At 44.9% G+C, this 71328-nt stretch overlaps 1 protein-coding gene across 3 annotated transcripts; it reads left to right on the top strand.

Moving 5' to 3' along the window:
* The first annotated feature begins 23316 nt into the window (after positions 1 to 23316).
* Ascc2 (activating signal cointegrator 1 complex subunit 2) lies at positions 23317 to 69893 on the top strand. 3 transcript variants are annotated; one of them, XM_027387337.2, is made up of 20 exons: positions 23317 to 23438; positions 25576 to 25673; positions 32167 to 32325; positions 32654 to 32824; positions 34234 to 34363; positions 42018 to 42085; positions 44285 to 44395; positions 45461 to 45573; positions 50782 to 50856; positions 52528 to 52635; positions 52840 to 52908; positions 53121 to 53195; positions 54362 to 54551; positions 56077 to 56291; positions 57218 to 57337; positions 63318 to 63411; positions 63497 to 63618; positions 64073 to 64169; positions 65314 to 65393; positions 67705 to 69893. In XM_027387337.2, the coding sequence occupies exons 1-20, from the start codon at positions 23411 to 23413 to the stop codon at positions 67874 to 67876; spliced, it is 2295 nt and encodes a 764-aa protein (XP_027243138.1). In that variant the 5' UTR covers positions 23317 to 23410; the 3' UTR covers positions 67877 to 69893. The 3 variants fall into 3 exon arrangements, 2 of the variants coding, with proteins under 2 accessions (XP_027243138.1, XP_027243137.1); XM_027387336.2 differs by lacking the exon at positions 23317 to 23438 and adding an exon at positions 23501 to 23817; XR_003479508.2 differs by lacking the exons at positions 23317 to 23438; positions 64073 to 64169; positions 65314 to 65393; positions 67705 to 69893 and adding an exon at positions 23494 to 23817 and having other exon boundaries at positions 63266 to 63411.
* Positions 69894 to 71328: the final 1435 nt, after the last annotated feature.

The raw sequence follows: 71328 nt of genomic DNA, 5'->3' as shown, positions 1-71328 counted from the left end.
TAAAGACACTGCCTATGTGAAAGGCTTAAGGGTCTCTTGCTGTGATATATTCCTTTCTTTCATTCTTACATTCTTTCTTTTAACTTACAAGTTTCTTTTGGCTTACAGTTACAAAAGAATAAGAGTCCATCCAATATGGTGAGTAGGAGTAGGAGCAAGTGGAAGGCAGCGTGGCAGGAGCAAGCTGAGAGATCATTTCCTCGGAGTGATTTCTTATGACTGCATTTAAACCTATAGTTATCTCAAAAGGGTTTTGTTGTTCTTAACTTCCAAGATCGTTGCTTCATGGCTCAAGATGAGTTTGTCATTTAGTTTGTCACTCAGCTCTCCTCTAATAACTTGTGCCCTCCATACATTATCTCTTTAACAAAGCTGGAGAAGAAAGAAACACTATTATTACATCTCCATTTAACAAAGGAGGAAATGGAAGCTCAGCACGTGACTTCATGCTGCAGTCCACAAAGAGACTAAGAGTCAAGAGCAGAGCACACCCACACCTTTACACTGTACCTCCTCTCTGTCAGAGGGCTTAGATCTTTGGTCAAAGACTAGCCAGGGCTTTCCTTCTCTGTAATTCCTTGAGATTCCCTTAGATCCTTCCAGTTCCCAAGACAAAGTGTAAATCCTAAGAGCATCACTTGCAGTATGCTGCCTTAGAGAGGTCACTTCACTTCCAGCTTCAGTCCCTAAGTCAGAGCTTGAAATTCCAGCATTGTCAGTGGATCAAATGAAGTAATGCATTTCAAAGGGCTCTGAGCACACCAAAGGGGGCAGTTATTATTAATAACAGGGCATGATGAAGTAAAGTCTAAATATAGGCCACTCGGTTCTCTTTATCCTCTGGTTTGATGGGGGAATGCTTTGAGGCTGAGTTTTAGACCTTTATTTTATCTTAACACCTTCTAAATGTTCCCTAGAGTGGAAGATTCCCAGAGGTCTTGTTAACTATAATTCTGATAGAAATGTGACCAGAAAAAGTCTTGTGCCTAACCAAATTTTCCCCGTAAACTGTGAAGAGAGCAGAGAATGGTCTTAGCCTGAAATTTGGCCCCTGGATTTCCTGTCTCATAACCCCAGGAAACTCCTTGTTTTCAGTTTTTCAAGTGTGATCTCTGTCTTTTCAGGAGTACACAAGAATGAGGAATTTTCAAAGTACTCTAAGGCACAACATGCCCTTACTATTTATACCAAGCAGGACCTGTGGCTAGTTCAGGGCAAGGTTTTTCCACATAAAATCAACCTTTTTGTATGCTTTGCTAACTATGACAGGCAACCTTGCAAATTCGCAAACAAATTCCTCAGCTTTATTACTAGGGCCAGTAACATGGGCTTTTAAAAGTGCCTTTCATCTCCACATCTTAAGCAACATTGCAAACAGCAATTAAAGCTCCCTGATGAGGGAGGAGGCACATATTATCCAACACATTTCCAAACAGGTGAACCCAGACTTACAAATTAAAGGCCTGACCATAGGTCACCAGGGGTTGGAGTAGGGAGGAGAGTGGAAATAATTCTAGACTTAGAATCCAGGAGTGGTGGCTCACACCTATAATACCAACACTTGGAAAGTGGAGGCAGAAGGATTAGAGGTTCATGCTACCTATGAGGCTAGCCTGAACTACATGCAACTCCTCCAGTCAACTAAAATAAAATACAAAAATTCTAGACTTCCCAGCTCTTGGATTCATCAGGGTGTTGGGTAGCAAGAGTCAAAGAAGCAAGGTGGAAATGGTCCCCTCAGAGCTGGCAGAGCATATACAGTGATTACGGGGTTGGAAAGAAGAAAGCCTCATCATAGCAGTACAAGAAAAGGAAGGAGGGAAGAGATGGAGGAAGGGGATGGATATATGAGGAAAATGGACAGGTGGATAGATGGATATTTGGATACACAGATAAATGACAAGAATTGAAGAGGGAAGAAAGGCACTTAGAAAATACAGTAAATACATTTTATTCTTCAATGTGGTTGAAATCTCACCCCAAGGCTCAAAGACCTTTGTGGAACAGAAGGTGGGAAAACTGCAAGAGCCAAAGGAGGTGGATAACTTCCAGGAAACTGTTTTCCAGACACAACAGGGCCAATACATGTATGAACTTACAGTGATTGTGACAACACGTGCAAGACCCTCGAAAGCTCCACCCAGACAAACCCCCCACACCACAGTCAGAAAAAGAACATGTGATCCCACCACCAGCTGAAGAGCTATTCATGGTTGATAGCTGCTGGGAGAGAGAAGGTCAATCTTTTAAAAAATGATGTGACCCTTGTAGCCTCACCAAACACTGGAGCAGACCTGAATCCCAAGAATATCAAGGCAACGCAAACTGCATTCAATAGGGAAAGAAAAAATTAATCTCAAAGTTGGGTGGGAAGGGATGATAGGGTTGAGAGGGTAAAGGGAAAGAGCTGAAGGATATAAATATGTCCAAAATGTATTGTATGAAATCCTCAAAAGAATTTATAAAAACATCCTTTACTTTTATTAAAGGTAGAAGGAGCATGACTAAAAGTCCTATGTTTAGACTACCTGATTTTAAAATGTAGACTGGGAGTTTATTTTTAAATTTTGAATTATGGACTCACAAGAAACTGCAAAATCATAGAAAGGATATGTGCACGCATCACTCAATGTGTTGTTCCCCCTTCCCCCATAACAACTATTCGAACAACTATATCACATTATCAAAACCCGGAAGCTGTCAGAATATAATTAATAAGACTATAGACTGTAATCGGGTTGTACCAGTCTGAGAAGAATAAAATCTGTTTAAAACTTTCATTTCTTACATGAAGTGTACAGATTTTGAATATGAAACCTGCTGGAGTTTAGGTGTTAAATGTCCCCAAAAGACCCCCCCCATAAAGGCTTAATCCCCAGAATGGTACTATGTGAGACCATGGTATCTTTTTTTTCTTTTAATTTATAAAAATTATACTTAATAGGTTTGGAGAGATGGCTCAGCAGGTAAGAGCACTTCTTGCTCTAACAGAGGACCTGGGTTCAGTTCCCAGCAGCCACATGGCTGCTCACAGCTCCCAGGGATCCCAAACTCTCTTTTAACCTCCAAGGGCACTGCACACACATGGTGCACAGACATGCGGGCAAAACACCCAGACACATGAAATAAAGATAAATAAATATTTACAACTGCGTTTATTTGCTTATTGTCTGAGGGAAGGGTGCATGGTGAGTGCATGGAGTCCAAGAGCAGCTTGCAGAAGTCAGTTCTTTCCTTCCACCAAGCGAGTCCCAGGAATCTAACCCATGTGGTCAGGCTTGGTGGCAAGCATTTTACCTGGGGACCCATCCCATTGACCCAGAGGTGACATAATCAAGAGGTAGTGCCTACTAGAAGGTGCTTAAGTTGTAATGAATATGCTCTTGAAGGAGATTAGGGGACCCTCCCATTCCCCTTTTCTCTTCTCTGCTTCTGGCAATGAGGCAGACAGTTTGATCTGCCATGAGCTCCTGCCATGATATGCTACCTCACTGGACACCAAAACAATGGAGCCAGTGTGTCATGGACTGACACTTCCAAAATGTGAGCCAAAGCCGGGCAGTGATAGCACACTCCTTTAATCCCAGCACTCGGGAGGCAGAGGCAGGTAGGTCTCTGTGAGTTCAAGGCCAGCCTGGTCTACAGAGCAAGTTCCAGGACAGCCAGAGCTACACAGAGAACCCTGTCTCGAAATACAAAACAAAACAGGGCTGGAGAGATGGCTCAGAGGTTACGAACACTGGCTGCTCTTCTAGAGGTCCTAAATTCAAGTCCCAGCAACCACATGGTGGCTCACAACCATCTGTAATGGGATCTGGTGACCTCTTCTGGCCTGCAGGCATGCATGCAAACAGAACACTGTTTAATAAATAAATAATTTGAAAAAAAAAAATGTGAGCCAAAATCAATCCTTTTTCTTTCCAAGCTAGCCTCATATATATCTCTATATATTACCTATATACAAATAATATGTATACTATTTTTCTTTGTTTCAAATTCATCTTTCTATTTAAAAACATTGTGTGCATTTTTGGTAGTCATCTGTTTTGTGGTGCTAGGAATGGAAGCCTGAGCCTTGCATACTACATAAAAATATTTTACTGCTGAGATATACTCCCAGTCCCCCCACCCCTCCCCCCAAAAAAAAACCCTGTTTTTTTTTTTTTTTTTTTTTTTTTTTTGTCAGGTGTGATGGCACACTCCTTTATTTCCACATCTCTGGAGGCAAAGGAGGCTGATCTCTGTGAGTTTAAGGCCAGCCCGGTCTACATAGTGAACTCCAAGCCAGGGTGGGCCACAGTGAGACTCTGTCTTGAAATAACTGGTTTTAGTTGATATAGATGTTATCACTACCCCCTTTCCACTGTGTTTCCAGGTCCTTCATACCCTCTTTAAGTCAGTATTCCCTCTTATACAACCACCACTCTCTTTTATTTTTGCTGTATAGTGCAGGGTTTGGAACCCAGGGCCTTGTGCAAGTGAGGTGAACTCTGTACCACTGGCCACAAACACTGGTTGACAACCACTCTCTTATTGTTATCGTTTGTTCCATCTTGAGCCTTAAATAAATAAAGCCATGTTCCTTCCCATACCTGGCTTCTTTCAGTCAACTTTGTGTTCATGGATCTGTGACTTGGCTTGTAGCAGTGGTTCATTGCTTTTTCTTGTGGTGCAGTATTTTTTAAATTAATCTTTAAAGGTTTATTTTATTTTATGTGTATGGCCTGCTGCTTACATGTGTGTATGTGTACCACATGTGTGCCTGGCACCCCAGGAGATCAGAAGAGAATGTTGGGTCCCCCACAACTAGAATTACTAATGGTTATGAGGCACCATATGGATGCTGGGAAGCAAACCTGTGTCCTCTGGAAGAGCAGCCAGTGCTCTAAACTGCTCAGCAGCTCTCCAGCCCCAGGTAGTAGTTGTTGTTTTTAATGAATAGATGAAAATTATTTATGCATTTGCTTAGGGTAGACATAGATAGCGGTTGTATCCAACCAATTTCTGTCACTATAAGAAAGTTGTGAGTATCCTTGTATATATGTGATGTTTGCTCAACCTGTGGCCTCAGCTCTTTTTCATTTATTTATGGAGAGTGACAGAGGGAGGTGTGTGCACACATGTGAAGGAAGATGACAATTTGTATGAGTCAATTTTCTCCTTCTACTATAGGCTCCAGGGCCAGAACTATATATTATAGATTCTAGAACAGTTTTATTGTTGTTGTTGTTTGTTTTTTGTTTTTTGAGACACAGCTTCTTGGTGTAACTGCCCTGGCTATCCTGGAACTTGCTTTTAGACCAGGCTGGCCTTGAATTTACAGAGGTCTGCCTACCTCTATCTCCCTAGGGCTGGGATTAAAGTTATAAACCGCCACCACCTGGCTTCTAGAACAATTTTTATTTTCTCTTTTTCTTTTTGGGTTTTTTGAGACAGAGTTTCTCTGTGGCTTTGGCGCCTGTCCTGGAACTAGCTCTTGTAGACCAGGCTGGTCTCAAACTCACAGAGATCCGCCTGCCTCTGCCTCCCAAGTGCTGGGATTAAAGGCATGCGCCACCAACGCCCGGCAGAGGGAGGCAGAGGCAGGCGGATCTCTGTGAGTTGGAGGCCAGCCTGGTCTCCAGAGCGAGTGCCAGAATAGACTCCAAAGCTACATAGAGAAACCCTGTCTCGAAAAAAAAAAAAAATGGCACACCTGAAAAATTTTTATTTATTTACATGTGTATGTGAACAAATTCACACATGGCACAAGTATACAGACACTATAGCACATATGTATTTTTAATTTATATCTATCTATCCATCTATCTATCTATCTATCTATCTATCTATCTATCTATGGGGGGGTACACAGTATGTAGAGGTCAAAGAGCAACTTGCAGAAGTTGGTTCTCTCCTTCCACCACGTGAGTCCCAGGAATCAAACTTAGATTGTCAGGTGGCAGGTGATTTTACTCACTAAGCCATTCTGACAGCTGAAATCCTTTGGGGTGGGTGAAGGGTAGGGTAAATGCAAAGGATTTAATCAAGGTTTCACACATGCTAGGCAATTGCTCTACAACTGAGTTCCATTTACTTAATAAATATCTACCAAGTACCTTCCCTACGTGGCCCTGAGGGCCTAGTGAATGAACTCAAAATGGGGCCTGAATGTCTAGGGATTTATCACCTACTGTAGGAGACAAACACTTGAGCAGATGGGCACAAGCAGTGAGCTAAGGTTTATTTTAGGCAACCTGGGAACTTAGAGAAGGAACATTGCTCAGGTGGAGATGGCAGTACCTAGCAATTAACCTTAACCGGAACTTGAAAGATGATTCAAAGCATGCCAGAGATTAAGGGGAACAGAAGAAGAAAGAGCATCCTACAGAGAGGGACCTGCTGGGCCACAGGCATGGAGGAGGAGTGTAGCACGGGCTGTTTAATAGGGGATGGCTGTGGACAAGACAAGATAAAGAAAGTTAAAGAATTTACACAAGCCCTTAAACTGCCATGGGGAGCCACTGGAAAACATCAGCCTGGGATAATCAGGACCATTCAGTCCTGCCTCCAGCAGAAGTGGAGACTCCACTAGATGCGTATAAAGTGGGCATTTTGATGCCTTGAAGACAGTGCTGTTATGGAGAAAGGTAAAAAGCATCTTTGGCTATCAGCAAGGAACAAGAATGATTGTTATTCAGGCAAGTAGCCATTAACCTTATCCCAAAGGGGGCACAGAGGATGGTGGGGCAAGGGCCAGACAGTTGAGAGACTAGAGCATTCCTCCAAACAGTGTCAAGAATTATCAGTTGGCACCAGGAAATGAACCTGAGGCTAGCAAGAAGCAGAGATGTATTGTAATACATCTGTGGTCCCTTGAGGAGAGAGGATCCTGTAGACAAAGTGACAACACACACTTCAGTCTCACCTCAGGATCCCCACAAAGGCTGTTTTCTGCCTCTGCTGGCAAGCTACCCTAAACAAGCCCATCATGATCAGGGACATGGCAGTGTCCTTAGACATCTGAATCATAGGAACTCAGCTGGAGGCAGGCCAACCTTCCCTGTTTGGCTAATGACATCTTGATAAAGCCTTCAAGGCCAGAAGTTAGTCCTTGACAACTTATCTGGACAGCAGTTCATATTGGGACACTTCTGCCACTTGTCTGGTCTTCCCAGATACAAGAACTGTCAGGGTGCTGCCTCCTTCCTGGAAAGACCTGGGCCTCATTAGGATTCCAAACTTTTGACTTTCAGATCAAAAGGTAGGACAATAATTGAAGGTACAAAACCTGTTTTTCATGTGTGTGCTGGGTATTGAATCAAGGGTCTTATGCATAAAAAGTAATCTATCATTTACCTACATCCTCAGACCTCCAAACATACTTATTTTATATATGTTGTTTATACATTTAAAGACAGGCCAGCCAGATGGTTGAGCAAGTTAAGGTGCTTGTCACCAAGTCTGACCATCTGAATTCTGAATTCCATCCTCAGGACTCACACAAAGGAAGAGAACTGAATCCCCATAAGTTATTCTCTGATCACCACATGTGTGCTGTAGTGCATACATGCATGTACACACACACACACACACACACACACACACACACACACACACACACACAGAGAGAGAGAGAGAGAGAGAGAGAGAGAGAGAGAGAGAGAGAACAAATAAATGTGAGAAAATGAATCTCAGAGAATCTGAACCCTGATTGTTGTGGTTCCCCAAAATACAGGTCTGATCTGAGGCTTCAGAGTGGACACTTGTTATTAGGAAGTGACCCCACAGTGCAGAAGCATAGGACAGCAAAGAATAAAAACAGGAGTAAGGAGCAGTGACACACACACCTTCGATCCAGTACTCAGGAGGCAGAGGCAGGAGAATCTCTGTGGAATTTTGCCATCCTGGTCTATACAGTAAGTTCCAGGACAAGCAAAACTACATAGTGAGACTGTCTCAAAAAAATAAAAAGTATGGGAACAAGGAATGTGGCTCAATTGGTAGAGTGCTTACCTAGTGGGCACAAAACCTAGGTTCAGTCTCTAGCACCACATTAACCAGCATAGTGGCACACACCTATGATCCTAGCACAGTGGAGGGTGGAGGCAGGAGGATCTCTGTGAACATGGTAACTTTCACAAAGAGAGAAAGAAAGAAAGAAAGAAAGAAAGAAAGAAAGAAAGAAAGAAGAGAGAGAGAGAAAGAGAGAGCAGGGAGGGAGGGAGAGAGGGAGGGAGGGAGGGAGGGAGGGAGTGAGTTTAGGATCATCCTCAGACTATATTGTAAATTTAAGGGAAATCTGTGATACATGAGACCCAATGTTAAAATGAAATAATCTAGGAAGGCTAAGGTAATAGTTCAGTCTATAAAGTACTTGCTTTGCAAATGTGAGAATCTAAGTTCTATCTGCAGCACCATGTAAAAAGCCATGGCTGGGACCACACACTTGTAATCCCAGCTGTGGGATGGTATCAACGAGCAAGATCCCTGGGGCTTGATGGCCATCCAATCTAGCCTAATCTGTGAGCTCCAGATCAGTGAGCAATCCTGTCTTACAGGAGATGGATGACATTCCTGAAGATGAAACTCAAGGTTGTCCTCTGGACTGGACATGCACACATAGGCACACAGGCACACAGGCACACACACACACACACACACACACACATTTCTTTTTTAAAGCTAGGATAAACAATGGTCCTAGTATGGTAATTAATGGCTCAATCCTTGGAGAACTTCTGAACTGCCTCAGGAAATACATCTTGGAAACATTCCCTCTGAGTAATAAAGGGCAACACATTTATCTATCAGTTCCTAACCCTATTGGGCAATGGTTGCTTCACAGGGTACTAATTGCCTGTTGTCTAATCCTTCCTAGTTACATATGGATGAGCATTTAGCTTGGCAGGTGCTCCATACATCCCACACCCCATGGCATAGGATGAGAAAGGTAAGGTACTGCGGAGTTGTGCCTGAGAGCACCAATTTCTCATTGGAATAGAGGAAGGGTTCAGAGTGGTGCACCTCAAGTATCCGATTCCCTCTACATATAGCTCAGCACCAGTCCTCACTCCCTTTCTCGTCTCATGCACTGGACATCCACCCTTCATTCCTGCATGCCCGGCATTCATTTCCCCTGTTTTTGACAGCATCTCTTTTTTAGGATAAGGACTCTGGCTCTCCCCAACTTCCAGTCCCTGTGGCTGGGTGAGGCAAACTGACCTCCTAACTTTTGCATGCTCCTAACCCCAAGAAAAAAAGAATCCCAGGTTCAGCCAGTCAATCAACAGTCTGTTCCTCCCAATCCAGCTATGATTGGTTTGGAAGCAGTCAGTGGACCCTGTTGGTGCTTAGACCTTCATTTGAGTATCTACAAAGCCATGTGCATATAAGATATAATTTCATCCTAAATTCCAGGGGTGGAACATGATGGAATTAAACCAATCTTTACATCCATTTCACTGAAGATTCACATGAATTGTGGAGTACGTATGTGACTACATGGCTTACTCAGTGTGACTCTCAGGACTCTGACTTGGAATCTGAGAATAAACATGTTCCTTCTACCACTGAGGCGAGGAAGGAAGCCCACAGTTCATCAGCACTAGAAGGCATTCTAAGATCCAAAGTGAACCAGTCATGTCCCTAACTGCCTGCGCCAAAGCAAAGAGGCAGAACTGGTCTTTGAGGATGAGTAACTTGTTCTATCATTCAAACCTGAAGTTCAACATACTTCTTCTGGACCTCCAGCTATGTGAAGCAATCGCTCCCTTTCACTGTCCAAAGGAATTTAAGGTGGATCTTCTTAACCAAAACCTAAAGTTAAACACCCAAAAGAAACATTATTCATTCATTTAAAAAAAAAATCCCAGGGTTAGCTGAGTAGGATGGTACATGCCTGTAATCCCAACATGTGGGCAGCTGGAACGAGAGGACTGGAAGTTTAAGGCCAGTCTCTGCTTATATGAGAGCTGTTTGCTTGCTCTTGTGGGAGTGGAATTTGAGACAGGGTTTCACTATATAGCTATGGCTGTCCTACAATTTACTCGGTAGGCCAGACTGACCTCAAACTCACAGAGATCTGCCTGCTTCTGCCTCCCGAGTGCTGGCATTAAAGACATGAACCACCACATCGGCTTTGTTTACTTTATTTAAAAAAAAAGAGGTGGGGGTGGGTTGCTGGGGAGATTGACTCAGAGCTCTTCGTGAAGGCCCCAATTCAGTTCCCATCTCACGACTGCCTGTAACTCCAGTTCCAGGGGATCTGATGCATCAGGCCTCAGTGGGCACCTATCCTCATACACACACTCATATGCACACTCAAACATACACACTTTTAAAAATCAGGAAAAACAGGTGGGCATGGTATCTTGTGCCTTTAATCCTAGCACTCAGAAAGCAGAGGCAAGCAGATCTCTGGGTTTGAGACCAGCCTGGTTTACAGAGTGAGTTTCAGGACAGCCCGGGCTTAAAAAAAAAAAAAAAAAAAAAAAAAAAAAAAAAAAAAAAAAAAAAAAAAAAAAAAAACAGAAAAAAATTATTAAAAAGAAACTCAAGGAGCTGAGTGTCAAGTCACACCTTTATAAGCAGCAGGATCTTAAATTTGAGGCCAGCTTGGGCCACATAGTGAAAGAGACCTTATTTCAAAAAGGGTTGAAGAGATGGCTCAGGGGTGGAGCACTTACAGTTCTTATAGAGGATGTGGGTTCAATTCCCAGCACCCAAAGGCAACTCACGGCTGTCTATAACTCCAGTTCCAGGAGATCTGACACCCTCTTTTAGTCCCAAGTGTACTAGGCACATATGTGGTGTACAGATACACATGTAGGGAAAAATACACATATACATAAAAATAAAAATTAAAGAAACAAAAAAAATCAAACAAATGAAGGTGTTTACCCATTCTCAGCTGGAACCAATGTTCCCCACCAGGAGACCAGGAACACTTGATAATATCTAGAGGTATTTTTGATGGTTGTAACTGGAGCAGAGAGTAAAGGGCTGTGTTATCGGCGTGCAGCAGGTATGTTACTAAAAACCAGCAGTGCACAAACCAGTGTCCAAGGACGAGGAATGCTGGACTAGACAGGTGCTCAGCAGGGAAGAGTACTGGCTGCTCTTCCAGAAGACCCGAGTTGGGTTCCCAGAACCCATATGGCGGCTCTCTGTAACTCCAGTTCCAGTGCATCCGATGCCTTCTTCTGGCCTTCACAGACACCAGACACAAGTGGTACACAGACATGCATGGAAACAAAGAACCAATTCGCATAAAATGGTAATAATAATAATAATCACGTCAGGACTCCAACAGCTGTTGCTTGAGCCCGTGATGGATGTGCAATGTCTACCAGGGTGCTCTGGCTAAGACACGGGAGACAATATGCCTGAAAGACTGCAGATAATGGAGTCAATGGAGCCTGGCCACCTCAGGGACACCCTAACCTTATGCCAACTTCATCCTCAGACAAGTGCATTCCAGGGTGAGCCCCTTGTGGATTCCTGCATAATTTTTTGGCACTGGTAAACTGTGCTTCAGGGAACCCTGGGAGGCCTATGGCTCTAAGCCCAGGGTCTCAAATTCCATTTCTACCTGTTTGCCTGGCATTTGCTGTACGAAATTGAAAATTAATAATTTATCTTGCAGGATGAATAATTCAACAGAAGGGACAAAGAGGTGACAGTTGACGTCACAAAACCAGCTCATTCCCCTCCCTCCCCCACATCTGATCCAAGCAGAGAAGGCAAAAAGAAATTCAACAGCCAGGCTAATGAGAGTGAGTCCAGTACTAACTGCCATAAACAGGCTCTTCTTTCAGGTGGCTTAGTCAATGAGGATATCAGGGCTGCTAGATGCAATGCCAGCTCTACCTTTTACCACATCTTCCTAAGCTCTCAGACCCTACCATCCATCACAACTCAACTTAAGTGACAGCATTTTCAGGATGTACCTCTCCTCTAGCCCAACCAGCTGCAGCTGAAAACAGATTTCTATCTCATGCCATGTGTGATAGATCTCTTGCCTTCTCCCAACCTGTCTCAGGCCAAGCTGTCTGACTTTAGAAATTCTTGGGCTTTTGTTTTTGAAACAGAAGTGGAGTTTCAGCAAAGTGCCATGAGCATTTTTTTTAGCACAGGGTGGGAGGAAGGTGGGGGCACTCTTTTCTTTCTTTTAGATTGGTTTTCACATGTAGCCCAGTCTGGTCTCCAACCCTCAAGCTTCCTGCCTCAGCCCCTAAGGACTAGGATTTTAGGGAGTACACCTTTCAGGACAGGATCAGAGTCTTGTAGCCTCTCTACTGAAATGCACTTCCAGCACATTAATGTACAATTCAAGGGCTACATAGATCTCAGTACCTCTTTGTGAACCCAGTTTTAGAACCTCTGCTTCCTGAGGAGTCTTGTTGAGAAGATGGACTACAGGCTGGTGTGGTGGTTCAGAGGTAGGCAGATCTCTGAGTTCTAGACCAGCCTGGTCTACAGAGTGAGATCCAGGGCAGCCAGGGCTGCACAGAGAAACCCTGTATGAAAGAAAAACAAACAAACAAACAAAACTACAGGAGGTTTGAGGCTCCACCCTCATGGATGGGACTTGATGGCCATACAAAGGGGCTTAATGAAGGACTTCAACCCTCTTGCCTTTCTGCCTTTTGCCAGGTAAGCTCTTGGCTTCTCCAAAGGGTGTAGCATCAACGTATCATTTTAGAAATAGGAAGAAGCCCTTACAAGACAAGCAAACCTGTTGGACTTGGACTTGGACTTTACAGATACTTAAGAACAGTGAGCGGGGTTGGGGAGATGACTCAGTCAATAAAGTGCTTGTCATATAAGCACCAGGAGCTGAGTTCAGATCCCAGTGCCTACATAAAAGCCAGATGCAACAACACACATCTGTAATTCCAGTCCTGGGGTGAACAGTAACAAGTGGGTCCCTGGAGCTCACTAACCAACTAGCTAAGCTGAATCAGTGAGCTCAAGGTTTAATGAGACACTGCCTCAAAAAAAAAAAAAAAATAGATGAGAAGCCATTGGAGGATAATTTCTGACATCTACATGCATAAATACACACACATGAACATGTATACACATGAACATATACACAGATTCCTCACACCTTCCATACACAAAAATAACAGTGAAAAATAGATACCTACTCTTTATAAATTACCCAGGCTCAGAAATTTTGCCTATATCTGCACCAACAGACTAAGACAGCTTCATCTCTGGGCCTTTCACAGCCCTCGGCATGGCTTTGTCTCTGCTGGAGTATTTTAAGGAATTAATCATCAGCAAGGAACTGTTAGATGCAGTTGTATGGTCCTGGGCAAGTTGCCCATCTCAGGAACATGGTTTCTTGGTTTGGAATTGGGAAGTTTGGTATAAAAGATTATACTGGGATTGGGGATTTAGCTCAGTGGCAGAGCATTTGTCTAGCAAGCACAAGTCCCTGGGTTTGGTCATCCACTCTGAGAAAACAAACCAACCACAAGGAAATCAGAAGATTATACTGGTAATTGAATCATTTTACTGGCCCTGGCAACACATGGATACTCGAGAGGCTTGAGGGAGGCAGAATACCACAAGTTCAAGGCCAGTCCTGATTACAAAGAAAGACCCTGACTCAAAAGTCCTATTTCAAAAAATAGTTTTACTTCTTTATTAATTGCCATATGGGGAATCAAACCCAAGTCCTTGTGCATCCTGGGCAAATAGTCTAGCACTGAGCCACACTCCCAGTCCTCACTCAGCAATTATTACTTGTGAAGTTTTAGGTGCCAGGTACCAAGACAAGAACTGAAGACGAGGTTGGTGAACAGAATAAGTGAAGTCCTTAAGTGTCTAAACACATACTCTAACAAGGGAGGCGTGGCCTAAACAATCACATAATCAGTACAAAAGGATAAGCTGTCCAGTGCCGCACAAGCGAAGTGCCAAAAGTAGGAATGTGTGTATCAGGGGTCTGGTGTAGTCTGGTTAAACTGAGGTGCTGAAGCTGGGGTTTGGTGGATCTTGCCTGTGGCATTTGAGGTCCTGAGTTTGAATCCCCAGAACCTACATAAATGCCAAGTGTGCTACCAAGTATGCATGTCATGCCAAGCACTCTTCTAGGAAAATGGGAGGAAGGGATGGGGAGTCCCGCAAAGCTTGAGTGGCAGCTGCCTGATAGAAACATGTGAGCACAAAGAGACGTGTCCCAGGCAAGTAGAAGGCAAGGACCAATACCCAAAATTGTCTTCTAAACACCCCCCATACCTCCACATCCCACAGAAAACAAGAACACACACACTATCAAGTTTCCCAACATCCTGTCTGTTGGAGATACCTTGAAGGTCCTCCCTCTCAACTCCTATGTGACAAGTATACAATGAAACCAAATTTAAAAAGAAAAGTTTAAATGTTTATCTTGATGTCTTCACATGACTCTCCCTGCCCAGTACCCTTTGTACTTTAACTGTGTCCAGCCCCCAAAGGAACTGTTTCCACCTCTTGCTTCTGTGGTTCTATCATCCCACACTGGTGATAATGGAGAGAACAGGACACACCAACTGCCCCTCTGATAGGTGGTCTGAATAGAACTTCCAGGCTGCATGGAGCTGACCTGGACCCCTGGGAGAGCTTTAGGCTGGAGCCAGTCGGCAGACGTCACTGCCAATGCCCACTCAGCTACCAGGCAACCCTGAGCAGGTTCCATCCTCTCCCTGGAGTGCAGTTTCCTCATCCATAAATAAGAGGCTTTGATCTAACGTTTATTAAGATTCCTCATTGCCTTGCACTGCTGCCCTCTGATTTCTACAATGTGTTAACTCAGACAGTCTTGTTTTAACCTTTCTGTAGTTCACAGACTCGGGACAGGAGGCAAGACATGGACTATTTGTAGATTATAATGAGAGGATAACCAGCTGCCTTCAGAGCAAACCTTCCACCTTCAAAGCCAGGGAGCCTGGCCTTCATTATCTTTGAACTTGGTTTTCTCACTAAAGCCAGGGGTTGGGAGAGCAGGGGAGAATGTGAGCGCTGCTTTGCTGTTAGAGGCCCAGTGCTCATTCTCTGGATTCTTCCAGAATCAGCAAAAGCTTTGATGGACTCAGCAGAGGGAAGGGGGTTGGGGAGATGCTGAGCAGAGGCCTATTGAAAGAAAGCCTGGCTTAATGGAAAACTGCCGGGACAACAGTTGCTGACTGGGGACAGAGTGGATTATGAAACGTTATATTTATGGAACACTTTGCATAGACATTTTAACTGCTATTAGTTATTTCCCATGAGGGTGCTTCTTTACACATTGTCAGCCCTCACTCCAATCTCATTCAGTAGTCCCCCTGGCTTTGGTAGATTGCAAATGAAAACAGCCGCCAAGTATCTATATATAGAGAAAGAGCATGTATGAGGAAGAAGGCTAATTCCTCTCTCCCTTGAATCACAACTGGCCTTATGCTGCTTGGGAAATAGCTTCATTAATAAAGTGCTTGCTGTGAGGTCCTTGTATGAGGACCCGAGTTTGATCCTTAATACTCATGTAAAAAGCTGGATGTGGGGCCAATGAGATGGGTGGGAGAGTAACTGTACCCGCTACCAAGCCTGAGAACCTGCATTCAATCCTTGGAACCCACACAGTAAAAGGAAAGTTACGCTTTGGCCTGCATGAATGCCAACATACACTCTGTGTGTGTGTGTGTGTGTGTGTGTGTGTGTGTGTGTGTGTGTGTGTGCAATAAATTGAAGGAAAACAAAAAGCCAAGCACAGTGGTGTATACCTCTAAGCCTGGTGCTAGATGACACCTGAGAATGACCTCTACACATGGATATACACACACAAAACTGGCTTTATAATATGTGTGTATATATATACACACACATATTTATATACATATATATATACATATATATATATAATATATATATATATATATATATAATGCTGTCCACAGATAAGTGAACAGGGAGCAAGACAGCTACTGTTTGTGTGACGTGTGTGTGTGGGGGGGTGTATTTTGAGACAAGGTTTTATTATTTATCCCTATCTGGTCTGGAACTCGCTTTCCTCCTGCATCTGCCTCATAAGTGCTGGGACTACAGGCATGTACCACTACACCCTGCTTTAACTTGCTTCGATCTAAAACATAGAATTGACACCATGTGTGTTTCAGAGCTTATAGCTTGAGAAATCTGGAAGTTCCTATTTTTACCCTTTTGGGGTCTCATGGTTTGAATCGATTCCTACAGGCTCAGGTGTTGAATGCTTTGTCCCAACTGATAAATCTATTTGGGGGATGTGATGGAAACTTTTTTTTTAATTTGTTTTATGCAAGATCTTGCTTTAATCAAGCCTTCTGTGCTGGTTAGCCATTATTGTCAACTTAATTCAATCTAGAATCACTTGGCAAATCATTTGAACTAAAGGCTCAATTAGATTGGCCTACAGTCATGTCTGTGAGAGATTGTCTTTATTAATGATTGATGTGGGAGAGCCCAGCCCACTCTAGGTGGCACGATCCCTAGGCCGGTGGGCCTGGGCTATATAAAAAAGCTAGATGAGCATGAGCCAAAGAGCAAGCCAGAAAGTAGCCTTCCTCCATGGTTTCTGCTTCAGTTCCTGCTTGAATTCCTGACCTGACTTCACTCTATGATGACTTGTGACCTGGAAGTGCAAGCCAAATGAACCCTTTCCTCTCCAAATTGTTTTTGGTCAGAGTATTTTATCACAACATAAATCAAATGAGAACACCTTCAGATGACTGAATTCCCAGTTGTCTGATTGCATCTTCCTGAGAGACCCTGAGCCAGAACCATCTAACTGAGTACTCTGGAACCCACTGACACTGTGTAAGATTACAAGTTATTGTTAATGTTTAATCCACTATTTTTTTGTTTGTTTTGGTTTTTTGTTTTTGTTTTTGTTTTTTGAGACAGGGTTTCTCTGTGGCTTTGGAGGCTGTCCTGGAACTAGCTCTTGTAGACCAGGCTGGTCTCGAACTCACAGAGATCTGCCTGCCTCTACCTCCCGAGTGTTGGGATTAAAGCATGCGCCACCACCGGGCAGCAATCCACTATGTTTTATAAGAGACTTGTTTGCAGCACTAGATAATACAATTCAAATTTCAAATACCTAAACTTTAAGTGTGTTAGGTTTCTATCACCACACAAAGTACAAATCTACTTATAAAGAGAAAGGGTTTGTTTTAAACCATAGTTTTGGGTCACAGCCAATTTACCCTTTTGCTTTGGGCCTGTAGTAACATATCTTGGCAGGAGTGTGTGCAGAGCAAAACCTGTAATACATAAGGACTTGGTGGGGATGGGGCGGGGCTTCCAGATCCAAAGGATAGCACTGAATTGGGAGTCATGTGTAGTGAGGTAGAGGGATTACTCCCTAGAGTGATCAAATTGGGACTAGTAGGAAAACCTAAGAAAAGGATTAAACCACTCAACAGTGCTCTGAACAGGTTTGCTGGAAGAATGAAGAAAAAAAGCAAAGCAAAGCTGGGCATTGGTGGCGCATGCCTTTAATCCCAGTACTCGGAAGGCAGAGGCAGGCGGATCTCTGAGTTCGAGGCCAGCCTGGTCTCCAGAGCGAGTGCCACAATAGGCTCCAAAGCTACACAGAGAAACCCTGTCTCGAAAAAAAAAACAAACAAAAAAAAAAAAAGAAAAGAAAAAGAAAAGCAAAACTGATTAATTATGGTGACCCAATCATCCAAGCCAGGAAAGATTCAGGCCTGGATACTGTGTCCTATGCTGATTTTCTCATTCCAACTTGACAGATTTCTTCCCTAATTTCCCTTACGCTTGGTTGGCAATAAGCACTAAAGCACTATGGATGCTCCTCTCCTTTGCCAATTGAAATATTTGCCCTATAAGTTAGCTGCTGTTCTCATCTGGAAGAAAATACAGGCTAAGAAATTCCTCTGTATTTGCACATAACTGGTACCTGGTTTGAGGTTTCATGAGTTTTGTTGTTGTTTTGTTTTGGGGTTTTTGTTTGTTTGTTTGCTTGCCTGCTTTGTTTTTTTTTTTTTTAAGACAGGGTTTCTTTGTGTATCCCTGGCTATCCTGAAACTCACTCTGTAGACCAGGCTGGCCTGGAACTCACAGAGATCCATCTGCTTCACCCTCAAAGTGCTGGAATTAAAGGAGTGGACCACCACTGTCCAGCCAGAGACTTAATCTGTTTAATTGGCTTTTAAATTTAATTTTAGCTGGATATATACTATCTCAGACAAAGATGCCTCCTTTGGAATCTCACATTCCTTGATTTTCTGTTTTGGGAGGGAAGAAAAAGGAAAGGAATGTAAGGATAAGCACTCCAACAATAGTCTCCCTACCCCTTGCGTTTTTCCTTCCCTTCTCCCTCTTCCCTTGTAGCCTTCCTTGTCCTCACTTCTGTCCTCTCTTCTTCCCTCCCCCTTCCTTCCTTTCTTTCTTTCTCTCTCTACTTCTTTCCTCTCCACTAAAATTTCTTGAGCATCTGTGTGCTAGTTTTCAGTCACTATGACAAAATGTCTGAGAATATCAACTTATCAGTGGTCTTACTTACCGTGTTCATTTGGTTCCATTGTTTCTGGGCCTGTGTTGAGGCTACAGTCAAAATGGGGTTCACATGTGAAACACAGATAGTCACCTCATGGCAACCAGGAAGGAGGGAGGGAGAGGAGAGAAGGGAGGAGAAAGGTCAAAGGGGAAAGGAACTGTAGCACTGGAAGCAAGATGCATTCCTCCAGCCCTAAGGTTTCCACCACCTCCTAATATGCCATCAGCTGGCATCCATACCTTTAGCACATGGTCTTTGGGGGGTCGTTTCAGATCCAAACCATTGCAACCTGCTATGTGTTGAAATTTTCTATATTATCTTATTTAAGTCTTATGATGAGGTGAGAATTAGGGGACTTAAGTATCCTTTTTATTTTTATCTAAAATATTTTATACTTTTACTTAATGTGTATATGTGCACAATCCCACAACATGTGGTGTAGACAACTTGCTGGAGTCAGTTCTGTTCCACTACATGGGTTCTGGGGTTATCCCCTTCTACCATGTGCACTTGATGGAAAGAAACTTTACCCACTGAACCACCTCACACGTCCCAAAGTGATCCTTTTTATTTTATTTTGGTTTTTCAAGACAGGGTTTCTCTGTGTAGCTTTGTAGACCAGTCTGGCCTTGAACTCACAGAGATCCTCCTGCCTCTGCCTCCCAAGTGCTGGGAGTAAAGTCGTGCGCTACTACCACTGCCCATCCAAGTGATGCTTTTTAAAGATAGGACATTTGCTACCCAAACAAGAGGGACCCTGCCTCAACAAGGTGAAAGGTGAGAACTGGCTTCTAAAAGTTGTCTTCTGACCTCAGCATGAGCACTATGGCACTACCTCCCCTACACCCCCACCACACACACACACACACACACACACACACACACACACAGCAAAAAACAAAACAAAATACATATCTTAAACAGAAAGAACTGTTGGGTCATATATGGTGATTCAAGCTGGTAATCCTAACATTTACTTGACTGAGGCAGGAGGATTGTGAATTCCAAGTCCAGCCTAAACTGCATAATAAACAAAATAACCTAACAAAAGAAAGTGGGGCAGTGGTGGCACCTTTAATCCCAGCACTCAGGAGGCAGAGGTGGGCGGAGCTCTGAGGTCAGTCTGAGCTACAGATCAAGTTCCAGGACAGCTGGGGATACAGAGAGAAACTCTGAAAAGAAAAAAAAGAAGTGAAAGACCCCCGAAGAGGTACTTTCGTAGAAGGAGACCCGCACCCAGGAATCAGCGAGACCACGAACTTGGATGCAAAACCGCAAGAGGCTTTATTGGAGATACGGGTACCCGGGAGACTTAGCTTCTGTGAGGCCAAGCGCCCCGAGCCAAGGGAAAGGGGTCCTTATATAGGGAAAAAGGTGCAAGCTAGAAGCAGGGATTCTATTGGATAATTCTAATGAGGCATTGTACAGAGCTATTCCCATTGGTCAATGTAAATGAGGCGCTATACAGGGTTATTCAAATGAGGCGAAGTACAGAGTTATTCAAATGAGGTGAAACACAGAGTCTTTCAAATGAGGCGAAATACAGAATCATTTCTATTGGATGGTTCAAATGAGACACAGAGCCATTCCAGATCAGCATATTCTCAAGGTCTGGTGTCTGGTACAACAGACTCAATTCCCCCCCCTCCGCGTCCAGATGGCTGACCTTGGGGGCGGAGACCTTGGGACGGAGTGTTTCTCATCGGGCGGGGGCTCAGGGGCAGGGCTCCAGGCCGGCTCACTTGGTGTTCGTTCTCGTGCCGGCCCACCTGGTGCTCGTTCTCGGGCCGGGCGTGCGGGTGGCGGGGGAAGTGGAGGCCGCCGGGGGTGGGGATCGGGGAAGCCGCCGACAGGAGGAGGAGGAGACAAACTTGAGAAAGAAAGGGCTAAGGGGCAGGGGTCTTTCAGAAGGAAGGAAGGAAGGAAGGAGGGAAGGAAGGAAGGAAGGAAGGAAGGAAGGAAGGAAGGAAGGAAGGAAACTGAGCTATGTTTGGAGAAATTAGGTTATCTCCATCCCCGATTTTTGTTGTTTGCTGGGAACTGAACCTCTGAACATACTATATCTTGAACTCTACCATTGAACCATACCTACAATCCCAAATTGGGTATTTCAATGGGTGTATTTTGTTTGTCTATCGTTAAGGTATGTAGCTCCAAGACCTCAGTGATTTGGGTATCTTTGTGCTCATAGGAAAAGATGAAACCAGTACATTAATTTCTCCCAGAAGTCCTAACTTCAATGTTGCTCATACCAAAGTCAACTACACATGATTTCCTCCCAACCAGTCACCAAAATACAGACCAGGTTTCCTTTGTGCCCATGTTGACCTGTATGTTGACAAAGAAAAAAAGACGGTCCTTTCTAAGACAATAGAAGATTAGGTTGACTAAAGTATGACAATAGTAAGGCAAGTATACATTACCCTGACACATTTTGTGGCATGTGGACTCAGAGCTTTTTACCAGTGTTGAGATTCCTCTAAACTTAGCTTTTGAACCTTTTGAAGGCCCTTGGCAAGAAGGTCATGAAGATAGGTTCCAGAGCCACAGGGATGATTATGTCCCCATTCTACTCTCTTACTAGCTCTAGGACTCTGATTTATTCTCTATACTTCTCTACAAAATGACCTGAAACTTGCTATATAAGCCAGGCTAACCTTGGACTGGTTATCCTCTTGTCTCAGGCACCCAAGAGCCAGGATCATGGGTATGTATCACTACCGCTCCCTTCCACTTCTTTCAAGTTTTGTAGTCAAGGAAGTAATATACATGAAATTCATAATCCATTATCTGGACTAAAGCAAGGGTGTAAACAAATATTTTCATTATATCACAACTACCTCTACAATATATCCTTAGACCCAGGGTAGATGGGTGATTTCTACTTGGCATGCCAACTCTTAAGATGTTTTTTTCTGATCCCCCATATCTTGATGCTCATGCCCTCGGCAGGAGTTGTGACTTGCTTCTCAGCAACAGAACACAGTAAAAGAGAAATCACTTTTGTGATATGGTAAGATTATTTCTGTCTTCCTATAAGCACTCTACTGCCTTCTCAGTTTGCATTCTTTGAAGCAAGCTACTTTTTTTTAATAAAAAAATTTTATTAGTTCAAGTTAGGGAACAAGCACAAGCTACTTTTTAAAAGATTTTTTTAAATGTACATTGGGATTTTGCCTGCACGTATGTCTATGGGAGGATGCTAGATCCCCTGAAACTGTAGTTACATACAGTTGTGAGCTGCCATGTAGGTGCTGGGAATTGAACCTGGGTTCTTTGGAAGAGCAGCCAGTGCTCCTAACCACCAAGTCACCTCTCCATCCCTATGCCTACTTTCTTTTTACTTTTTTCTTTTTCTTTTTCTTTTTTGAGACAGGGTTTCTCTGTAGTTTTGGAGCCTGTGCTGGAGCTCATTCTGTAGACCAGGCTAGCCTCAAATTCACAGAGATCTGCCTGCCTCTGCCTCCTGAGTGCTGGGATTAAAGGCATGTGCCACCACTGCCTGGCTCTATGTTTAGATTCTTAACCCACAGAAAATGTGGGCTGTGTTGTTATAAGTCACAAAGTCTATGATAATTTGTTACATAGTGAAATATAGCCGATTAGCAAAGCTCTCTCATCCCATTTCTGGTTTAAAGCCCATCTCCTCACTTCTTCAGAGAGTTAACATCTAATGCATTACTTCATAGCTATTCCTCTTCTTGTTTCTTCTACAGTGTGAGCTCTTCCATGGCACATCCCTGGCTGACCTGGAATTCTCAGTCATTCCTCAGTCTCTCAAGTGCTAGTGTTACAGGCTTCACCAGCAGCAGCAGCACCAGAGTATTATCAACCAGTTTTCTGTGACGATTTTTTTTCCATTTTTAAATTTATTTTACATACCACCAGATTCTCACCTCGCCTCTCCTCCAGCTCCCTCCCCCAACTGTGATGATTCTCAGCCAGGCTTGAGAGCCATTAGCTCTGCATCAACTGAGACATTTCTGTGGAAAAAAATGGATCCTGCTTTTAAGATAGCTTTACTCAGACTTTCTGATTTAAACAACTCTTGATGCTGGTGGTACACTTGTAATCCCACCACCTGGGTGGCTGAGACAGGAGGACAGCCACCAGTTCCAAGCTACACTGAGTTACATAGTGAATTCTTTGTCAACCTTCCTACAATGCACCGGTCTAAATAATTTTGTATTGTGTAGATACACATATAGAAAAGTGGGAAAATCTTAACTGTACAGTTTGCTAAATCTTCCTAAGTAAATTCATGTGTATATAGCCACCACCAAGATGAAGACCTCCCAGGCGGATCTCTGTGAGTTCAAGGCCAGCCTGGTCTCCAGAGCGAGTGCCAGGATAGGCTCCAAAGCTACACAGAGAAACCCTATCTCGAAAAAAAAAAAAAAAAAAAAAAGACCTCCATCTTCATTTGTGGGTCCTTCTTCTGCAACAACCGGAGAAGTAACCGTCGTCAAAATCCTCTACTTGTTACTTTTTGTTGTTGTTTTAGAACACTCAGTAAGTAGAACCCCACTCTACACTAGTTTACCTTCTTCCGCTCTCTGAATATCACATTTGTGATTTTGACTCATTAAAACTTCTCTGGACTAAATTTGTAAAACGGTAACTGAAGCAGCAGAGACGTGGGATTCTGAGAGTTTCCCAAACTGGAATGAACGCCTTAACCCAAAAGTCGCCACCAAGAGGGAAGGGAGGCAGGGTCAATCCCCAGTGCCTCCAGGGAGCGGGGTCATCTCGTAGGGGCGTGGCCCACCCCTAGCATCCTCCATGACCGTTGGCTCCGGGGGAGGGGCCGGGCAGAGCAGGGCAGGGCTTCCTGTCTGCGCCTGCGGGATCGCCGTTTGACCCCGGAAGTGTTGGCTCTGTGGAAGCTGTCAGCGTGTACGGCGGATGCGCGTCGCGGGTGTGGAACCGGGAGGTGAGTGCATGCCTGGTCCCACCGGTGGAGCTCGGTAGGAGTCAGGGCCGAGCTTCGGGCACCCTCGACACACCAGCTCAAGGACTTCACGGCGGGGCCAGGCTTACACTGTCCCAGGGTCTGTGAGTCTCCAAGAGAACCCGAGCCTGGGGTTCCGGTTTGGTTTAAGGCTTGGTCCTAGAGTGACCTGGGACGAACCCCAGTCCCCACCTCCTCCTCCTAAGCTACAGTCTCCTCGGCATTCATTCGTTCAGAATGTGTTTGTTGACCGACTCCCATGTGTCTGGTACAGACGTAGGCGCCGGCATACAAGCAGCAAGACAGACAAGGCGCTTGTGCTCGTGGGACTTACAGTCTAGAGGAAGGAGACAGTCAACAAGTAAATGCATAAATCAAGTAAAGACATGACAATGAGTAACAAGGACAGATTATTTCAGGGAGCATCTGGGAAGGTTTCTAAATAGAGTGGCATTGAGCCGAGACCAGCAAAGTAGTGAATGACAGAGAAACTGAGGCAGCAGTAAGTAGCCCTGGAGATTCTCACTGGCCATATAACAGTTGTTAATTGTGCCAAGCCCCTTCCCCTGAAAACACTTTCTTAAATTTTGGCCTTTGTTGTCCTGCCCAGGATAGGAGGTATATGGTGCACAGCTGTCCTGTTTTTTGGTTTTTACCACTCAAAATCTAGTCTTTCCTTTATTTTCTACCCATGCTTTAAGTGAAAACTCAAATCCTCTTTGATGCCTTCCTCCTGTAACTCATTTCTCTTTGTTAAATGCTTCATGAACCTTGCATATTCCGCAAACATCATGACACTGATTATTTGTATGGCAATTGACTTTGTATCTGTTGTTTTCATGAAGACTAAGCTTTGTGAATGGCACCACCAGGTCAGTTCCATTGCATGAGTCAAGCAATACACGTGTCCTTCCTGAGAATAAGGCCAAGTGGGGTTATAAAAAGGGAACACAGAAGAAGCTGGTCTGCTAGTCAGGCTTTGTGAGCTGTATTCACATATATGTGGGTGCAAGTGTACATGTGTGGGTCAAAAATCAACTTCAGGAGTGGGAGTTGTTCCTCAGAAGTCATCCACTTTTTTTTTTTTTTTTTTTTTTTTTTTTGAGATAGAGTCTTACTGCCCTGGAGCTTACCTAGTGGACTATGCTGACTGACTTAAGGAAGCTTTCGCCTTCCACTCTCCCAATGCTGAGATTACTAGCATGTATCATCACATCCCACTTTTTGTATGTGGTTCTGGGAATTGAACTCAGATTCTCATGCTTATGCATGAGACAACACTGAGCTATCTCCAAGTCCACTTTGTGACTATTTCATTATTTTATTTTTGTTTGAGATTGAACCCAGGGACTCGTATATGGTAAGCACAAATTTTATCACTGAGCTGTTGCCAGATGACCACTCCTGGCTTTGAATCCGATCCGACGCCTCTGGAAGGGGTCATGTGTTGGCAGATTTCTATGTATTTTCTCTTCTTCTGCTAAGGTTTTCATGCCCTCCTCTGAAGCCTAGAGAAGGTTGTTAAGTCTTGACACACTCTACAAATGAGGAAAAGTCCAGTGTCCCAACCTGTGAAAGATCTAAGGTCTCGTAAGAATTGAGAAGAGTATTCTTGTTCTGAAGAATGTAGCTCAGAGGCAGAGCTAGCCTAGCACTCGTGATGAATTCTCTCCCCATCACAGCAGAGAAAATTTCTCCTCATAGTGATTCATCAAACATTTGGTGAGGCCTGTGCTGGTTATAGGAAAGACAGCAAGAAAAAGAACTGTGGGTAGTGTCTTCACAGTGCCCATAGGCTACTTCAGTACAGCGTGAGGCCCTGGTTCTATCCCAGCACTATAAAAACAAAATCAGAAAAATAATCTAGGCACTTTTAGCTAGAACTTCTTTCTTATAGTGGGTGGGGGTTATCTGGAAAGTATTTTCCTTCAGAGCTGAGAACTATTTTAGGCAAAAATCATCATGTTAGGTCAGCAGATGCATACCAGGTCTTGAAAGCCCACATTAGGAGTTCACTGTGGCCAGGGTTTGATGCTGGTGCTGGGATCAGTCCCATAGTAGGCCCTGCCTCTAGGAGTCAGTGTGTCTGCTCTCTTCTTCCCATCCGTATTCCTTTTAGGAGGGTCACACAGCACAATGTCAGCTCTGCCCCTGGACCAACACCAGATCACCCACAAAGACCCGAAGACAGGAAAGCCGAGGACTTCGCCAGCCCTGGTGAGACAATGTCTTGATGCTGTTCAACCTGATAGGAATCAGCCCTGCAATTTCAGAATCAAAAATAAAGTCCTTCTCTTCTGTTCCAGGAATGACCCTAGGGCCAATAGATACTGTTGAGTAGTTGAGACACTGCTAGGCCCTTGCAAGCCTAGTGTAAACTTGGTTTCTGAGAAGCAGTGCAAATTTGAGTAGTAGTTTCCATATCAAGTCCCCTTCCCAAAGCATTTAATTTCCAGTCAGTCTGAAGGCAGTTCTGACTTAGCCTGAGTTAGGCTAGAAATGGTTCCAATTCCTGGTTTGGTGATTGGCCTTTGAGGGGGATTTAGGTTTCATGTAGGAATATATATATAAGCTGCCGCTTATATTCTGTTGGATCACTAATTTCAGAGGTTGGGCAGGTCTTTCTTATCTGGGACAAAAAGTGAGACATACATAGCCTCTGACAGGGTCAGTGAGACCAAAAACTAAGGAGACTGTGGACCTGCTAGTTCCCAGAATCAGAGAGAGATTAGAGCCATGGAGAGGTGCCAGGCTGCTAAAGGAAGAGAGAGAAGTGGGGATTTGAGTCCTTGTACCCTCTTGTAGATTTCCCAAGAATATGAGCTTAATTGCACAAGGTAGAAAGAAATAATTCTTGGAGGCTTGAGTAAAGTTGTGGGAAATGGGCACTAAGTGTTTTATTTCCTGCATTTTGGTTAACTTTTATTATTTCCTATTCAGTCTCTAATACTAAAATTTAACATGTGCAGGGTACCTCATGCAGGCCAAGCCATTCTGAACAAGTCATTCATATTAACTTTTCTTCTCCCTTTTCCCCCTCATTTTTAACTAGTTCTTTGAGAATTTTGTGCAGATTCGCTGCCCCCCCCCCCATTCCTCACCCAGCTTACTTTGTGTCCTCTTGTTTTGTGAAGGCTATCAAGTCTGGTTGATGCTACCCATATGCTCTTGGATGTGTGGCCTTTCCTGAAAGATGCTCAACCAACCAGCAACTGTGCCCTTAGAGAGAACTGACTTTACTTTCTAGCAGCTATCAGTTATTAACAAACAGTTCCATAGCTAGGGATGGAACTTGGTGCCCTCCTCCCCAGTTTATCTCATTTAAGCTGCATCACAGCCCTATGAATGGATGCTTTGATTGTCACTATTTTACAGAGTTTGAGGTCACAAAACCAGGAAACCAGGAGAGCTAGAACTGTATGTACTGTTCAATTCAGTAGCCATTTATTAGGAAACATGTACTTGTGTAACAGTCATAATATCTCTAGTGCTTGAAATGTGGGCTCTGGAACAGGATTTTTCTTTTTTCTGTTTCCTTTTTCTTTCCTTTTTTCCCCCTTCGAGACAGGGTTTTTCTGTGTAGTCCTGGCTGTCCTGGAACTCATTCTGTAGACCAGGCTGGCCTCAAACTTGGAGATCTGCCTGCCTCTGCCTCCTGAGTACTGGGACTAAAGGCGTGCACCATCATGCCGGACTCAGAACAGGATTTTAATTAATCAAAGCAAATGAAATTCCATACTGTGAGATGCCTGCTGTGTTGTTTAGGCAGATGATGATGTTTTACTGTCACAGAATGTTCTGTTGGACAGTGCTGGTGGAGACTTGAATGGCGACCTCAGTCCTTTCCCATGTGCTGAATGAATACCTGGGTTGTTATTTGTGGGAACTGGGTCCCTTTCTTTCACAACTGGCTTCTTGGTGACAAGCATACAGTGAGTTCTCTGGAAACATTCCTTAAGTCAGAAACCACAATCAGACCTAGTATTTAATGCTAGAGCTACAAAGAGGAAAATATGTAGTCCTGTCCTTGGGTCCACATCATGAGACCAGTAGCTTTAGCAGTATGGTGACATGGTAGGATGGAGGGCAAAAGTTCTGACAGAGTTGATTCAGATCAGAGGTTTGGAGTGCAGGGATGGAAGTAGGGATATGCAGATAGGGATGGCTTCTTGGAGGACAGAGATTCTGAACTGGATGTTGAAAGGTGAATTAGCTCTATCTGGACAAGCAGGAGGAGAAGGAAGGCCCTGGCTGAAGAACTCAGGAATGCTTGAGGAATGCCTGACTTTTTTCTTTTTTCCAATGTTATTTATTTATTTATTTTCTCAATTTTTTATTTAAATTAGAAACAGGATTATTTTACATGTTAATCCCAGTTCCTTCTACCTCTGCTCCTCCCCTATATTCCCCCCTCCCACCAACTAACACCCTACCTATTCCATACCCTTTCTGCTCCCCAGGGAGGGTGAGGCCTACCATAGGGGGTCTTCAGAGTGTCATATCCTTTGGGATAGGGCCTAGGCCCACCCCTGTGTGTCTAGGAGGAGTCTGACTTTTAAATCAAGTACAGATCCCTGGGGGTGGCACTATAACAGAGTTAATGAACACAGGCTTTGTACATATTTGGCAAGTTATTTAACCTCACTAGGTCTCAGGATCCCAAAAAGATAATAATGGGCCAGGCGTGGTGAGGTGGCTGTGAGGACTAAATGAAACATCTGTGAGTTGGTGCTGTTCCTGGAACAGAGCAGGCACTCAATAGATTGCAGTTATGATGATGATGACAAATAGCAGCTGTGACATTGAATGGGCCGAGGTTAGGGACAGGGACCAGCTCAAAGACAATTGCCTAGCTGAAGACAGGTCTTGTTGGTCATACTGAAGAACATTAAGCTTCTGAAACATTGTCCTGAGATTTCCATAGTATTTTGTCTTTTGTGTCTCAGCTTGGGGCAAAAAGATGTCTGCCCTAGGAGCAGTCATTATAGTGCCTCTGCAGAGTGATAGGTGGAGCTAATTGATGTCTGTTGAGTAGCTACTATTCAAGTAGCATACACTTGAGGACCAGAATTTGCCCTATGTCTACATTCCCTCTAAGACGGACTTGGGTGCAGCTACAGGCTCTAAGCGTCCCACCTGTGTGATCATGGTGAAGTCCCATGAGGAATATCAGGAGATCTATGACAAGTGCCTGGAGGAGGTTCAGGCTCTGCCAACACCTCTGTGAGAGACTTGAGCTGCAGCCTGTTCCAGGAGCTGCTGGGCTGGCTGCAGGCAGCTGCCCACCCTAACAACATCTCCCCAATTTCCTGACATGGGACTTCTCCCCAGGCAGTTCTAACAGCTGTTCTTGGAGGTAAAGCCAGCATCTTTTCCATCAGTGCCATCTTCTGTTGAGCTTAGATGAAGACAGTTCCAAGAATGTGGGGTGGAAGTAAATGCTGAGGCAAAAAAAAAAAAAAGTAGCATGCACTTGAAAAACTGTAAGAAATAGTGTTGGACCCTTAGGCCATTCCTTGAAAGACAGTAAGAAAATGAGTTCCCATCAAGATACATAGAGATTTAAAGGGCTGTGAGTATTTTCCAGAGCAGATAGGCCCTAAGCTAGTCTTATTGAAAGGTGGGATTAAACTTGGGTAGGAAAGACACACCGGGAGCCTGTTGCTCTCCTGCTCTGAAACCATCTGTGGCTACTTATTTTGGAGTAGAGTTCCCTCCTACAAAGCTTGCCATTTTAAACCCTTCTGAGGCAGAATCTGGCCATTCATTCCTTTGTCCAGCTAATGAATGTGTGGAGTGTCTTCTCAATGTCAAGCACTGTGGAAGTATCATTGAAAGGCAGTAAAACTGCGCATTTAAAGTCAACAATTTGATTGGTTTTTACATTGGTAATATACCAATGAAATCATCACCAATGGTCAAGACAGTGGACATTTTTACCTTCTCTGAAAGTCCCCTGTGAACTTCTATAATCCATTCCTTTCTTTCTCCCTGTATCCAACAAGTGATGCAGTTTATCAAGTGCCATAGTCGGGTGAGCACAATGCAGGTGCTGGGTAGAACTGTGGAAAACCCCTAGTCCAGCCTAAGGGAGAATTAGGAAGGTTTTTAGGAGGCAGTTAGATCAGATGGACAAGCAGTGAGATCAGGGTAGCACATGTGAGCCAAATAGGTCATAATCATTCTGCATCATAAGCTTTTCCTCAAGTCCTGCCTCAGTTGCCAGCTTAACCTCAAAGCCTTTAGGGAAAAAAAAGTTCCTGGACCTTAATAAGTCTTTGTTTTCTCTTCTGACAGACAAGAAGAATACTGTCTCTTTTTAGCTAATTGCAGATGAAAAAAAGAGAGAAAGAAAGAAATAGGGAGTTTGACATACCTGTTCCACAGCTGGCATAGCGTGGGTCCTCAATAAGTAATAGATTTATTGCCATCATTCGGCCACCCTCTAAAACTATCTCCAGTGTCCAGCTCTGCCTATCCACAGTGGTGGTACACGTCTTTAATCCCAGAGGCAGCCAGATCTCTGGGAGTTCAAGGCCAGCCTGGTCTACAGAGCGAGTTTGAGGACAGGCTTCAAGCTACAGAGAAACCTTGTCTTGAAAAACCAAAATAAATAACTAAGTATAAGTAAGTAAATAAATAAGTTCTTCTACTAATTGTGGCACACACCTTCAATTCCAGAGGCAGGCAAATCTCTATTAAGTCTGAGCCCAGCCTAGTCTACAGTAGCAAATTCCCGGCCTGCCAGGGCTGTATAGTAAGAACATATGAGAGAGAAAGAATGAGGGAGGGAGGGAGGGCAAGGCAACTTTCCTCCACCTAAAAAGTCCTTTTCCTCCTTCTAGGCTCAATTTAGGTACTGTCTCACCAGAGAAGCATCCCTTTTCCAGGGGCTGCTAATTCCTTCTTGTGCTCTTATGACCCTTCAGGCCTAAATTGTCACTTCATCTGTTTAGGGCTCCCTTGGTGACTTAGATGTGCATCTTCTCCTGTGAAACATGAACCTTGTGACTTAAAGAAGATTTGAGACTCTGAGCTGAGACCTTCAGCACATAGATACTTTTATTCTTGCTCCAACACAGTAGGGACCCTGTAAAGAGTGTCAGCAGGTCATGGAGAAAGGAAGCTTGGAATGCAAGGAGATAAGCTCTCTTTTCAACAGATTAGTGGTTGAATGCCACCACTATATAAATGGGATTTAAAGGGAAGAGGGTTCTACAGATCTGTATGCTAAATGACTGCAATGGATCCTTATGGAGCCTGCATACTCCTGCAAAGGCCGACAAAGTTCTTAAGGAAACTGACCCATCAGTCTTGATTGTTCTAGAGTTGGCTCTGGAAGGGGGAGGCTTTGCTTGATAACAGCTGAGGCCTGGCCCTCCTCCTATTACAACTTCCCCAAGAAAGCCGCTCTCAGCTCTCACGTAGACTGGGATGAAAACTGAGCCACTGAGCCCATCCACTCTTCATTATGGTGAACAAAGTGGGTTTTGTTCATGGCATGGTTAGGGCTGGGAGAGAGAACTTGTGACTCTAAGCTGAGATCTGCAGCTACTTGATTAGAATCTTTTTAAAAAAAAAATGGTAGAGGTTTTTTGTTTTGTTTCTAGTTATGTAAAAGGAAATAATGATATATAGAGTATAATGCTGTTTATATCAGAAAGGAAAAACAAACAATTTATATGCATACGCTATATTCAAATGTAAAAACCTAGAAAGGTAACTAGGACGATGAATGGTCAGTGGTTTTCCCTGGGAGCTCATGGAGACTAGGAATGTGCTTCCCCTCTCCCTTCTCTCTCTCCTTTCCCTCCTTCTCACCTTTTCTTTTCTCCCTCCCCACCCCCCACCATGCTGGGGATTGAGCCCAGGACCTCACAAATACATTCTGCCCCTGAGCTATACACTCAGTTCACATAGTAAAAAAAAAAAGATGTTTATCTGTAACTTGGATAATTAAATATTAATTTAAAAAATACATGTTCACTTTTTTTAAATGGAAAAATAAGGTCAAACATAGGAGTTACACCTTTATTCCAGTATTTGGGAGGCAGAAACAGGCAGATCTCTTAAGTTTGAGGCCAGCTAGTCTACATAGTGAGCCCTTGTCTCAAGAAAAAATACTGAAAAATATGCTGAAGCCATAATTCTCTAGCCCCAAGATAGCCAGTGTAAATTTTGGGGACTGTCCCCCCACCTTTTTTTTTAATAATTTATTTTTATTTTATGTGCATTGGTGTTTTGCTTGCATGTATGTCTGTTTGAGGATGCCAGACTGTAACTGTAGTGACAGACAGTTGTGAGCTGCCATGTGGGTGCTGGGAATAGATCCTAGGTTCTCTGGAAAAGCAGCCATTGCTCTTAACCACTGAGCCATCTTTCCAACCCCCACCCCTTTACTTCTTTTTTTAAAAAACTGTATCAATATGCAAATATAGAGACTTTAAAAAACATTCCAAACCTGGTTATATTAGAGTTTTGTGTCTTTTTCTCTTCTAAAAATTCTCCAAAAACATGTTTTTTAACAACCACCTGCGCTCCCTGGGTGCAACCATAGCACCTTTGTTAGACACACTGGGTTCTTTATACTTAAAAGCTCCTTGGAGGGTCTCTGGTTGGAACAGCCAAGTACTGTCATTGCTGTGGGTTGGCAAAGGGGCCCTCGCTGACTAACCTCTGCCACGTTAACACGTGGTTTTTGGATCCGTAGCACCCCGAGCAGAAGGCAGACCGGTATTTTGTGTTATACAAACCGCCCCCTAAAGACAACATTCCCGCCCTAGTGGAGGAGTACCTGGAACGCGCCACCTTCATAGCCAATGACCTCGACTGGCTCCTGGCCTTGCCTCACGATAAATTCTGGTGCCAGGTAACATTCTATCAAAATTAACACTAAGACAAAGCATATGACATGTCCTTGGTTGGTTGCTGTTTTTCTCTCCCCTAGGAGTTGCTTTTTTGTCTACTTTCCTTGGATCTTTAACAGCAAATAGTGGTTTGGATTGCTGTCTCATATTGCAACCTTCCGGGTGTTTACACACTGTCATTTAAAGAAACTTGTGTGTCACCCTGGGCTCATTCATACCTTCTTGGTCCCTTGGGTTGGAGTGTTTGCAATTTATCGAAGCTGATGGGCCTTGTGCACCTGTTCAGTCTACCTAAGGAATCAGTCCTTGCTTTCCTCTCTCCTGGCATAGGTTGTTTTTGATGAGACTCTGCAGAAGTGCCTGGACTCCTACCTACGCTATGTACCCCGAAAGTTTGATGAGTGGGTGGCCCCGACCCCTGAGGTTGCTGACATGCAGAAGCACCTACACCGAAGCATTTTCCTCACCTTCCTTCGAATGTCCACTCATAAGGAATCCAAAGTAAGCTTCTGATCCCCTGACAAGTCTCCCCTTGAAACCCAACACCTCTGCCAGGCTCTAACCAGGGGAAAGAAGGATCTGAGAGTGTCCACTTTCCTCTTTGTCGCCCTCTTTATTCCCTCTTATTCCCCTTCTCTAACCTACCAGCCTATCCACAGTACAGTCAGTGTTTTCATCAGCAGGAACCCCAGGTCCTTGTCACAGTTGACACTGCCCTTATTCATGTGACAGAAGGTAATGACATTGATTCTGACTTTTTGAAGAACTCATTCATACTGTACTTTTAAAAAAAGAATTGTTTATTCATGTATTTTATGTATGTGAGTGCTTTGTTTTCTTGAATACCAGAAGAAGAAATCTGATCCCATTGTAGATGGTTTTGAACCACCATGTGGTTGCTAGGAATTGAACTCAGAACGTCTGAAAGAACAGTTGAGTGCTCTTAACTACTGAGCCATCTCTCTAGCCCTCACATGTTTACTTTTTAAAATATTTATTTTATTTTTAATTAATTTATATATGTGTATAGTTCTCTATGTATGTATATGCATATGTGACTCAGGTCATCAGAATTGTTGGCAAGTACCTTTACATACTGAGCCATCTCACCAGCCTTCAAAGTCACTACTGTTGATGTGCATGGTCCTTCATGGAATCTAAAAAAATCTTTTTAAATATTTGTTTTGTGAGGAATAGTGGCACATACCTTTAATCCCAATAACTCAGGAAGCAGAGGCAGGCAGATTTCTTCATGTTTAAGTCCATTATTTTATTATTATAAACATTATTATTTTGGTTTTTTGAGACAGGATTTCTCTGTGTAGACCTGGCTGTCCTGGAACTTACCCTGTAGACCAGGGTGACCTCGAACTACTGCCTCTGCCTCCTGAATGCTGGGATTAAAGGCGTGCAGTACCCGGCTCTGAATACTGATTTTTACAAGCATTCACCAACAAATGCAATGGATGTTAATTTTTAAGCTACATTTTCATTATAATTAAATTTCAAATATATGCATATACTGTTCATGCGTACAGAACAATGAATCAATCCATGTCCTCTTCACACCACTTGTGTACTTACCAATGTTTGTTTATCTTGTTTAATCTCTCTTGAGTTTGCTTATTTTGTTGAACTGTTTTTATGTAACCACAGACACTGGCTGATTTGCCCATAAATACTTAAAAACAGGCCCCTGCTGACTCTTTCATGGTATTTCTGGTTTCTTTTACATGAAAATGCAGAACCACTACAATTCTCAGTCTTTTCATAAAGCTCAGACATATGTACAGTATAGGCATGCGAACATTGATTAGCCTGTCCCCAGCTGATGAGCATCAAGGTGGTTTCTTAATCGTTTGCTATTGTAGTATCTGCACACTCAGCCTTCATCTGTACTTTCCCCTTAGGATCACTTCATTTCTCCATCTGTATTTGGAGAAATCCTCTACAATAACTTCCTCTTTGACATCCCAAAGATCCTGGACCTCTGTGTGCTCTTTGGAAAAGGCAATTCACCACTGCTCCAGAAAATGATAGGTACGTAGATTGTAGGACCTGGGGGTGTACAGGGATGGCCCACATGCCAAACCAGAGGTCACAAATGCTTGTGCTTAGATAGGACAGGAGTATTAGAGGCAGGTGGTACTGGGATACAGATGTAATATATATATAAAATATAATATGTATAATAGGTGTGTGTGTGTGTGTGTGTGTGTGTGTGTGTGTAATACGCACATAGATATGTCAACTCTGAAATAAGTGACTGGGGAGTTGAAAGAAAATTAAAACAGTATACCAAGCATTGCCTCAAGAACCTTCAAGTCTTGCTGGGTGGTGCATAACCACAATCCCAGCACTCAGGAGGTGGAGGCAAGAGGGTTGTGAGTTTGAGGTCAGCTTGGGCTACATGCCATGCTGGCTATTAAACAGGGACTATGTCAAAGCAACAGCCAAAACAGTTTGTCGGGATTTCTTAGTGTTAGGACAGGTGTCAGTCAGTGGTAGGAATGAGAAATTTGCCTTGGCAATGAAAGTCAGATTGCAACGACATTAGCCTTCATTGGAATGTGGCCTGGGCTCTGTCATGACATGTGTGTCCTATTTGTTATCTCCACTGGATGTACACAGGAGCTGTCTGAGATCAGTGTTGTCATTGTCCCCATTTATAGATGAAAAGACTGAGGCTGAACTGTAAGGGACTTGCCTGAAAATCTGTAGTAAACAAGTAGCTAGGCAGGAACTTATGAGCTTTAAAGAAGTGACCCTGGAACTCTTGCTCTTTTTGCTTCCTGCTTTAGGGATAATGAGGCTGCCTCCAAAATAGCAGGTGTATGCAGGATTGCTGAGAGTAGATGGGGACATGGTTTGGAGACTCTATGATTGTGAAAAGAGTAACACTAAGTTGGATTTCCTAACACAGAAGTGGGCTATAGGTTCACTCAGAAATGCAAGTGGTAGGGGTTGCTGCAGAGGGTATGTCTTAGTTCGTTTGAGCACTCCTGCCAGCCTTCCTCATCCTCAGACTGTAAAGCATAGTCTTCTAAAAATCTGATTGCAAAACTGGGTAGCACTTGGGGAGCCTGAGGTAAGAGCCTCATGGATTCAAGTCTAGCATAGACTATATAGTGAATCCTGGCTTTAAAAACAAAAAAAAACCCCAGCCATTCGGTGGTGGCATATGCCTTTAGTCCCAGCACTTGGGAGGTAGAGGCAGGCGGATCTCTGTGAGTTCAAGGCCAGCCTGGTCTACAAAGTTACACAGAGAAACCCTGTCTCGAAAAAAAAAAAAAAAAAAAAAAAAAAAAAAAAAAAAAAAAAAAGCTAGGTGGTGGTGGGAGTGGTGGCACACGCCTTTAAACCCAGCACGCGGGAGGCAAAGGCAGGCAGATATTTTTTGAGTTCGAAGCCAGCCTGGTCTACAGAGCAAGTTCCAGAACAGCCAGGGTTACACAGAGAAACCCTGTCTCAAAAAAACTAAGAATAAATTAATAAATAAATTGATTAATTAAAAAAAAAATCCCTTGGGATAGTTCTCCCTCTCTTTCTTCCCTTTTTCCCCCTCCTAACAAAGTTTACATGCATATATGCATACATATAGTTATATGTATAAAGCTGCAAACTTTATATATAATTTTATGAGTATATAAAACAAATACAGCCGGGCGGTGGTGGCACACACCTTTAATCCCAGCACTTGGGAGGCAAAGGCAGGTGGATCTCTGTGAGTTCGAGATCAGCCTGGTCTACAAGAGCTAGTTCCAGGACAGCCTCCAAAGCCACAGAGAAACCCTGTCTTGAAAAACCAAAAAAACCCAAATACAAATACTTGTATATATAAAGTTACATATGAAAATTTAAATTTTACAAATAACTTTTTATAAATATGTAAGTGTTTTGTTTTTGTGTTTAAAGATTTATTTATTATGTATACAGTGTCCTGCCTACATGTACGCCTGCTGGCCAGAAGGGGGCACCAGGTCTCATTACAGATGGTTGTGAGCCACCATATAGTTGCTGGGAATTGAACTCAGGACCTCTGGAAGAACAGTCAGTCTCTTAACCTCTGAGCCATCTCTCCAGCACTTGTTTTTGTTTTTTGAGACAGGATTTCTCTGTGTAGTCTTGGCTGTCCTGGAACTCACTCTGTGGACCAGGCTAGCCTCAAACTCAGAGATCTGGCTAGGCAAACACTCTTTTTTTGTTTTGTTTTGTTTTTATTCTTGTTTTTATGAGACAGGGTCTCACTATGTAGCTCTGGCTAGCTAGAACTTGCTATGTGGATCAGACTGGCCTCTGCCTCTCAAGTGAGTGGCATACACTTTTAATCCCAGCACTCAGGAGTAGGCTACATCCACATCCTACAGATAAAGAATAAACTAAGAAAACCGTTAGTAGATATTTACAAGAGTCTATGGTTTATTTACTTTGGGTCATTTCTCTATATATTTTTAATATATTAGATCATAATATATGTGATTTTTTTTTTTTGAGACAGGGTTTCTCTATGTAACAGTCCTAGCTGTCCTGGCCTCAAACTCAGAGATCCACCTGCCTCTGTCTCCCAAGTGCTGGGATTAAAGGCGTGTGCCAGCACCACCTGGCCTTATGTGTGAAATTTTACACCTGTCATTTTCATTGAAACACTCTCTGGTTTCTTGTTTGAGTCTAATTATTGCTTGAGTATGGGTTAATCTTGTTTATTTTCCAAGAGGGACACCTTTCATAAATTCACTGTAGACTTAGAGGATGGGGTGAATAAGCAACAGAAAACATAGTAAGTTAGGGAAATAGTTACCAGGCCAGTTTGGTTAGAGTGGAAGGTTACAAGAGAGCAGTATCAGGAGCTAGGGAGAGTCACTGGAAAGGCTCCATTCAGCTTCACCAAGTCAGTGAGCCTTTCTTTTCTTTTCTTTTCTTTTCTTTTCTTTTCTTTTCTTTTCTTTTTTTATTTTTGAGGGTTTCTCTGTGACTTTGGGGGCTGTCCTGGAACTAGCTCTTGTAGACCAGGCTGGTCTCGAACTCACAGAGATCCTTCTGCCTCTGCCTCCTGAGTGCTGGGATAAAGGCATGTGCCACCACTGCCCGGTGTCAGTGAGCCTTTCTAAGTCTCAATTTTAGACTAAGGAAAGGCTGATGGTCTGCCTTTGGGTTGGTGTGGAATTAAATCGGAAAGAGTGAACAGCATACAAAACATTGGGTCTGGCAGGACACAAGCACTTGGCAAGTGTGAGCTCTGTGTTGAGACTGTGGAGCCTCCAGGAGCTTGGAGCAGGAGGTCAGTCTGTTAGGGAAGAATACTTGTGAGGGAGGTGGAAACAGTAGGCAATGAAAAGCAGGCACATCGTCATGGGAGTGAAGGTGAGCACCTGGTTGACTACTGGAACAGAAAGGGACATTTGGGATGCAGAGCAGAGCCCAGAGAAACCTGAACAGTTCTGGAGAAAATGGGGGGCAAGAGAATAGTGTGGGAGAAAATGGGCTTCAGGATCTAGTGGTGTGGGTTGTGAGTTAGAAACAACTGTTGTACATATTTGGCAAGTTATTTAACCTGACTAGGTCTCAGTAGGTTCTATCCATCCACTAAGTGGATCCTGGAGATCAAACTTAAACTAAGGTTATTAAGCATGATAAAAGGAGCCATCTTGCTGACTATCTTAGTTAGATTTCTATTGCTGTGATAAACACCATGGCCAACAGGAACTTGGGGAGATAAGGGTTTATTCAGCTTCCAGTTCCACACCACAGTGCATCATTGAAGAATGAGGGCAGGAACTCAAGGCAGAAATGAAGCAGAGGCCATGAAGGAATGCTTCTCATTGGCTTGTGCAGCCTGCTTTCTTATACCATCCAGGACCACCTTCCTACACATAATACCACCTACAATTGTCTGAACCCTCCTACATCAGTCATCAATTAAGAAAATGTCCCACAAGCTTGGCTGCAGGCCAGTCTCTGGTGGTGGCATTTTCTGAATTGAGGTTCTCTCTTTACAAATTACTCTAGCTTGTGTCTAGTTGACATAAAACTAGCCAGAATAACATGACCTTATTTATTTTTATTTTAATTTGTTTATCTATTTTGGTTTTTAGAGATGGGGTTTCTCTGTGTAGTCCTAGCTGTCCAGGATCTTATTCTGTAGACCAGACTGGACTTGAACTCTGAGATCTACCTGCCTCTGACTCCCTAGTGCTGGGATTAAAGTTGAGTGCCACCACCTCAAGGGCTTTTTGTTTGTTTGTTTTGTTTTGTTTTTACTAATGATATGAAGCTGGAACTGCTAACCTGCCTCTGCCTCACAAGTGCTAAGATTACAGATGTGGGCCACCTTTTTTTTTTTTTTTTTTTTTTTTTTGAGGTTTCTTACTATGTAGCTCAGATCAGCCTGGAAGTTGCTACGTAGCCCAGGCTGGCCTTGAAGACATGTTCTTCCTGCCTCTGCTTCCCAAATGCTGGGGTATTAGATGTACACCACTGTGTCTGGCTCCATGTACTTTTAAACCACCAGGTTGAGGATTCTAAACCGACTTATTAAGGAGAGCCTCATTTTTGGCTCCTAGAAGGTGGTTGATTCAAAAAAGGTGCAGACCAGGCATCTGGAGCTCTGTGTGTGTGTGTGTGTGTGTGTGTGTGTGTGTGCGTGCGAGCAAGGGTGCACACATTCATGAGTGTGGTGGCATATGTAGAGAAGGAGCACACCCCCCCACCTCAGATCAGCTCTCTGTTTAATCCTTAAGTAGAAGACCCAAGGGCAGCCTCCACTTCCAATACACAAAGTCTCTTGGGCAAAGCATTGCTTGTAAGACGACTGATGAGGAAGAAAAGATGAGAGAGGGTAGGCTACCCTATGGGTATAAGCACAAACCTTACTCTAGCCTTCTTGATAAACTGGCAAGGGTGGCATTGGGTATCAGCTATCAGCTTTTGAAAGCAGGGCTCATCAGTTAGTTTTTATTGGGCACATCAGGAAACAATGAGGTCATTGCTCCTTCATAGGTTAGTGATCTTTGCGACAGTGTCTTCTGCTCACCTCGGGCTTGTCTGGAAAGAAGAGGGAGCTCAGAGGACACCACTGCTTGTTCCTTACCTTTGTAGTTTTCTTAAGACAAATTGGTTTATCTTATTTATTTTTTTTCTATGTATGGGTGCTTTGCCTGCGTTTATGTGTATTCATGTGTATGCAGTGTTTGCAAAGTCCAGAAGGGGGCATTAGATCCCCTAGCACTGGAGTTACACCCTATGGTCCTGAGCCCTCTGGAAGAACAACCAGTGCTCTTAACCAATGAACCATCACTCCAGCCCCAAGATACATATTTATTTTTGTTTTATATGTATAGGTGTTTTGCCTCCACATATATATGTACACTCTGTGCCATGGAGGCAAGAAGAGGGCATCTGGTCCCCTGGAACTAGAGTTACAGATGGTTTTGAGCCACCATTTAGATCCTGGGAACTGAACCTGAATCTTCTGCAAGAGCAGCAAGTGCTCTTAACTGTGAAGCCATTTTTCTGGGCCTATTTTAGGCTTGGTTTTGGTTTTGGGGGGCTTTGTGTTTTGTTAGGGTTTGTGTTGTTGCTGTTGTTTTGCTTTTTTTTTAAATCAAAAGCAAAGGAGATCTTCGTTGTTGTTGGAATCATATATAGAAGAAAATAGATTCTGAAGACCTCAAGAATAGATTGTGAAATGTGAGCTACATTTCCAGGTTTAGTGGTTCATGCCTTTAATCCTATCACTCAGGAAGCTGAGGCAGGTGGATCTCTGAGTTTGAGGCCACTCTGGTCTACAAAGAGAGTTTCAGGACATCCAGGACTGTTATACAGAGAAACCCTGTCTCAAAAAAAGAAAAAAGAAAAAAAAAAAAAAGATGAAATTTGAGTTATCTTGATGCATGCCAAAAAAAAAAAAAAAAAAAACCAACTATTTTTCTGGCAAGCAGTGAGGGAATATTCTGGGTGGTCAGGGTGGTAAGAGGAATATACCATGCCTCTGGAAGTGCCTGTGTCAGAGTACTATCTGAGAAGGTGACACATGTCTTACGGTGGAGCTCTGGGAGGTCATTTCAGGCAGAAGGAAGAGATAGGGCTTGTCTGAGGTTAAGGATGGTTCAAAGGAGGGCTCCATTGCAGGGATTGGAAGCAGGGTGACCTAGGATGCCAGCAGGGGCTAGATTTCTCGGGGATTTTTGTATCATGGGAGTTTAGTTTTGCCGTGAAGGATCAGGACAAGAGGAACAGGAGCAAAGGTTGACCGAGGGGCTGGCTCAGATATTCCTTGCAATGTGGAGGAGGAGAGTGTAGAGATGATCCAGGCACACCTTCATAGATTACAGGGTCAGCACCTATGGGAGGTAGGAGCCCTGAGCTAAGGAGGCTGAGCTAGAAAAACAGCTTTTTGGAATCAAGGAGTAAATGCCATCCTGTACTGTGCTGATTAAAAGCCCAGTTACTTGCTTACTCGTTAGCCTCACCTGGCATTTGATTTTCTTCATGTTTAGATACCCTGGAATTGGACTAGGGCTGCAGAGTAGTCTAGATTGTATGCTCTGGCCCTTGTACACAGTACAGGAGAAAAACAGAGGCAGAGAGAAAAACTTCTTTCTCCCCATATAGTTTCTTTGTCCTACTCTTGGCCATACCCTTTGAATTCACCCTTTACCCTTCTCAAACAGTACGAAAATCTAAACATTGTCTGGCACTTACATAAAAACCAGACGTCTGCTGAATGGTGGTGGCACACACCTTTAATCCCAACACTCAGGATGCAGAGGCAGGTGAATCTTCGAGTTTGAGGCCAATTTGGTTTACAGAACGAGTTCCAGGACAGCTATTGATGTTACACAGAGAAACTCTGTCTCAAAACAACAACAAAACTAGACCTCCACCAAAGCAGGGGGGCTCAAAGCTGACTACCAGCCAGAGAGGCAAAAATTATAGTGAGATGAGGCATCTGAGGGCATTGGCATTTCTCATCATGATGTCCCTAGCTATGATTCTTTGCCTTCCGTCCTCAACATTTGGACAGAGAAACACTGGGTTCTGTCCCAGCTACCATATGCTCTAAGCACGCCATGCAGCAGCAGAGAGAGAGTAGTAAACATCGGAGATGGGCTCCATCTGAACAAAACAACTACAGATGTGTGCCAGTTCATCTCTGTGTATTGCTCCTGCCTTCTGTTTGCAGGAAGGTGGATTGAGATGGTAGTATGTTCAAAGACTTCCAGACATTTCACCCTGGCATCTCCTCACACTTTTTGAGGTGTAACTTGGCAAGACTCCTGAGTTATTGTAGGTTTGTTGAATAAAGGAATTATAGTTCCCAATTTTCCTGGATAATTCAACTCCCAGTTCCACAATGCTGTCATAGGAGGCATGGTGCCCAAGTTTGGTCACTCCCTAGTGACATCAGGACTAGCTGGTTTGACCAGGGCTTCTCTTTGATTTACATAATTCGGAGGAACTTAAAAAGTTAGATTGTACTGAATAACTTCCTTTCTCAGCCCTGGGAGGGTTCTCAATGAGGACAAACAAAGCTCAGTGCCAGCTGGGCCTGAGACAAGACTCATCCTAGATCCTCTCCACAGACAGGCTTAAGGAAAGGGAGAACGGTCACAGAGCATGCTGATAATCAAATGTGATATGTCCTCTCCATCCATCCTGACCTCTCCCCTCTTCTTCCTTTCTCTTCTCTTTTTAGGAAACATATTTACCCAGCAGCCAAGTTATTATAATGACCTGGATGAAACCATCCCCACCATACTTCAGGTACCGTCTCTTATCCCTGTCCAGGGTAGAGTGAGCTGGGTAGGGGGAGACAAGTCTTTGGCCTTTTCTTGAAGAACCTGGAGAAATGTTTGCTTTCCACTTCTTTTCCAGACACATCCTGACATGTGGCACAGTGGTAGAGCACTTACCTAACATGTGCAAAGCCCCAGATTTGATCCTTAGTAAGAGAGAGGGGAGAAGGAAAGGAAGAGGAGGGAGGAGAAAGAGAACTCATCTCCCAGATTTTCTCTTTGTCCTACTCTTGGCTACATGCCTTGTAATTCACCCCTTGAGCTTCTTGAAGGAGACTGAAATCTAAAGATTATCTGGCACTCACACACAGGATTTGATTTGGATTTTGTGTCGTTTCTCTAAAAGTTACTTCTTTCAGATACCTGTATTTCTCAAATAGGAACTGTGAAGGTTTATGAAAGAATAATTTGTATTGTAGAAAATATGAGGACTGAAGAGATGACTCAGCAGTTAAGAGCACTGACTTTTCTTCCAGAGGACCTGGGTTCAATTCCCAGCACCCACATGGCAGCTTATAACTATCTATAATTATACATACATGCAGACAAAACACCAATGTACATAAAATAAAAATAAATAAATTATTTTTAAAAAAGAAACTATGAAGAATGTTTAAAAACTGACAGGAGTTGGGCATGGTGGCTCATGTCTGTAATCCCAGCTCTTGGGGTTCCAAGAGAGGAAATAGTCTTGAGTTTGAGGCCTGTCTAAGCTATATAGTAAGTAAGACCCTGTCTCAAAAAAATACAAAAAGTAAACAATCATAAATAATATTATTATTCCTCCATAGCCCACTGTAAACCCTACACATACATCTGTTTAAAGTAACTTTTGGAGTAGTTACATGGTAGACTGTTTAACGATAATACGGCAGCACTTAGGAGGCAAAGGCAGGAGGATCCCTGTAAGTTGGAAACCAATCTGGTCTACATAGTAAATTCCAGGCCAGCTAAGGCTATATAGGAAGACCCTCCCTAAAAAACAAAAATAAAGTTTTAATCATGAAAATAAAGACAGGGGCTGGAGAGATGACTCAGCAGTTAAGAGCACTGACTCTTCTTGCAGAGGTCCTGAGTTGAATTCCCGGCAACCACATGGTGGCTCACAACCACTTTGAATGAGATCTGGTGCACTCTGCTGGCATGCAGGCAGAAGACTGTATACATAATAATAAATAAAATATTAAAAAATAATAAAGATAATATGCCCTAGAAAGATGGCTTAGTAGATAAAGGTGCCTACCACTAAGCCTGAGGACCTTATTTTGATCCCCAGAACCTACATAGTGGAAGGAGATAACAGGTTCCCACAGTTGTCCCCTCACACACATGCCCCCCACACACAAATAAATAAGGAAGAAAGAAAGAAGGAAGGAAAGGAAGAAAGACAGATAGACAATACTACCAATTCAGTCTTGCTTGATTTTGAGACTGGTTAAGTTTTCAACTCTCTGGTAATTTGTCTGTAATCCCTGGACTTGGGAATTAGAAACAGGAGGATTAGGGGTTCAAGATCTTCATTCTTATCTGCATAATGAGATCAAAGGCATCCTGGCCTATATGAGACCCTATTCAAAACAACAAACAAAATATACACATACACATATGTATAAAATCATCCTGTAAGTACTTATCTACAAAAGAGCCTAAACATTTCTTAAATGTTGTTGAAGGTAATTCTCAGGTATTATTATATATTGTTGAGTATATCAGGTCAAGTCATAGATGCAGAATTCTTGGGGCTTTATATTGTATGCATGCTGTATGTGTGGTTACTAAAGTTGGAACTCAGGGTCTTGTTTTTTTTTTTACGGGGGGGGGGGGGTGTTGAGGCAGGGACTCACTATGTAGCCTTGGCTGACCTAGAACTGGCTATGTAAACCAGGCTGGCTTTGAACTCACAGAGATCCACCTATCTCTGTCTTTTGAGAGTTGGGATTAAAGGTGTGCAATACCACACTTGGCCTGGAACTCAGGGTCTTCCATGTACTTGGCCTGCACACTATCAGGCCTACAAGGGTTACATTTAATCCTATTCACCATCCCACATTGGATAGCCTGTCCCTAGGTTCCAAGTCAGTTCTTGGGTCTCCTGTCCCTAGTTGTGGGATAGGGATCCTAGGTGCTTGTTCAGGATGTGGAAGAGAGCCCTTTTTGCCTTTCTTAGGTCTTCAGCAATATCCTACAGCACTGTGGCTTGCAAGGGGATGGGACCAGCACCACACCCCAGAAACTTGGGGAGAAGGGTCGGTTGACACCCAGTGACATGCCTCTCTTGGTAAGGTTGCCCCTCAGCCCAGCTTCTTCTGGCTGGGATCCTTAATCCTGGCTACCCTAGGACTGAGAAGATTGCCAATGCTGCAGGACACAGTCGTTTCTTCCTCTGCCTTTGACCTCTTCGTTTGATGTAACCCATGTTTCTACCTGCCCTCTGGGTTAGACTTTTCCGAGGGCTTTGTCCTCCCTGGGAAACCTTTGTGGAGTACCAGAGGGAACAAGGAACTAGGATTTGAGAACAGGGTCTGCTCCTTACTTAGTTTTGCTCAGCAGGCCCACTCCTTGAGCCAGTCATTGATCCCTTGAGTCTATACTGAAGGATTATGTGCAGGTCCTATGCTGACCCTAGGGATAAAGCAGAAAACAGAAGCAGACATGGTTCCCATCCCACAGTGCTTAGAACGTTAATAAGGGTGACATAACCAAAAGAACTTTAAGGAGCCTGGGTGCTATGCTAAGCTCTACAGACAGCTGGGATGTGGCAGCTGTGAACTCCCTTCTTGATATTTGCCATCTGGTGGGAAAATATCCATTGAGCAAGTGTTTCAGAGGAGTACAGGCCAGAAGCTGTGGGAGCACCCTGAGCATCTTAGCACTCCAAGCCTCAGTTTCCTTATCTGTAACATGAAGCCACCCAGCCCACTCCTTCAAGTTTCATGAGAATCATCAGGGCAGATGAGGAAACACCCTGTGTTCTATGTACCCTGTTCAAAGTTCGAGCAAAGGGTGGGCTTGCTGCTCCCGTCTCTCCAGGCTGGGCGGGCTATCTCTCTCAGCACAGTATTCAGATTCAGTGTTCATTTTCCTTCAGCATAGAAGAGAGGCTATGTCAGAATTACGGGTGACCTTAGCCATCATTGAGTGTAGGCCACTAAGCTTCAGTGGCAGACTCTAAGACAAGATGATTACATGGCCCAGGTTGCCCTCCGAGAGGTGAACCGTTCAGGCTGTCTTAGGAGCCTCCACTTCCCTGTTCCTGCCTGCTGTGGACTCTGACTTTGTCAGTTATGATTTTCAGGCCCTCTGCAGAACTTAAAAATAATACCGTGTCTTTTCTTGACAACAGGAATTAAAGGACATTGTCCTCTACCTATGTGATACCTGCACCACACTCTGGGCCTTTTTGGATATCTTCCCTTTGGCCTGCCAAACCTTCCAGAAACATGACTTTTGTTACAGGTACATTGGGACTTCTGCCTGTTAAAGTAGGGGTCTGGTCCATGCATCACACAGACACATATTGACTTGGTCCTTAGAATATACCAGTCCAGGGACAGAGATGGCCCAGTGGTTAAGAGCACTGGCTACTGTAACAGAAGACCTGGGTTCAATTCCCAGCCCTGTTAACAGCTGTCTATTAACTCCAACTCCAGAGGATCTGACACCCTCACACAGTTAAGGTAAAGCACCAGTGCACATAAAATTAAAATAAATAAATCATTAAAAGAATATACCAGTCTATCTTCCAGCCTGGAGACACACAATGAAGAGCACATATAAAACTCATGCTGAGAAGAGCTCTCCCAATTTTGGTTAAGAATAAAACAAGGGAGGGGGAAAAAACCCACATAAAGAAAATGACAGCTTTAGCTGGGCATTGGTGGCACACGCCTTTAATCCCAGCACTCGGGAGGCAGAGGCAGGTGGATCTCAGTGAGTTGGAGGCCAGCCTGGTCTCCAGAGCAAGTGCCAGGATAGGCTCCAAAGCTACACAGAGAAACCCTGTCTCAAAAACCAAAAAAAAAAAAAAAAAAAAAAAAAAAAGATTCCTAAAAACAGCCTTGAATACTGAGCAAAAAGCTGGACAGGCTGGCTGTTCCTTCATCCCAGCTCCTCAGGAGGTTAAGGCAAGAGAGCCACTCAAGCTCCAGGATTTGAGGCTAGCGTAGTCAGCATAACTAGATGCAGTCTCATAATCTAAGGAGAAGAAAAGGGATCAGGATGTTCTAGATAGAAAGGTTATGGTGACATGAAGGGTGTTGGAGCAGATGTGAAATGTACAAAAAGCCCAGACTATCCACCAGGTGTGGTGGCACATGCCTTTAGTCCCAGAACTTGGGAGGCAGAGGCAGGCGGATCTCTGTGAGTTCAAGACCAGTCTGGTTTACATAGCGAGATCCAGGACCTCCAAGGCTACATAAAAAGACCCTGTCTCAAAAACAACATCAACAAAAAACCAGGACAACAGGGAAAGGAGTTGACAATAAAAAAATGAGAGGTCCACTGTTTGATGCCAGAGTGTGAAGAGTGGTAAAACCCTGGCAGGAGTGGGGTCTTTATTCTGTAGGTAGTGGAAACCATTGGAGAGTCCTTACGAAGCTTGGGCTAAAATGGAGAACTCAGAGGAACTTATGGCAAAGAGGGAGACTGCCCAGTTAACACCATGAGATCTTTCTGTGCAGTGAGAAGGTGGGGAGCATGGGCTTGGGCATTCCCAGGCTGGTGTGAAAGGACCAGCAGCCTGCTCATTGCCTGGCAACAAAAAGTACTGGCCCATTCCCAGTGGCCTGTAACTGTTGCTCTTGCCAGGCATCTCTCCAAACTATTTGCAGCAGCTTCTGGGAGCTGCCCAATCCCATTTGCCCACCCATCTATCTGTCCATTCTGTCATTTACTCACCCATTCAACAAAACATTTATCTAGCTCTGACATGTGCCAGAGATGGCAGCTGGTTCTCTGACTCCTCTTTGGTCTCCTCTGTTTGTGAGAGTCAGACATTAGAGTTGATCAGTTTCACAGGGATCATTAGAATAAAGTGCCAACCAATATTCTCCAGAGAAGAAAGGGCTTGGGATAGGACTGTAGCTGTCCACTTTAGGGAGGAAAGGTATTTCAGTATGATAAAAGAGCATGTGGAAATGTAGAAAAGATAGAAAGCCAGAAACTGAACTCACTCTTAGGAATTACACTGCTTTTGGCATTTTATACTCTGCCTGTTTGCATTTTTCTCATTTTGTCCAAGCATCTATCCTGGTAAGCACAGATGGCCTTTGAGGGAGGAAGCTTTGGGAGAGCAGATTTTTTTCCTGTAAGAGACATGGAAGCAGAAGAGTCCTCACTCATCTTGGAGTATGGGGAAGAAAGGATTGCACTTTGGAAGTGACTCTGCCTTTGACTCACATTTAACCTGCAGCTGGCCCAGCCTGTGCTGAAAGCTAGAAAATCCTTTGCTAGCTAGCTACACCCACACACATATACAACCCCAGTTCCACAGTTCCACAGTTCCCACAGCTCTGGGTTAGGGGTCACACATACCCAAAGAGCTGTTTCACGTGGCCCTCTCAGAACAGCTTCCTCCACTCTCCTCTCCCATCCACTCATCCAGTATGCAGCTTACCCTCTTGAGTCATGAGTCAGTAGTACTTTCACTTTGACAGACCTCAAAAAGTGTAAAATAGCAACTGGAGAGATGGCTCAGCAATTAAGAGCAGGTTCTTACTTCCAAAGGAGAGAGTTAATTTCCCAGCACCCATGTCTGAGGTTCACAACTGCCTATAACACTAGCTTCTGGCCTCTGTGGCCACTCTCACACATGTGACACACACAGAGACAACACACACACAAATAACTTTTTATTGTTTGTTTGTTTGTTTGTTTGTTTTTGTTTTTTAGGTTTTTTGAGACAGGATTTCTCTGTGGCTTTTGGAGGCTATTCTGGAACTAGCTCTTGTAGTCCAGGCTGGTCTTGAACTCAACAGAGATCGCCTGCCTCTGCCTCCCAAGTACTGGGATTAAAGATGTGTGCCACCACTGCCCAGCCACAAATAACTTTTTAAAAATGTAAAATATATGGTGAACTGTCTCCTGCCCCCTCTTTATAGTTCTTTTCCTCACATGTCAACACTGTCATAGTTTGGGTGGGATTCTCCAGAGATATGTAGTGTATGAAAATATGCACATTATACGTTCCTGTGCCCCCAGGGCTTTATAAATGCTCAGTAGGAACTCTGTCACTGAGTTGTTCACCAATTACTAGTCTAAAATTTCTGGGCTCAACCCATCTTCCTACTCTCAGCATCATCTCCCCTTTTAAACATTGAAAGCTGGGGCTGGGGGAGATGGCTCAGGTCTTCAGAGTGACTGGGCAGTACTGTGCATCTGGCATACTGGACACTAGAGACAGATTTTTTTTGTGTGTGGCTTTTTTCAGTTATTTGCTATTTCAAAATAAATAACATTGTACACACATCACTTTGTACCTTTGCAAGCATATTGAGGATTAATTCCTAGAAGTAGAAATTCAGGGACAGATGGTATGTGCATCTTTAATTCTCACATATCTTGCCAAATCACCTTCCATGGGGGTTGTTCCGGTTTACCCACCAACAACACAGCCTGGCAAGTGTTGAATCAGCTTGGGCCAAACTGCCCTCTCTGGCCTCTGCTGATGCTGTGTCTAGTAGGGCCTGTTCTTTTGGCTTAGCTATTTCTGCCACGTGCAGTGGTGAGAGAGACATTGCAGAGAGCCAGCCAGAGGATGGGCACATGCTTACAGAGCACCTGCAGGCGCTGTCAGCACTACACTAGGCACTGAAGTGCATCTCTGACTCTGGGACACAGGATGTTTGGAGAAAGAATTACACCATAGAAAAGCAGCAGCATGCTCAGTATGCAGGAAATCTGGCCCCTCCAAGGACGAATCCTGTTGTTAAGTAGAGCCAGGAAGTACTCAGTGGGGAGGTAGGCCTGGAATGGTGCAGGGTTTGAGGGCAGGGAGAGGAAGAGATGTAGGAGGAAAAGGACAGCTGCTTCCCTGAGTTGTTCACCAGTTACTAGTCTAAAATTTCTGGGCTCAACCCATCTTCCTGCCTCTGTTTCCCAAGTAGCTGGAAGTATAATCATATGTAACTGCTGAAACTCATAATGTATGTGTGTGTAATTTTTTAAGAAAATTTTAGGTTTGTTTTATTTGTGTGAGTGTTTTGCCTACATGTATGTATGTGTAGCATGTACATGCCTAATGTCTGGAATTCAGAAGAGGGTATCAGATCCCCTGGAACTGGAGTTACAGACGGTTGTGAGTCACCATGTGGGTGTTAGGACCCAAACCCAGGTTCTCTGGCAGAGCAACAAGTATTCTTAACCACTAAGCCACCCCTCCAACCCTGTGTAAGTGTGTAATTTTTAATTCTTTTGCTATTGAGACAGGGTCTTGTGGTATTGTCCTGGCTGGCTTCCAACTTGCTTTCCTCCTGCCTCAGCTCCCCAAATTCTAGAAATACAAGCATGGACCACCACACATCTAGTTTATAACTTTTTTATTAAGAGTTGTAGAAAATAGGCTGGAAAGATAGCTCAGTGATTAAGGTTCTAAGTTCAATTCCCAGCACTCCTATGCAGCTCACAACAATCTGTAACTCCAACTGCAAGGGATGGCACCTTTTTCTGGCTTCTGTGGGCATCTGTACTCATGTCTATACACCAACTGCCAGACAGACACACACACATAATTAAAATCTTTTTTAAAGAGTTATAATTGTCAGGCCTTTAATCCTAGCATTCAGGAGACAGAGGCAAGGGGATCTCTGTGAGTTCGAGGTCTGCCTGGTCTACAGAGCTAGTTCCAGGACAGCCAGAGATACACTAATAAATCCTGCCTCAAAAAACAAAACAACAACAACAAAACAGTTATAGTTAAGCTAACTGGCTTAGTTCATAAAACAAATATAGAGTGTATGATACGTATAAGTCCTGAGCTCATTTAGCCTTTTCTGAATAAATACATTGTGTTGATATTGTCACATGTAAACCATCTGTAGAGATTCCAGATCATGGGAAAAAACAAAACTTCTTTATATCTTAGAACCAAAATGAGAAAGATAATTGGTAACTAGGCATTTTGGGCTCCTAGAACTGGCAAATTTTGAGGAAAAGATTGTTTCATAAACCCAGGGAGTCCTGTGTGGGCCTCTGGTCACTTTGGTAGAATAGACACAGCTATGGTCACTTTCTATGGTGGGGCAACACAGTACATCATACTGGGGTAGGCTCAGGAAAACCCATGGATAGTCCCAGAGAATAGGTATAGGATGGGATGGAGGCAGTGGGTTGATTCAGTAAAGTAAAGTGAGGCCCCAAGTTTGATCTCTTCTAAACCCATGTAAAAATGTGGTGTTACTCACTGCAGTACCAGTGCTAGGATGACAGAGACAGAGAGATCCTGGCCCTCTGACCAGTCAGCCTATCCTGATTGGTGAGCATCAGGGTCGCTCTCCTTAAACTAACACTGAAGTTAGCCTGTGGCTTCCACATACACAAGAACATGCATATTATGGATTTATGGGAGAAAGAAATTAACCTTTTTGCTCCTTTGAGTTGGCTTTTGTTTTCCACCAAAATGTGGTATTTGTGAATAATCTGGCCTTTTTCCCATGTTTGTTTCTGCAGACTAGCTTCCTTTTATGAGATGGCAATTCCTGAAATGGAGTCTGCAATTAAGAAGAGAAGGCTTGAAGACAGCAAGTGAGGCAGGGACAAAACTAACAATGCTGTGTGGGAAAGGGAAGCATGAGCACAGGCTATAGCATCCTCACTACTAGGACAAAGGAGCGGGGACCAAGGACTGTGGTAGCTTTGGGCTCCTAGACTTGGACTTGGTGGTCTTCTAGCACATATATATATATATATATATCCTGAGGTTTGAATTTTACTTTTTATTTTGTGTGCTGAAGATTGAACCCTTGGCCTTGTGCATGCTGAGCACACCTCAGACCTTAAAGATTGTTTTGTTTGTGTGTGTGTGTGTGTGTGTGTGGCAGGGGGGCGTTCAAGACAGGGTTTCTCTGTGTAGCCCTAGCTGTCCTGAAACTCACTTTGTAGACCAGGCTGGCCTCAAACTCACAGAAATCCTCCTGCCTCCAGAGTGCCAGGATTAAAGACAGGCACCACTGCCACAATACATGCTTTGTAAGGACCTAAGGAGAAATAATTTGGCAAGTAGAGATTTATTGTTTACTTGCTTTTTAAAAAATATTTATTTAGGGCTGGAGAGATGGCTCAGAGGTTAAGAGCACCGGCTGCTCTTCCAGAGGTCCTGAGTTCAATTCCCAGCAACCACATGGTGGCTCACAACCATCCATTATGAGATCTGGTACCCTCTTCTGTTGTGCAGATATACATGGAAGCAGAATGTTGTATACATAATAAATAAAATCTTTTAAAAAATATATTTATTTAGCTCTTTGAAAATTTCATACGATATATTTTGATCATATTTTCCCTCCCCCAACTCCTCCCAGATTCACTTCTCCTTCTCTATCTACCCAATTTTCTCCTCTTTTTTTTTTCTTTTCTTTCTTTTTTTTCTTAACATATCAAGTCAAATCTGTGCTGTCCATATACTCTTGGATATGTGGCCTTCCTTTGTGGTGTGCTCAACCTACCAGGGGCCATACCTTTAAAGAAAGCTGATTCATTCTCTCCCAGTAGCTATCAGTTGCCAATAGCTCCTCAGCTAGGGGTAGGACTTTGTGCCTACCCTCCCCTCCATACTGGGATTTGGCCTTGCTCATTTTGTCACAACTGCTGTGAGTTTATATGTGCAGCTGTCCTGCTATGTTCAGAAAACATTCTTTCCTTGTAGCCACCCACAGCCTCTGTCTCTTCCAATCTTTCCACCCCTTCTTCTGCAGTGCCCTCTGACCTTGGGAGAAGGGGTTTGACATAGATGTACCATTTGGGGCTTAGCAGCCTGTGGTCTATCATTCTCTACACATTGACCAGTTAGTCTGCCTTAATCGCCATATACTGCACAAGTAGAGATATAAATATTAATTGTACACTGGCTTGCTACAGGCCACCTTGTGAGAATTGTCTGAATGTCCTTCTTGACCACTAAATCCATTAATTCCATGTTACCCAAATCCTGCCAGATAATAGCTGGTGCCTGCATGTAAGCTCAGCTGTTGCTTCAAGCTCTTGGTAACTGACCTTGCTGTTCCTGACCCTCTGTTTAATTCCAGAAGTGGTCTGGAGCCAGCTGGCTACCCAGTATTTGTAGCCTTTTGTCAGCTGCTCCCATCAGTGACCTTTAAGACTACTTCAGTTGTGAGCAAGCACCTGCAACTGCTAGGAAGAAGTTCCCATGGTTCCTTTCATTCTTAAGTCTACTTCTCTTCTCTCTGACCATCAAAGGCTGCTAGGTGACATGTGGCAGAGACTTTCCCATTCCAAGAAAAAGCTAATGGAGGTGTTTCACATCATCCTGAACCAGATCTGCCTCCTTCCCATTCTAGAGAGCAGGTAAGCTTCAAGGAGCCTCTATACACAGCAGGTGCTCTCATCACTCCTCCACTCCCTCCTTACTCTCTGCCAAACATAATGGGAAACCCAGAAAAATGCCTTTCTCCAACTGGCCAGAGACTGCAGAGGGGTAGGGTGAGCATCCAAGGACCTGCAAGTCATCCTACATTGCATGAGCTCATCTTCCCTCATATCCTATCCTAGCTGTGACAACATTCAAGGCTTCATTGAAGAATTCCTTCAGATCTTCAGCTCCTTGCTGCAGGAAAAGAGGTATGTGGAGCTGAGTGGGGACCAGCTATGGCACAGGCCCATGTCCCTCTCTCCAGTCCCACGAGATCGTGCACAGTGGAGCCACTAATATATACTTGCATGGAATGGAGGTTCTGGAGCCTGTGGTTGGGTAGCAGACATGGGTTAACCTTTCAGAGTACATGTTCCTATGGTCCTGAACTTGATCAGCCTTTCTGTGCTCTACCCTGCAGATTCCTCCGGGACTATGACTCATTCTTCCCTATAGCTGAAGACATCAGCCTGCTACAGCAGGCTTCATCAGCCTTGTATCCTGCTACAGCTCACTGGGCCAAGGCCTGACTAGGTCAGACATGGTATGCTGGGGCCCAGAGGGACAGAAGGCAACCCCCAGAACACTCACATCAAGAAGGCCAACAAGGCCCCAGTTCTCTTTTTCTAGAAGTGACAACTGCTCCAACGTGTGGGGCAAGGGAAAGCCTGCTCTCTTTAGGTGTGCTCTAAGGGTCTGGGTCTGTGTGTTCAAGTTGTACTCTAGAAACCTGAACCCCCATTGTAGGAGATGGGGACAAGTAAATGAACAGTTAGGATGTGTCACATGAGAAGAAGTAGGACGACATCTCACATAGCAGAACTCAGGGTGGGCACCAGAGGAAAATACCCAAGCCAAAAATAGAACAAATAAAAGATGGCCTGGTCCAAACTTAGGTTGAGGACAAGAGTGTTCCTAGGGGTTGGGAAGACAAAGAGAACTGGCTCTTTGAGGAATCCTCTGGTCATGTGTAGCTGTTTATATGGCAGTGGGCAGGAGTGTCTGATGGGAATGTGGCAAGTGATCTGGGGTTGACCAATATTCAGGGCCCTTGTGTGATGCTTATGAAGAAGTTTGGGCTATATGCTACAGGTGCTAGGAAGCATGGGAGTTGGGGAAGCAGAGTGGCATGGGCTGTTGATACTCTAGAAAGGCTCCATTTGTCTTTGGGAGGAAAATGACTGGTCTGGGACCACCAGAGGCAGAGATGGCTGCTACAGGCCTCCCTGCTTGGATCATGAGGGTTTGGAATAAGTAGAGTGAGGATATGGAGCAACTCAGTGCCCAGAGTGACAGAGAGAAAGGAGGGCTAGGGAGGAGCTGGCCTTTGTGCCATTTCTGTTGCTGTGTCATGTTCAGTCCTGCCTCAGGGACCCCCAGTGGGCCCTCCTGAGTATCAGAGCATAAGAGTAAGCCGTCAGCTCATGTAAAAGCCTAGGACACTGATGGTAATCCCCAGCCCTGTCTGCCCAGAGCTGCTCTACTGAGCAGCAGGTGCAAGGGTCTGGCATGCTGTTCCATGTGACACATACCGGGCAGGCCAGCAGGCCCTTGGGGAAATTCACATGGTCAGATGCTGGACAGGGAGGGATTGAGAAGTCAGACTACCCAGAACTGTTGAGGTGGGTCCTGAGCAAGATAGCCCTTAACACTGCTTCATAGGGATGAGACCCGGACTGCCTACATCCTGCAGGCTGTGGAAAGTGCATGGGAAGGGGTGGACAGACAGAAAATCAAGGACATTAAAGACCCTTCAAGGGCCAAGGATGCTAATAATGAAGTCACAATGACACCGAAGCCAATCAGTGAAATGCCGTCGTCACAGCTGGAGAACTCAGAGGAGGATGAGGAGGTGTGTATCTGGGAGTTCCTTCCTCTGACCTCTGATTCCTTAACCTTCCTGGCCACCTCTTGAGATAAGCAAGTGGCCAAGCTCCCTTCTTTGTTTCTGCCTTTAGAGAAAAGAGTCTGTGGGGATTGGTAGATTCCAGCATTGGGGCTGCTTGTAGTACCTGGATGCAGAAGAGAACACAGCTCCTAAGCCCTTGAACTTGGTCTCAGTGTCTGTCTGTCTGTCTGTCTGTCTGTCTGCCTGCCTGCCTGCCTGCCTGCCTGCCTGTCTGTCTGTCTGTCTATCTATCTATCTATCTATCTATCTATCTATCTATCTTACTCAATAATCCGGGCTAGCTTTGAACTCACAGCAATCCTCCTCTCTTTACCTCCAACTGCTGGGATTACAGGCATGCACTACCATGCTCAGCTCTGTTTCTCTCTGTAAAATGAAGAGGTGAAGCTTTTGCTTGTGGACTCCTTCCCCAGCCCCTCCCACACTGGGTTAAGGTGGAGCTCCTTTGCTGGCAGCTAAACTCAGTGCCTGACCCACCTCTCAGGATGACAGGACTCTACTGAACATGGCAGAAGCCCTGGACCTAGTGCGTCCTTTCCCTGCTTTTCCAAGGTTAGCTAAGCCTGTATGGAAGGGTCATGGAGCCCAGGACTTGTCCCTGTGTGGTACAAGCATGAAGACTACACCATCTCAGGGCTGGCTGCTGCATGGTAGTCTGGTCTGCTGTGTGTGGCATATCTCTTATGTTGAGTTGTTGGGGTTCCTGGGCTATGTGGACACTTGATTCTAGCTGGTCCTCAATACCCAGTAGCAAATGCTGCTGCCCTTCCTGTTTGACTCTGATCCTTTCTTCCCTATTGGGCAGCTTCTTTATTATCATTGTGATCATCATGATGTTTTAGTGTTGGGATTGAACCAGGGCCTTGCTGGTGCTATGCAAGCATTCTACCACTATATCTCTAGCCCTTTATTGTTTATATCTGCCCATCTCCTTAAAGACATTATAAAATGAAGCCGCACTGGGCACTATGTGAAATGAAGTCTCCTTACTGAAAAGAATGTTACGTAAGGGACATGTCCACTTGGTCTCACTGGTAGTTGCTCTTGTCCTTTAAAAGCAGTCACCTTGGTAGAGTTGGGCAAGGACCTTGACCACTAATACATTGACTATGGAGGCCCTCCTGCCAGATACTCTTCTTTATGGGTAATGTACATCCCTTCATTGAACCATTTGAAATAACCTATGAGATCAATGATATCTTGTCTATTTCATAAGGAAGGAACAGTTCAGAAAGGACATACAGTGCTCCAAATCACATAGGCAGGGCATAACTCACCTAGGAAGTCATAGAGCCCCTCTTTTCCCAAATGAAACAATTAGGGGCTCAAATTTAAGTCACTTGGCAAAGGTTCTACAACTAGGAAGGACAAGGTCAGGGCCCCTGATGACAAATGCAGCACTGTTTGGAGACTCACCCTTTCACTTGGCAGCCTTGTCTTTCCTCTATTACTCTGGCTTGCATTGCAGTGCATGGGTGCAGCAGCCGCCCTGGGCCCGACTGTGTGTGGTGTGGAACTAGACTCACTCATCTCCCAAGTGAAAGACCTGCTGCCAGACCTTGGGGAGGGCTTCATCTTGGCCTGCCTGGAGCACTACAGCTATGATTCAGAGCAGGTGATCAATAACATCCTGGAGGATCGGCTGGCCCCTGAACTCAGCCAGCTGGACCGAAGCCTAGAAAGGTGAGAGAGAAATGGGAAGAGGTCCTCAAGGCAAGGTCCCCTTTCCCTAACTCTCACTCTCTCCCCCTAGACTGGGGGACACAGTTGCCCCCTTTCCACAGCAGTGTTTCAGCAGTTTGAACTAGTGCCTTCTTCAGAGACAGTAGGCTTGAGGCCTGTAAAGTTCTCAGCACACAGCTGGCTGTCCTTGCAGGGCCTTGTAGGAAGACTTACAAAGATTAGCAGTGTGGCAAAGAGCACTGACACGCATCCCCAGTCCAGATCTGCCTCATTCTTAGCACAATCCCAGTTTCTGAGTTAGGACAGCCACTCACTTTCTCTACACTGAACCTCATGATTTTGGCCCACTGCTATCCTGAAAGCCTCAGGAGACAGCAAATATAAGGGCACAAGTGGATGCTTCTTCCATGAACAAATGAATGAGTGAAGTTAGCTTTGTGCTGACCATTCCTCAGCCTGTTTGTGTTCCATTTTACAGATGACAGTGCTAAAACATAGGGAGGTAGATTAGGAGCTGAGGGTGAAGCTCAGTGGTAGTGCACGGGCTTAGCTTGTGTGAGGTTGTATATTACATTCCTGTACAAAAAGCAAACACAACTGCTCTTCAACACCACCCCCAAAACAGAAGTTGAGCAACCTATAACTCCCTGTCTCATAGGGCCATTGTGGGCCTATGAGAAATAGAAAACTGGTATGCATGGCACACAGGGAATGAGGGTGAGGTGTGGCTGTGGGCTCTTGTGACAGGGGCCGAGTTAAGTAAAGCCTAATTAAAGGCTCCCCATTAAAGGGCTTGACTTATATCCAAGGCTTGGCTTTGGAATGGAGTGGACAGTTTGATTGGGGAAAACACAGAGAGGTTTGGGACACAAGTAGATGTCAATCAGCAGGGCTCTCTGAGTTGATTTCTGTGTTGTGGTCCCCAGACAAGTGAAGCCGGACCCTACACCCCTGCTGACATCCCGTCATAACGTCTTCCAGAATGATGAATTTGATGTGTTCAGCAGGGATTCAGTGGACCTGAGCCGAGTGCACAAGGGCAGGAGGTGAGTATAGAAGGACACGAAGCTGGGCGTTGGTGGCACACGCCTTTAATCCCAGCACTCGGGAGGCAGAGGCAGTCAGATCTCTGTGAGTTTGAGACCAGCCTGGTCTACAGAGAGAGTGCCAGGATAGGCTCCAAAGCTACACTGGGGTTGTGTGTTCCAGTTCTGGAGGTATGGAGAGAAGGCAAAGGTCCTTCTAGATGGATGAATGCTTTGCTTCCATGTATGTGTGTGCACTGTGTACATGCTTGGTCGTCATAGAGACCCAGAAAAGTGCTGGGACTGGAATTACAGACAATTGTGAGCTGCTATGTGGGAACCAAACCTGGGTCCTCTGTAAAAGCAGCCATCTCTCCAGCCCCTCAGGGGGCCCTCTGAAGCCAGCCTTGTGCACTGATACCTCCTTATAAGTGGTAAAGGCCAGAGGGCCAAATCCTTCCCTTGTCCCTTCTATTATGTCTTTCAATGTGTGAACTGGTATAGAGCTAGTCAGTGCTTCCTAGAAGCCATTTTTGACCTGATTGTCTCCAGGCTGTGACAAAACAAGAGAATTAAGTATGGTGAGTAAGTTTTTTCCAAAGATGAAAGAATTCTGTTTTAAGGTTTTCTTTTATTTTTAGTTTCTCTTCTTCCTACTTTTTCAGCATTGTATTCCATTCATGACCTAGTCATTCATTCAACAAATATTTGTCTGGTGCTTATCACCCTGGATTAATTTAGTACTGGAGCTGTAGTGGGAAGTAAAGTAGACACTGCCTATATCCATGTGAAATTTGCATTATTCAGCTCATCAAACAAGCACAATAGTGGGCAGCCTCCTGGGCCCTTGCTAGGAGCCTAGACAGGAAGGCTCCCCTGAGAAAGTGACAGAGAGCTGAAGCATGTGTAGGGGTGGCTCTACAGAGCAAGGAGGAAACTTCACAAGCTGAATGAGGAAAAACAATAGTGGCTTCAAGGCCAGTGTGGATGTGGTAAAGGTCCTATGAATTCATGGGCTTTGTGTTTTAGAAAGGTCACCCAAGCTGGGCATGGTAGCTCATGCCTCTAATTCACACACTCAAGAACCTGAGAGGATTTTCATAACTGCATACTGAATTCCAATCTAAGTGAGACCCTGTCTCACAAATAAGTAAAAATAAAATATTGAGCTCTGGAATGGTTTCCCCTGTGAAGAAACTGAAATCAGTGGTGATGGCAGAAAGAATGACAGACAGGTAAAGAATGGGGGTAGGGGAGCTAATAATTCTGCTTCAAAGTTCTGTAGTCACATTGATTCATAAAACCCAGAAATCCAGGGACTCTGTTCAAGTACAGCTCTCCCCATCATAATAGTGGGGACAAGAGGGTATAGAAAGGGAGGAGACTGTCAATATCGTGGCCTTGTTCTGATGAGAGCCCCAAGCAGAAACATCAGTTGTTGCTTCAGTGAGGGCCCAGGGCTGCTCTCCTTCCCCGGGGCTGTGCTGCCAGAAGCCTGCTGGCTGAGGGCTCATCAGGCACAGGGCAACTCTGAAGCCATCTGGCAGACTGCACAGGAAGCCCTGGCACACTGCTTCATCAGTCAAATTGTGACATACCTGGATCCCAGGCAGAGCTGTCATTCCTGTTGGTGACTGCTGTTGGGGAGAGCCAAACAGGGCCCCCCAGGCCAGCAGAAGGGCATAGGGACCCTGACTGTTAAGTCCCTCCACAGATCTTAGCCTCTCTGGACACAGGTTTCCCCTAGACATTCATCTGTAGATTCATCTAGGTCACTCCTCATCCCCACCTGGTTGGAAGTCACCTATAAGCATTTGCCAGTGGGGCTGTCAGGGTCATCAGAAGGGCTGAAGCAGCCAGGTGTCCTGAAGGCTATGTCCCAATTCTGTGGCACTCTGCCTGCCAGCAAAGACTGGATGACCAGTGTTTACCAATCCTACTCTGCTGGGCAGGCAGGGCAAGGATTGTAAAGAGGTTAAGCATTCATTCATGGTTCAGTATTTATCCACTCTGCAAGTATTTATTAAGTGCTTTACGAGCATGAGATCCTGTGTGAGGCACCAGGAAAACAAGGTGAACAGGGTACCCTGGCTTTGCCCACAAAGGGCAGAGACCGTGGGAAAGACAGATCATCAAATAAGCAGGTGCACCAGGAGTTCAACAGGGACACCTGCCTAGTCAAGGCAAGGTAGAAGGGCAAGGGCCCTGCCTTCAGGTAGCAGGTGGAGAATTAAGTAGCACAAACCAAATCACACCTGTGTACATAAGCATTGAATCTGAGGAACATGCTTGGCAGCTCTGTTAACAAGTAGAGTCTGGTCTTCCCTTACACGCAAAGAGCTACAGGGGGCAGAGGTGGGGCTTGGTTACCCTGTGGTTTTTATTTGGTTACAAGATGGATCTTTTCTGTCTTCTGGGACCCTGGCTTAGGGGTTCCTAGAGGGCTGTGGGGGGCTTCAGCTATTTTAACTCTGGCTAATAGACACCATAATGCCAGAGGGAGTCCAGATAGGGTATTCTTGCCTCTCTTCTTTTATTTTTTGTTTGTTTTGTTTTTTGGTAATGCTAGGGACCCAACCCAGGGCCTTGCACATGCCCGGTAAGTGTTCTACCTTTGTGCCACTACCCCAGCCCCTGTCTCTTTTTTAGAGAATAACAAAACTTGTCCAGAAGCTTCCACGTTTTTCCCATGTGTCATCAACAAACTGGGCCAGACTTTGGGCTCTAATATGGAGTGCAGAACTAGAACAATCTGAACCTGAGTCTGAGCTAGACCTGGCTCACACAATCCCAGCACATGGAAGGTTTTAGAGCTTGAGGCCAACCTGGGCTATATCATGAGATCCTGTTTCAAAAAAGTAAAAAAAAAAAAAATGGTGAAATGTTAGGAGAGTGAGTACCCATACTGGAGGGTAGCTATAGTTGAGCACCAAGCACCTGTGCACACAAAATGTGGTCCTCTAACTTCTTTGGACTACTCTATAGAACCCTAGGAGATAATAAGAGTTCCCCCTCTACAAAGGGTCTGTGGCCAGATATGTGTGTTTGGTCTGCCTCTTGGAGAATCACAGAGTACACTAGCATGTAAGACTGACAAACAGAAGAAACAGAATTCATTTTGTTGGGCCCAGCAAAATGTCTGTATCTTTTATGCCTTTTTTTTTCCCCTTTGGTTTTGTTGTTTGTTTTGTTTTATTGTTTTCTGTTTGAGACAGCATCTAGTGTAACTCCAGTGAGCCTCAGACTCACTATGTAGCCAAAGATGACCCTGAACTCATCGTCTTTCTGTGCCTACATCCCCAGCACTGAGATTGCAGCCATGCACAGTGCATCACTCTGCTCAGCTTCACACATCATCTCATTTCATTCTCAACTCACCCCTGAGAAGTGAATACTGTAAGCAGAAACTAAGGGGGTTTCTTGTTTGTTTTGTTTTGAGATAGTAGTATCTCACTGGGTTACCCTGGCTGACCTGGAACTCACAGAAATCCTTTTGTCTCTGCTGTCTTAAAGCTGGTTTATCCCCCCACCCTTATTTTATATTTTATTTGTTTGTTTGTTTGTTTGTTTGTTTGTTTATTTGGGTTATAGATGGTGTGAGTCCCCATGTGAGTGGTGGCAATTGAGCCTGGGTTCTTTACAAGAGCAGCCAGTGCTCTTAACCACTGAACCATCTTTCTAGTCCTGCTACTTCTACGTTTAAAGGAAACCACCACCACACCATGCATGGAAGTGTGATTTTTTTGGGGGGGGGGGTGTGATTTAATGAGGCTAGAGACTTGCTGTGCTCACCCAAAGTGTAGAGCAAGCTGGGCGGTAATAGCGCACGCCTTTAATCCTAGCACTCAGGAGGCAGAGGCAGGCAGATCTCTATGAGTTCAAGGCCAGCCTGGTCTACAAAGAAAGTGTAGAGCAAACCCAAGTCAGGCCCTGAACCTTCTTTTAGAAGCTGTGTGACTCTGGGCAGATTTCTCTGCCTTTGTGTGTCCCAGAACTTCTCACCTGTTTGAATCTGGTCTTTATAGAACAGGGTTGAGTGGATGAGAAGAGAAAAGGTGACCAGCTTCAGGAAAGTAGGCATGCTCCCAGCCTTGCTGCTACTTTGTAGGAGGCCCAAGATTACAAAGACAGTCTGTGAAACCTCTGCTGCCTGTTTCTAGAGGAGGGTGAAGGCTGGCTTATGAATGGATCTTTCCCAGATGCTTGTATGGGATCCTCTTTCTTCTTGGCTCCAAATCCAGTCAAGGAAGCAAAGTGCAGTGCCCTAGACAGACTTCCCAGGCCCCTGGCTCTGCTGCCCATCCTCTCTCAAGGCCCAGGATGGGTCCATAAAGGGTGACTTCTCCATGTGGCCCTGCAAAAGGCCACATAACTAGACATTGCCCACCTTCACTTCCCAGAACCTGGGATGAGAGAGACCAGGAGCCTCGGTGAGCTGCCAGATGGTGACGACACCTCTCCCTCTTTATGGGCTCTTGGCCCAGCACAGAGTCTGGCATCTCAGAAAGCATGGCTGAGTGCATGAATGTATTCTCACCAGCAGTATCAGCCACCTGGAGAGGCTTGGCTCCCTTTCCCTTTTCTACCTCTTTACAAAACTGGCAAAGAGAACCAGGTGCAACACCAAGGCCACTGTCACAGGTCCACGGCCCCAATCCTAGTGGCTGGGAAAGATTCCCGGATTGATCTTTTTGTTTGCTTTTTTAATTGTTTTTATTTAAGACAAGGGCTCGTGTAGTCTAAGCTGGCCTCTAACTCACCATGTAGCTGAGGCTGACCTTGAGCTCCTGATCCTCTTGCTTCCTCTCAAGTGCTCTCAAACAAACCATGCTTAGCTTTGTTTTTGTATTTTGAGATAGGGTCTCTGTAGCCCAGGCTGGCCTCTAACTCTTGGCAGTTCTCCTACCCCAGACTCTCAAATACTAGGACTATAGGCCAACTAAGATTCCTGTTTACCTAAGTTTTCTCTCAGATTTAAATCAAAAAACATACTTTCTGTCTCATTGTGGAGCTCCTGGTGTAATCAAATTCTCTCCAGTCTTGGGGTTTCCTCATCCCTTCCTCTAGACCCATGCTGGTACCCTCACTTCTGTCTGTCAGGTGGTAGCCCACCTCCATTCCTCATATTTTGTGCCCTTCACCCCCAATTCCACTGTGAGTACAGATATGTACCTGACCTGTTTCTGAATCTCTTCCCTGCTCAGCCTTAGAATGTGGCCTGGCACATAGAAAGCCCTTAATAAAGATTGTCACAGGACAGCAGAGCCTTACTTGCCATACTGAGGCTGCAGGTCCAACCAGGGCTCACAGAGAACCCTACAGACCCAGATGCCTAATACCCACCCATACCCATTAGAAGGTCTACACAGAGTCTGTGTGGCTCTGTCTCACTTTTTTTTTTTTCACAGACCCCCTTCCTTTTGATACATTCCAGAAACCAGATATCATAACTAAGCTGGATTTTTTTTCCTGGCATCTCTTACTGATTTTCCCCTGCAGGACAAAAACCAAAACCAAAAACAACACATTCCACGACCCTGTGTATGTGGCTGACAAGCCAAGATTCTCTACAGGTTTGCAAAACCATGGTCAAGAGACCTGAGGCCCTGCTGACACTGTGATGCACAGTTCAGTGTGAGCCAGGTGTGTCCCTTCCCCTCCACTGCTCCCATCTGTCCCCACTTTCAACACAACTGATAGCAGTTGCACTACCAGACTTTCCTCCTCCCACGGTACTCTCACATGGGAGCTGGCACTGCAAAACAGGGATGGGAGCTGCTGTAGTGAAGGGGGTGAGACCCTCTTTTGCCTCACCCAAGAGTGCTTGGGGCTTTCCTGGGCTTAGGAAAAAAACAAACAAACAAACAAAAAAACTGCATGTGGCCTCAGCAGAGTCTGAGGTATAAAGACGTGAACCCAGCCTCTCTCTGGACCTTTTGCCCTCCGCAGTCTTCCAGACTTGATGGTGTCCTCCCTCTCTCCCTGCTGTCCCTGGCTCCAGGAAGGAGGAGAACGTCAGGAGCCTGGTGAATGACAAGCGAGCTGTGGTGGCACAGTGGCATCGCTACCAGCAGTACAGTGTGGTAATGGAGGAGGTAGGTTGTCCAGTCTGGGCCTCTGTTGGGTATGAGAAACCCAGCAGTTCCCCAGCTTCTCTGACCCCCGAGCCTGCTGTTGCAGGTCCCACTGCAGCCAGGAGAATACCAGGTTGATGACTATGAGGACGAGTATGATGACACATATGATGGCAACCAGGTGGGCGCCAATGATGCAGACTCTGATGATGAACTCATCAGCCGCAGGTGAGTTGTAAGGCTGGCACGCTAGTGTCAGGAAGCCAGGACTCAGCCTGCAGCCAGGCTTCCCCACCCCCCACCCCCACCTTATGCTCCTTCACTCCAGTCCACACACACTAAATCAAATCAGGAAGGTTTTGATTTTTTTGGTTTTGTTTTTTTGTTTTTTGGTCTTAGCAAGTCATGTTTTTCCTAAGTGCAGAACATTTTTCTCACCAGAATCTTGTAGGGATTCCCCTATGCAGATCAAAGCCGGGCTTTCCTGATGAACAAAAAGACTGGGGATCCCCAGGGCCACAGCTCAGCTACCCTCTGCTCACTCCATATAAGACCTCCACATGGGACCTTTAAAGAATCTGGGGACTAAAGCAAAGCCTGCTTGAAAACCCCTGTGGAGGTTCCCTGGCCTCCTGAACAGTGCTCTGGAGTCTTTGATCTCACTCTCTTTTCCAACCCTCAGGCCCTTCACCACCCCTCAGGTGCTGAGAACCAAAACGCCTGGAGAAGGACAGGAGGAAGAATATGAAGTGGAGGAGGTTGAAGAGGAGGCCCCCAAGGTATATCCTGGGCAGGTGGCAGATAAAAGAAATGCAGCTCTGAAGGGCAAATTAGACACTGTGCCTCCTGCCTCTGACCCGCTGGTTTGGGGAGGGACCTTTCAAGCACAGACTGTTTGGAGAGCTGCTAGCTTTGATCTCCACTCCACTGCTCAGGGGCTTCCCAGGGGACAGATTAGACGCTGGGTCTGTGGACAGCTGAGTCATTCATTAGGTGCTACCGTCTGGAAGAAGGAAGGGTAGCTGTAGGCTTCTGTGCCCAGGCTGGCAGTTCTTAAAAATTAGAGAAGACTTAGAGCCCTGAGGCTCTGGAGATAACTAGACCTTGTAGGTCTGAAAAGTCAGTTTTAGCAGCTAAACAACTTCTTCAGCTGAAATCTTAACTTGAGACACAAATAGAAAACCAATGAAAAGTGATTTTGCTCCATTTGAGGGCTTTGCCAGGCAGCCCCCAACAGGGGACAAAGCCAGATGTTCCCAGGGCTGCATGGAGGGCCTGGTGGGAACTAGCCTAAGTGATGGGAAGTACTCTGTGGAGATGCCACAGGGCTCTCAGCCACTTGGCTCCATCCCTCCTCTTTGCCTAACCTGGGGTAAGTCCAGATTTGCATCTGAATCTTTCCATGTCACTAATTCTACTCCTTTGAATTTTTTTTTTTTTTTAAGATATGCTATGTGTCAAAGCCTGCCTGTTCCCTGAGGTCCTAACTTTCCCTTGCACAGGTCCACTGTGCACTTTGAACATAGAAAGCTGTCCTCAAGAGGAGCTCTCACACAGCCCTCTGCTGTTGTATCAGAGTGAGACCTGACCATCAAGTCTCAGGGCAAGCCTGCTTCCTGGTGCCTTAGTCAGCTTTCTGGCCTTTTGTGTCCTTTCCTGTTGGCCGTCTCTGCCAAACCTGCACCCACTCCCGTTGGCGTGCTAACTGTGGTCCTTTCACCCCACCAGCCTGCCCCATATCCCTTTAGCTCCTTCCCTCCCTAAAGAAAGCTTCAGCTGGCTCGGTCCTAAAGATTTCCCACCCTACCTGCTGTAGCAAGCCCCACGTGGATGCATCAGGATTCCTTCCAGCATGGCTCCACACAGCCCAGGGAAATGGAAAAGCACATAATTGAAGATTTTTGTCTTCTCTTCCTTCTAAAGCTGGACCATTTCATCCAGGATCCTGCAGTGCTGAGAGAAAAGGCTGAAGCCAGGCGCATGGCTTTCCTTGCCAGGAAGGGGTGAGCATTGGAGGGACTAATTCACCTGGAGGATTACCATCAGGGGAGCCCAGCTGACTATGCAGGAAACCCTGGGTTTTTTTTTTTTTTTCAAGACAGGGTTTCTCTGTGTAGCCCTGGCTGTCCTGGAACTCACTCTGTAGACTAGGCTGGTCTCAAACTTGGAGATCCGCCTGCTTCTGTCTCCCAAGTTCTGAAGTAAAGGTGTGCACCGCCGCTGTCCGGCCCATGGGGACTTTGGGGGTATTTAGCTCTTGATTAGCTCTACGAAATAACTATTAGTGTCAGTATCATGGTATGGTTTGGCTGAGAGATATTAAATAACTTAGTAAAGATCATGCAGCATTAAGTGTCACCTAAAGATGGAAGCCAACCAAAGTATGTGCCTATAGTCTTAACTACTTGGAAAGCTGAAGCAGGAGAGTCATTTAAAACCAAGATTTCAAAACCAGTCTGGGCAACATAGCAAAACCCTGTCACACATGAAAACCAAACATCACAGTGTGAACCTGTGAGCCCAGTACTCAGGTGACAAAGGCAAGAGGGTGTAGTAGGGGTTTTTTTGTTTTTTGGGTTTTTTTGCTTTGTTTTTTACTCTTTATTCTTTGGGGGGCCCACCCCAGCGCCCAAACAGTCACACAGAGATTTATTCTTTCTTATGAATGCCCAGCGTTAGCTTGTTTTATTTCTAGCCAGCTTTTCTCAAATTGTCCTGTCTACATTTTCTGGGCTTTTACCTTTTTCTATTTCTGTACATCTTTTCTTTCCTTCTTACTCTGTGTCTGGCTGGGTGGCTCTCCCCACCCCCTTCCTCCACCTCCTCCTTTTGTCTTTTCCTATTTATTCTTGTGTGCCAGCCCTGCCTATTTCTCTCTCCTGCCTAGCTATTGGCTGTTCTGCTCTTTATTAACACAGCTTTACAGAGTTAAACAAATGCAACATAAAAGAATGCAATACATCTTTGCATCATTAAACAAATGTTCCACAGCATAAAGGAATGTAACACATCTTCAAGTAATATTCCACAACAAGAGGACCTCTGGTTGTAAGGGTACATAATCTGTTTCAGAAACAAAAAGGGTTGAGCCCAGGTGGCTCAGCCTTGCACTCATAATCATTACTTGACAGTGTAAGTCTCACTCAGCATGGGAGTGTGTGCAAGGCTTGCTGGTGGAATGAAAACAGCCCAGGCGGAAAACACGTCCTCAGAGGCTTAGAGTCATGGTGGAGACAAGGGGGCACTTGATCTAAGCTCTTACGGTAGAAAGTTGTGGAAGAGGTGTTTTGTTTTGTTTTGTTTTGTTTTTCCAGACAGGGTTTTGCTGTGTGGTGTTGGCTGTTCTGTAGACCAGGCTGTCCTGGAACTCAGATATCTGCCTGCCTCTTCCTTCAGAGTGCTGGGATTAAAGGTGTGTGCCACACCGCCCAGCTGTGGAGGAGTTTTATTATGGTGAGAAGTTCAGGAAACACAAGTCAGTCAGAGAGAGGGTCTTAACAGGGATCCCTGAGATGACTATCAGGTTCCCTCTCTTTTTTTTTTTTTTAAGATTTTATTTATTATGTATACAACATTCTGCTTCCATGACTATCTGCACATCAGAAGAGGGCACCAGATCTCATAACGGATGGTTGTGAGCCACCATGTGGTTGCTGGGAATTGAACTCAGGACCTTTGGAAGAGAAGTCTTAACCTCTGAACCATCTCTCTGGCCCAGGTTCCCTCTTTTTGTTAGTAAAGAAACTGGCCAAATGGGCCAAGAGTAGAAGCATGGGCCAGGGATGGAAGTCCAGTCCCATCCTAAGCTCTGGGCATAGGTGACCTCACCAAGAGACATTTGATTTCATTCTGAGGGCAGGGAGTTGAAGGTTATTGATCAGAGAGCAAAGCTGTTATGATTTTCTTCCATCCATTCCCCTGAGGTAATGCTCTGAGTAGACCTCAGAGGCTGGTGGGCTACAGAGAACCTCAGTCAGGTCTGTGAACACATTTGGCCTTTGGAGGCCACCAAGTTAGAACCTGATGTGTAAAAGTAGAGTATTGTCCCATTTGTAGGAGGATGGGTGGCAGAGGGGAGAGACCCATCACCATCATCCAGTCCACTAACAGTTCATGCTCACAGATGGGTGATGGGTACAGCTTCAGGGGCTAGGAGACAATCAGACCTAGACCGGGGCTCCATTTCCCTTCCTGTCTGGACCTGGGCCAGGGCACGACCTCAGTGGTAGCCACCAGGGTGGACTGTAGAGGTCTTCCTGTCAGAGCCTCTTCCAACTGATGTCCATCATCGTGTGGTGGGTGTTATTCCTTCAGGTACCGGCCTGAGAACTCCGCAGCAGTAACAGGCAGCCCCCGGGGTCATGGGCAAAGCCGAGAAACCACCCAGGAGCGGAGGAAGAAAGAAGCCAAGAAGGCAACCAGAGCCAACCACAACCGTAGAACCATGGCTGACCGGAAGAGAAGCAAAGGCATGATCCCATCCTGAGGTGGCAGAGCTGCCTGGGTGAAGGAGGCCCCTCAAGGCCACCACCACACCTCACCTGCCAGCCAGCCATGAGCGCCTTCCTATAGAACACAAAGTGCCTTATCCCTTGGTGCAGGAACCCAGTGCCATCAAGCAGGCCATCTCCCAGCTGTGCTGGTGGGAAAGGATGGGGATGAAAAACCAAGGTGTCCTTATTTTGTGCAGCAAGACACCACCTCACGGAAGTCCTGGATGGCAGGAGACCTGTATATTCAGAAGCAACAAAAGGCCCGTGAATAAAGTTTCTGACCTTCTGACAATGTTCCATGACATGCTCCAGCCTTTTCCCTCTGTCACTCCTCATGACACCACCACCTGAAAGACAAGAAGGCACAGTGGTCCCCATTTTCTGCCTGTTGACTTTCCATGCTTGCCCTCAGTGCCACTCCTAATGTTGCTTGCTCTTCCTTGCTGTGTGAGCCTGAGCACATTGGCACTTTCTCTGTGCCTGTGGAAGGAAGTCACCAGTGCAAGGCCGGCCTAAGGTCCCTTCTGTAGCTACCTCATGTACCTCCCCCCCAGGAGGTAGGCACTGTTTCCAGTTCACAGTGCAGATTGGGAAGTGAGACGGATTGAAAGTGTGTTCGTAGGCCACAGGCAGGAAGTAGAAACTCAGTCTGATCCCTGTCTGTACAGGTTATAGATCCATGTAGATGATATCAACCCCTATGTCACAGCTAGAACAAGGACACTTAGCCAATTATAGAGCCCTGTAGTTACACTACTGTTAGCCACCAACTGTCCCAAATCTAGAGATTAGAAACTACTAAAAAGAAGTGAAGATATACTGCCAGCCCCTATTGAAGCAAGTGGAAGTTGGCTAGAGTCCAGAGCCCTGTCCAGGTGTGGCCTACACTGCAATGGGCATCAGCTAACGGGCCCCCTGGGCTTTAACTGATGTGCAAGGAGGTCTTTGCTGGGCTGATCCTGACCCAGCAGGGCCCGAGTCTTATCTGCAGACCTCTGGATGCCAGGGACATTGATTTGATTGCAGTTAGGACGAACAGGCAGACAGACGCTTGATAAATTGTTTTGTTAGGCCAGCCTGCACAAGTGAAAATCAATGGCAATCCCTGCGCCTTACTGGCCTCTGGGAGCATTTAAGATGCAGAGCGGGTATGGGGTGTTGTCCTCCCCAAGGGCTGCTGAATTAGGTAAGATCTGGCAGACATACTGACAGACAGCAGGAAAACAGTTTCCTCCTGGAAGCACTTACAAGTGGCCCAGCTCAGTGGCAGGTTCATTTCCCCCTGGCTGAGCTCAGATGGAGCTGATGTCTGCAAGGCTTTTGGAGCTCTGCCTGCTGCTGTTCCCGAAGCCACCCAGAGGACTGCCTGGGTTTCCTGGGAGCAGTCTGGCCAAAAGAATAGAACATCACCATCTTTCTGTTTCCCAGCATGTCAGGCCAGATCAAACAAGGAGCAACATGTTGTTTGCATCTTTTAGCTCACCAGGACAGCCATTCATGGTCCTTTAAAACCAGCCCAGAGCATTCTTGTCACCCTCTTCCCCTCAGCTTAAATGAGAGCATTGGACCAGATGACTGGCACTATTTGGTGTTGGTGAAGTCCCAAGAGATGGAGACTGAGGCTGTTGCTCAGTGGTCGAGCACTTACCTAACATGCACAAGACTATGGGTTCATCCCCAGTACTACATACACAAAGGAAGTCCCCAAGGAGATTCCAAGTTTAAGATTAGCAGCCCAAGAGTGTTGGGTGGGTGGCCCATCCCCACTGCTCTCCTATTCGGGTATTTTCTAAGTGCCTTTTCTGTGCCCTGCAGAGAATGTGACCATCATAGATGTTTCTGGAGAAACTTAAAACCTTGTGCCTCTGGAGGGACACAAGACTCAAGTGTCTTTGATCCTAGTCTGTGAATAGGTGCAAGAACTTCTGTTCCCTGGGAGGCATAACCAGAGATGGATTATGAGAGACCTCAGAGCCTGTGGAAAGGAGCTTAGCAAGGAATCTGCCCATAGTAACAGCCATGGCTGAGTGTCCTTACCCAGCTGCAGCCTGGGGGAGAAAACAGTTGGCACAAACCTGCATGTTAACTTCCCTGCCAGGAGCTCAGGTCCAATAATATGTGCAGAAAAAGAGTCAGCCAGAGTTAGAAATGGTGGCACGTACTTGTTTCTTGGGAAGTAGAGGCAGTTCAAGGTTAGCCCAAGCTACATGTGACCCTGTTAATAAGTGAATAAAGACTACATCTTTCTGAAGAACAAATTTAAAAGCAGAATACGTGAACATAGTGTCAGGCATCATTTGTGAGAATGTTAAAACTCCTTTTGCACACTGACCAAGTGTGTGAGGAAGTGCATGGGTAATGCTTGCGGCAGGGCCATGATTGCTTCATTGGGAATAAACACTCATTCAGGCCAGACTCTCCTCTGTCTTCTCCTGGAGTTCATTCTCTTGCTTAATCTGGCAACGTTGGGAGGCCCAAGGTCACACAGCAAGGGACCTGATTAGGGTCAGTCAGCCACACTCTTCCCTCTCACTTCAACCAAAGAAGACACAGCAAGTACTGAGAGCACAGGGTGCTCGGATATGCTAGGCTGCTGGGATTTCCAAGTACATGGGATGTTGTCCTATAGAGCTGGGTTTTCTTTTTTCTTTTTTTTTTTCTTTCTGTTTTCCACCTTCAAGAGGCTTGTATAGTTTACTGTTCAGTCTACTGAATAATGTTTTTGTTTTGGGGGTGTGTTTAGTTTTTCAAGACATGGTTTCTATGTGTAGACTTGACTGTCCTGGAACTCCCTCTATAGACCAGAGTGGCCTCGAACTCACAGCGATCCACCTGCCTCTGACTCCCAAGTGCTAGGATTAAAGGTGTGCACCACCACCACCCAGCCATGTGTGTTTGTTTTTAAAGAAGAAATTGTTCTAAAGCTGTATTTTGTATTTACTTGTATGTGTACATGCATGAGTTTATATGTACCACATGTGCATGTGCCTGCTCAGACCAGAGCATGTTGGATCCCCTGGACTAGAGTTAAATGCAATTGCAAGACACCTAACATGGATTCTGGCAACTGGACCTGGGTCATCTGCAAGAGCAGTGCATACCCTAACCTCTGAACTCTCTCTGGGTCCTTATTTTATTTTGTGAGACAGGCTCTTGATATGTAGCCTAGGCTCAAATTCAAGATCCTCTTGCCTCAGCCTCCAATGTGGTGGGATTACAGGTGTGAGAGCTCTCCTCAGGAGAGAAGGAGGAAAGGTGATGGTGTCCTGATCAGAGTCTGAATAGCACTGAAGCCTGGGAGAGTTCTAACCATGCCCAGCCTGACCCAGAGACCAACACCAAGCAGCCAGTATCCACATTTGCTGCCTGCACTAAGGGTCAGCCTATTGGGAAGCCAAAAGTGGAGGACCAGGACCCCTATTTAGTGTATGTGTTCCAAAGCCCT

The sequence above is a fragment of the Cricetulus griseus genome (genome assembly GCF_003668045.3).
Source record: "Cricetulus griseus strain 17A/GY chromosome 1 unlocalized genomic scaffold, alternate assembly CriGri-PICRH-1.0 chr1_1, whole genome shotgun sequence".
NCBI classification, from domain to species: domain Eukaryota; kingdom Metazoa; phylum Chordata; class Mammalia; order Rodentia; family Cricetidae; genus Cricetulus; species Cricetulus griseus.
The sequence above is the reverse complement of the archived record's forward strand: the minus strand, read 5'-3'. Positions and strand labels throughout refer to the sequence as shown.

Coding starts and splice junctions, on each gene's coding strand:
- Ascc2 (XM_027387336.2), top strand. CDS start 23,694: ATGTGTTTGTTGACCGACTCCCATGTGTCTGGTACAGACGTAGGCGCC. Junction 34,364..42,017: donor ACTGCTCCAGAAAATGATAG/GTACGTAGATTG, acceptor TTCTCTTTTTAG/GAAACATATTTACCCAGCAG. Junction 64,170..65,313: donor TTGAAGAGGAGGCCCCCAAG/GTATATCCTGGG, acceptor TTCCTTCTAAAG/CTGGACCATTTCATCCAGGA.